We start from the raw sequence: 56,056 nt of genomic DNA on the forward strand, positions 1-56,056 counted from the left end.
CAGGACATTTTTCTTTCCCAGGTGTATTCCCCGCCCCAGTTCGGTCAGGCCCCGGCCCCGCGCCGGGTGACTTCGGAAAAGCAGGCAGCGCCCCAACCTCAGTTTCCCCGTCTGCACCGCGGGGGCGGCAGGCCCCAGGTCACGTGCGCGGCCCCGCCCTCCCGCCCTAGCGCGCCTGCGCAGCGGGGTGCTCGCGTTTCATCACGCTGTAAATTTACGCTGGAAGCACCTCAGCATCTTTCTGTTAAACACCCTGTTTCGTCTCGCCTGGCGCCCACCCCGCCGTCCGCGCCGGCCGCGCACACCCCGCGGGACCGCAGCACCGGGCGCAGACCGTGGACGGCTGTAGGCCTGCCGAGAGACCGCGCTGCGGCGCATGCGCACGGCCGGCACAGCGCGAGAGCGCCAGCGCGCATGCGCCCGGGGCGTCCGTGTCCCACCTCCGCGTCTGCCCGCGGCGGGGCGGGGCTTGGTTGTGGCGCGAAAATCGGCGGGAACCGCGGCACCACTTCCGCCCGCCGTCCCGCCGGCAGGTCCCGTCCCGTCCCGTCCGGCCCCGCCATGGCGCAGCGCCGCGTCACCGACTTCTTCGCGCGCCGCCGCCCCGGGCCCTGCGCTGCGCCGTCGCGGGCCAAGCCGGCCTGGCGCACCCCGAGCCCCGCCAAGCCCGCGGCCCGCGCCCCTGCCCCGGCCCCAGGCAGCCGCAAGCGCGCCCGCCCGCCCGCCGAGCCCCCGTGCCGCGAGTCCGCGCCGCCCGCGCGCAGGAGGCTGCAGCTGCCGGCCGAGGAGGTGAGCGCGCCCCGGGCCCGGCGGGGAGACTGAGGCCGGGCGGTGCGGCGGTGACGGGGCCCCGGCAGGAGGACCGCGCCGGGCTGGGCGGGGAGACAGTCCGGGGAGGGTCTGGGGCCGGGTCATGGGACCCGGTGGCGGTGCTGTCGGCCCCCGCAGGAGCTCGGCTGGAGAGGACTTCCAGGGAGCCGCGCGTCTCACCGATGCCGGAGGGGCGGGGGAATGCGGCTCGTCGGCAAGGCTGGGTCAGGGGTCGGCGTGGGCGACTGTCCCCAGAACAAACGAGTGGGTGTGCCAGGCCCTCCCGCTGACGTCAGCAAAGCCCTGCCCGACAGGGATCCGAGCCCGGGCTCCAGCAGCGTGTTCTGGTTAGCCGAGGGAAGCAGAAGGCCTCTTTCTGCAGCGCTGGGGGCACCCTGTAGTCCCCTGGGTCCTTCACCTTGGGGGTCCTTCCCACCAGGTGTCTGGCCCCAGGTCCCCGGCTGCCTATGACTCCCCAGAGCACTCTTCTCCCCGCAAGAAGACAAAGAAGGCCGCCGTCTCGGCAGGTCCGCTGTCCTGCTTAGCATCCGAGGAGGGCAAGGTGAGGAGGCTGGACAAAGGCCAGGGAGGTGGAGTGGCATGGGGGTGACCAGCTGGCTGACAGCACCCTGTGTCCACAGGTCCCCTCGAAGGTCACGTTCTCTGAGCTCAAGTCGTGCCTGCGGCGGGCACGGGAGCTGGGGACACGGGTCCAGGAGCTGAGGACAAGTGCCCGGAGGAAGGATGCTGAAGAACCCAGCGCACCGGAGGCCGAGGGGCCCCCAGTGGGGCCATGGTGAGTCCTGGGTGGGTGGTCAGGGCCCCTGGGAAAGTGTAGGCTGATGGGAGGCCTGGCAGGGGCAGGACTGGGCAGAGGGCGGGGGGTTGCTCCTAACAGGGAGTCAGCGCAGTGGATAGAGCTCAGCTCCCAGCTCTGCCGCTCGCTGCCTATGCGCCCTCCAGCTCCATCTGTAAGAGGACGCCAGTTCCTCAGTGGGCCCTTGTGAATTTCGAATGATATCCACAGCCGGTGGCTATTGGGGATTTGCCGCCATGTGCCTCTTGGAGATAAGGAAGCCAGGGCTGGGGTGCCCAGGGACCTCCCTGGGTGATGGGCAGGACATGGCAGCTGGCTTGAAGCACTCTGTCCCCGACAGTGCTTGTGATGGGGAGGTGGTAAGTGTGCAGGCTTTGCAAACTGCAGTGTGTCGTGGGGGTGGTGTTGCAAGCCCCAGCTCTGGGGTCTCCCAGGCCACTTGGCCTGTGGTTGAGAGCTGGGGGTGGGTCTGGTGCTCCTCTCAAGCCTGGCTCCCCCTGCCCCGCCCCAGCAGTGGAGAGAAGGCGCCTGCCTACCAGCGCTTCCACGCCCTGGCCCAGCCTGGGCCCCCTGGCCTCGTGCTGCCCTACAAGTACCAGGTGTTGGCCGAGATGTTCCGCAGCATGGACACCATCGTGGGTATGCTCTACAACCGCTCTGAGACTGTAACCTTCGCCAAGGTCAAGCAGGGCGTCCAGGACATGATGCGCAAGTGAGCGGGCTCGTCGGGGGGCGGCTCGCCTGACTGCGCAGTCTGTGCCCTGCCCGGTTCTCTGACCCTGGCCCGCTCGTCCCGTAGGCGCTTTGAGGAGCGCAACGTGGGCCAGATCAAAACTGTGTATCCTGCCTCCTACCGCTTCCGCCAGGAACGCGATGTCCCCACCTTCAGGGACGGGGTCAAGAAGTCTGATTATCAGCTCACCATCGAGCCGCTGCTGGACCAGGGTGAGTGCGCTGTGCGCTGTGGCTGAGTCTCCTCGTCTCTGAGCCTCGGTTCCCCACCTTTGACCCTGTGCGCTCTTTCTTTTTTTTTTCCTGCTCTTTCTCCCCAAATCCCCCCAGTACATAGTTGTATATTTCAGCTGTGGGTCCTTCTAGTTGTGGCACGTGGGATGCCGCCTCAGCATGGCCTGATGAATGGTGCCATGTCCGTGCCCAGGATCTGAACCAGCGAAGCCCTGGGCCGCTGAAGCGGAGCGCGCAAACTGAACCACTCGGCCACGGGGCCGGCCCCGACCCTGCATGGTCTTGAGCATGGGTGTGAGGCGTTGGGCGCTGGGCCTCATCTGAGACCATGGTTGTTGCTGGGTGACTGGGTGGACCTGGCCCCGGGGCTCAGGCCTGGACTCTTCCCACAGAGGCTGGAGGCACGGCCCCCCAGCTCACGGCCTCTCGCCTCCTGCAGCGGCGGCAGGTCTTCAGCCAGAATCTGGTGGAGCGTGTCCGGGAGCACCACAGGGTGAGCGGGCAGCCGTGGGATGACCAGCTGGGTCCCTGTGGTACCAGGCGTTCTCCCAGAGCAGCCTGGCACTGGGCCTGCTCTCTGTCCCCTCCTTCAGTACTTGCACCCTCTCTCCCGTCACAGCCCTGTCTTACCCAGCAGGGAACAGGCCCCCCTCGAGAGGCCGAGTCCTCGAGTCCTCTTAACCAGTCTCCGTGGCCATCTCACAAATGAGTGGGTGAGGGGCTGGCCGGGGACCCTGGCCCTGGCTCCCAGTTGAGGAACGGGGGGCTCGGGGCTGCAGCCTCAGGTCTTGGGAGGCACGTGGTGAGTTCAGTGGGTGCTCTTAAGTCACGCCCTCAGCCCAGCTGAGCTCCTGGGGCCCCTAGAGGTGAAGTGACCTTCTTGGAGTCACCCAGACAGCCCCACCCCCCCCAACAAATGTGCCCAGGGTCACTGGCAACCCTGTTTCTCGCACAGGCCTTCCTGGCTTCCCTGAGCCCCCCTATGGCGGTGCCCGAGGACCAGCTCATGCGCTGGCACCCCCGCTTCAACGTGGACGAAGTGCCTGACATCGAGCCGGCGGAGCTGCCCCAGCCGCCCACCACAGAGAAGCTGGCCACCGCCCAGGAGGTGCTGGCCCGTGCCCGCAGCCTGATGTCGCCTAGGGTGAGGCTGGCCCCCAGCAGCTGGGCACCTGACAGGCCCTATCCTCCACCATGGGCTTCAGGGGTAGCGGGATGTGACGCCCACTGGCAGGCTCTGCCCTGGGGTGATGCCCACAGGCCCCGATGCACTGGGTGAGCTTGGGTTGGACAGATAGGGACTCCTGGGAGGGGAGTCCATGCAGGTGGGCCTGTGGCTGGGCTGGGGGAGGTCTCTTTTGACCTTTTCTCTCTGATCTGCCCCAGATGGAAAAGGCCTTGAGTGACCTGGCCCTGCGCACAGGAGAGCCCGGCAGCCCCAGATCCCCCAGCCTAGCACTGCCGGCCAGCCCGCCGGCCACCCCACCCGCCGCCCTGAAGGGGGTGTCCCAGGCCCTGCTGGAGCGGGTGAGTATTCTGGTTCCTGGTGGCGGGGAGGGGGGAGCTGTGGGCCAGCTGACCACTGACCACTCCCCATGCTCCCTGCAGATCCGGGCCAAGGAGGCGCAGAAGCAGCTGGCACAGATGACGCGGCGCCCGGAGCAGGAGCAGCGGCTGCAGCGGCTCGAGCGGTTGCCCGAGCTGGCCCGCCTGCTGCGCAGTGTCTTCGTGTCCGAGCGCAAGCCGGCGCTCACCATGGAGGTGGCCTGTGCCAGGATGGTGGGCAGCTACCGTGCGGCCATGAGCCCTGGTATGTGCAGCGTAGGGGCAGGTGCGGGGCTCCCTCCCTGTGTCCCGAGTCCCAGATCAGAGTGGGCCCTACGGATGCGCTGTCCCCCATGTGTGTTGGGTGCCTGCTGTGTGCACTGGGGGCACAGCACCCTTGAGGTCACTTCCTGAGTCTGCCTGGCTCCCTTTACCTCTGCAGCTTCACCAGGCTGCCTCCCCCTCACACACCCTGCCTTGTTGCCTCTGCAGTCCCTCAGTCAGCCCTGAGGCCCCAGGGGACTGTCCGCTCCCTCCCAGGCCTCTGGTCCCTCAGCGCTGCAGGGCACTTCCCACAGGCGGGTGTTTGCAGGCTGGGACTCCTGTCGGGCTCAGTGGGAGGGCCACCTCCTGGCAGGGCTGCAAGTCGTTGCCCTGGCTTGAGTCCTTCCTGCTTGTCACTGTTTACTCTGCTTCTGGAGGGCACAGATGGGTCTGGCCCAGGCCTGGCTCACAGCAGGCCCGGGGTGGGGCTGGCCCAAAAGCAGGCCTGTTGACAGGGCGCCCCGTACAGATGTGTACACAGGCCTGGAGGCTCCGGTTGCCGGTCCGGCCTCACATGTGCCCTCTCTGCAGGGGAGATGGAGACGCATGTGCGGCTCCTCTCTGAGCTGCTGCCCGACTGGCTCAGCCTCCACTGCATCCGCACCGACACCTACGTCAAGCTGGACAAGGCCGCGGACCTGGCGAGCATCATTGCGCAGCTGGCCCACCTGGCTAGGGCTGAAGAGACGCTGTGAGCCTGGCAGCTGTGAGCCAGCATCCACGCTAGGGCTCCAGGCTCCCTGGCCTGGCCCCCATGCCTGTTTTATGTCCTTTATAAACACGATGCACTTTGCTCTCCCCTTCCTGAGTCCCCACGAGGGTCAGAGGCTGGACTGGGTTCTGCATGGCCCGAGGGCCTCTGGCCACTGGGTGGTGGGCCCACCCTCCTACAGCACGTTGTCATTAAACTGGTTTGTTGGTGGCTGTGTCTCTGCAGCTGGCGGGGGTGCAAGGCAGTGGGTGGGAGAGCTTTGCTGTCAGCGCAGCTTTGGGTAGTGTGCTGGGCAGAGTGACAGCCCAGATAGCCTCCCAAGGACCTTGAACTGGGAGATGGTCTTGGGTTATCTGGGCTGGCCTAGGGCCGTCACAGGGCCCTTCTGAGATGGGAAGATGGAAGGAGGGGCCATGAGCCCAGGAGTGGGCGCCTCAGCTGGGAAAGGCAGGAAATGAGCACTGCTGACCTCCAGAACTGTAGGAGGAGGTTTCAACCAGGTTTGCATGACCTGTCAGAGCAGCAGTGGGACACCAAGCTGGCAGCATGTGCCTCCTGAGCCTGTCTGCTCCATGTGACATGGCTCACAGGGAGGAGAGGACCACAGCCTGCTACAAACCAACCCCTGCACCTTCCTGCCTCCCAGGCCTGAGGCCCAGATCCCACCCCTGGATGAAGAAACAGCCTCTTTAGCCAAGTTGTTTATTCATGGTCCTGGTTCACTGTAAATGGACCTGCAGTGGCCTGGGCTGGGCTCTGCCCCGGGCCATCAGCCCCAGGTGCTGGCACTTGCAGAATCTGCAGGAAGGACCCCAGGTGGAGGCCCCGGGCTGGAGAGTCACCCAACCAGGGTTAGAAGAGAGTCCAGGCGGATGGCCAGTGCCCCCTGGTGGCCAGCAGGGCTCACTCATACTGCAGGAGAGAGAAGAAGGGCACAGTCCCCAGCTTCTCCCTACCCTTCAGTGAGGTCAGCTCCACCAGGCTCACGCACTCCAGCACCTCGGCCTGCAGCTGGCCCAGCAGCTCACAGGCGGTGCGCATGGTTCCTGGGGGGAAGCACGAGTGAGGCCCAGGCAGCCTGGGCCAGGGGCTTGGGGGAGGAGTCAGTATGGCAATGGGGCTCCCATCAGGGCGTGTAGGGTCCTGCTGCTCACTGGTAAACTGTAGAGTGCTGAGCCCCTGATCCATTCTCATGCCCCAGGTTAGGCATTTTCTCCCACCCCCACCAAGCCTCCTTGGCTCAGGGGAGACCCTCACCGCCAGTGGCCAGCAGATCGTCCACGACAACAACCTTCTGCCCCGGTTCCAGGGCGTCTCTCTGGATCTCCAGCTCAGCCTGCAGATGGGAATGGGCGTGTGGTTGATTCGTCTCCAAAAACAGCTTTGGTGTGCAGAGCCTGGTAGCTGACAAGGGGCTACTGACCGGACCCTGTTCCAACCCACCCTGTTTCTTAGCTGTGTGAGTCTGGCCCAGCATCTCAGCCCCTCTGAGCCCCCACCTCCAGTTGACTCCACGACTCTCCTTTTGGGAATGGAATGTGTGCAGCAGCAGCCCAGCCCACTCACCTTCCCATATTCCAGTGTGTAGGAGGCAGACACAGTGGGGCCTGGCAGCTTCCCTTGCTTTCGGATGAGCACGCAGCCCACACCGAGCTCCTGGGCCAGGGAGGGACCGAACAGGAAACCTCGGGAGTCTAGGCCTGTTGGCAAGAGTCAGGGTGTTGAAGGGCAGCCTGTGGCACAGCAGCACTGGGTCCCCACGGGCCAGGGCTGGATGGTGATATGTGGCCACTGCAGGCACACAGGGTGCCCAGCCTTGCTGGCTCCAGCTAAGAGGCCGATGACATCCACTCATTTAGGGAATGTTGACTGAGCATCTGCCCTGCGCAGGGACTGCTGGGTGCTGGAGGTGGGAGTCAGGAGCTGAGGCAGGGCCTAGGTCTATCCTACATGGCTGAGGGAACAGCCCCCAGGGTGCCCTCCAAGCTCTGCTGCCCATCTAGGGGCTGGGCCAGGAACCGTAATAGGAAAGCAGAAAAGGCACTCAACAGATGGCTCTTATCCCTAAAGCAGCGTGTGCCCCAAGAGCTGCTAGTCCAGAAAGAAAGGCAGGACCATCTCCAGCCATCTCCTGTGGCGACTGAGCTGTGAAGGGGAAGCTCAGGGCCCCGAGGGCCGGAAGTGTGCTGAGGCAGAGTAGGCAGTGGGAACCACGAGGCCCAGGGGGTGGGGCTCAGGAGAGGCAATGCTGCCAGGGTCCTCCCTGATCTCTCCGCCTTCCTGAAGCCCCATATTGGGTAAAGCCTGGCGCATACAGCAGGTGCTCAATACATGCTTGTAAAACAGGAACAGAAAGTGCTTGGCCCAGCGGACTCTGGTCAGACCGGACTCTGGTCAGACAGTATTGGGGAAATCCAGACCCGTGGCCTCATCTGTGCATGCTGGGGACCAGGAACTTGGGGGGCCTCCACTCAGCTGCGAGCCCCTCCAAGGGGGTACCCACCTGGCAGAGGCTGTTCCCCAGGCCGCTGGGGGGGGGGCCTGCCGCCCCACTCAGGGCTGCAAAGTGGGGACAGCAAGTCTATCCTTACAACCCACGCGAGAGCTACCCCACAAGCACCCGCGCGGGCGTGTGCCTTGAAGGCTCGAACAGAGGTGCGGCGGCCCTCCCTCCGCTTGCCCTGTTCGGGGGACCCCTCCCGGCCCGGAGGCCGAGTATGCGGAGACAGGAAGGGCTGGCCCCGGAGACCCGAGGGCGGCGCGGCGGCAGGAGCGCCCGGAGTCAAGGTCCCGCCTGTGCCCGTCCACTTGCCGGCGATGTAGTCGATCTTGCCGCCGTGGGTCTTTTTCAGGTGACTGGCCAGGAGGCTGATGCAGGCGCGGAAGGAGTCGGGGTCCTTCAGGACCGGCGAGATGTCCCTGCGCGGGAGCAGGGCGGGTCAGGACTGCACGCGGCCGGGTGGGGCGGAGTCCCGGCCCGGGGACCCGACAGCCCAGTCCCGCCGGCCCTCCGCGCGCCCATCCTACGTGGCGGGACCACGGCCTCGCCTGGCGGTCCCGAGTGTCGCCCGGCCCTGCGCGTTTGCCCCCCGCGCGGCTTCGCCCGTCGGATGGCTCCCCGTGTGCGCGGCCCCACATGGCCCGCCCGCCCGCCTGCTCGCGCCCGCGCCGCGCCCGCGCGCACCTGAACAGCACGCCCGGGATGGGGAAGTCGGGGAAGCTGCGGATGCGCCGCGCCACCAGCTGCAGCTCGGACTCGGCCATGGCTGCGTCCGCTCGTGTCTGGCCGGGGCGGGGCGTCCGCGCGTGTCCGGCCGGGCCGGGGGCGGGACCGGCACGAGGGGCGGGGACTCGGTGCGCCAGCATGGGGGCGGGGAGAGGGGCGGGGCCCCGTCGCCTGTAGGAAGTGCCGTGGTTCATCGAATCTTCGGGGCCACCGATTTTAAGACGTGCGCTTATCTCTTAGACTCTGAACAGACGCGTCCGCGCCTCGGGGCCGTTCACGCGGGGCCGAGGTGCAAGTCAAGGTCGAAGGAATATGGCGTCTACGCAGGCCCAGCTGGGCTTTAGTGGAAATTCTCACTCGGTTTGGCGGGGCCCGAGAGCGCCCACTGGTCTTCCTGGCAGCTTCAGCAGGGACCCCAGGCCTCGGGCAGGCGCGCACCCGCCTCGCCGCCGCCGCGCCCGCTCTTCCTGCCCTCGCCGGCGGGTCTCAGCTGAGTCCTGCTGCGCGGGGCATGCGGGCGCACACGAGGGTCACACACTCCAGCGCCAGGTGAACGAGGCCGGGAGCAGGGAGGTTTCGGAGCGCAATGCAGGGGCCTGGAGGGGAGGCCCGAGTTGGGGAGCAGTTCAGGGAGGAGCAGCGGGCCTGGGATGGACCGGCCCGGCCGGAGGGGCCGAACCAGAGGTGGAGGCCGGGGCGTGTGCTGCCCGCCGGACTCTTGAGGAGGGAGTGCGGGATGCTAGGCCTGGTGGAAGCCCACCCCTGAGAGCACACCGCGAGCCTGCGAAGGCTGTGGCCCCCCGCAGCCTTGGGGCAGAATGAGGAATCCCACTGCAGCCCCTCCACCGCGGTACCCCAGGGAGAACAACATTCCCCAAATGTAATCTCATTTAAAAACCAAAAATGCTAAAATGCCTGTATTCCTTTATTCTGACACTGTTTTCTTCATAATTTTCCGAGTCTTAGAACAATACAGCTTTGGCATGGGTCACTCCAGAGACCTGAAAACCCCGCTCAATGGCAGGTGGCCCACGGGCCTTCAGGGTGCAAACGCCCTGGAGTCTGCGCCTGGCCACTCAGTGAGAGGGCTCATCCCCTGCAGGGGCCGGAGGGGAGGAGGGCCAGCAGCGAGGCTGTGGGGTACAGCCAGCCTCACAGTGCGCTGGGGCAGGGGTCTGCATCCCTGAGGAAGGCGGAAAATCGAGGGTGCTGATGTCCTCGTGTCCCCAGGGACCCAGCAGTAGCTGTCCCACCGGGCCAGGGAGGCTTTGGCTGTCGAGGGTCCGGGTCAGGGAGGCCCTTTGCCTGCTCCCCCTCCACATTCACAACCCTGCCGCTGTGGGGTGGTGCAGGGAGGGGGGACTGGGGTGTCCCCTCTGCCATCACCAAGGGGCTCAACACAGGATTGGTCCAGCTGCCCTCGACACCGAGGCTGAAGTGCAAGAGGGACGGCTCCTGGGAGTCACCCTCCCCCGCCCCCAGGTCCTGGACAAGGCCAGTCCGGGGGTGGTCCGAGCCCGAGTAGGAGGACGTGAGCCGGACAGGGTCCTGAGACGTGTGAGGCTGTGTTGAGCCCAGAGGCTGATGTGAGGCCACGGGCCTGAGGTGGCAGGTCAGGCGGGCCAGGAGAAGAGCGCGGAAGGACCCCAGGGCCCAGTCGGCATGTGTGGCCTTGCAGGTCCTGCGGCTGGCTGCAGATGACGTCCACCTGGCTGTGAGCAGGGCAGACGGCACTGGGGCTCTTCCAGCACGGCAGCCCTGAGGCCAGAGCCTTCCTGCCCCCAGGCTCTTGCAGGGCCAGTGGGCCCAAGGAGGTGCTAGTGGGGCCAGGAGCACTTCTCGGGGACAGACTCTGGGGGCGTCAGGCACTTCCCTAACTTTTCACAGCCCGGGGGCGCCCAGTTCTGGAAAATAAAAATTCAGAAAGAGGACATGCTGTTATTCAAGCGCTTCTGGACTCAGCAGTTTCCAGACTCCTGCCCCGCACAGGCTGCGACCTGCCCCATCTGACAGGCTGCCGGCTGGAAACTGCCCGTTTCCACCTCGGCCCGGGGGCAGCTCAGCGCCTCTCACCAGGCGGCCGAGGCCCCAGGTGTGGGTGGCCGGGGGCAGGGCCTGCTGCCTGACCCCTCTGTTATCGACGGGAACATCTGCCAGCCACCCTGAAGCCTGTGGCCTCATTTCCAAGTAGAGGAACCTGTGAGAGGGGGCACCATGTTCCAGGGGGCCCCCTCCAGCTCCCCCATGGAAAGCTGTCAACTCTGGTTTCCTGGGAGAGCAGGCCCCTTTCAGCTGGTGGGCGGCGTGGAGCGTGGGTGGCTCCCTTGGGTGTGCACCTGAGCGTGCAGACTTGCTTTACGTGGCCATGTTTTTCCAGGCAACAGAAAGGGAGACTCATGCCCCTAAGGGGGAGCCTTCCTGGCTCTACCATGTCCCCCACAATCCAGGCAGTGCCCCGGCCATGGTCAGGAGACCCAGAATCACTCTGGGGTGGATGGGACCCGAGTCTGTGTGTTACTGACTTGGAGCATGGATGACCCAGGGCCCCAGGTGGAGGCCTCTCCGCCCTGGATGGCGTCCGTGGCTTTGGTTGTGTGGGCCCTGGCTGCTGTGGGGAGGGCAGGGTCTCCACTGGGAAGCTGCTCCCAACCTTGAAGGCAAGGCAGAGAAAGCAGGGTTGTGCAGAACACATTCTGGGCCCACCTGCGAGTCTGCAGGGTCGGGGGGTGGGGGTGACGCCCATGTTTCTTAAAAGGCTCCTCAGAGTTCTGACGCACAGCGGGACAGCCAGCTGCTGCGCGCGGGCTGTGACACACTGCACTGGACTGACGTTACATAGACCAGAGGACACCACACTGAGTCCTCAGCCTGGCTGGCCTGGATGTGGGGGCCAGGCTGAGCTGGGGGGAGTGTGTGAAAGAGGGGCCGAGGGCAGAGAGCAGAACCTTTCCAACATCTGGGAACTAGGGGGCAGGGGTGTGGAGCAGATGAGTGGGGGGCTTCTCAGGCTTTGCACACACATGCCCACGCGTGTTCACATGTGTAAACCCACGCAGCTCTCTGGTGACAGGGCTCACTTTAAAGTCTGGAGACCAACACACACTATGCCGGTTTGTCTCCAGCTCACATGGGGGGCTTGTGGGGTCTCCGCTTTCTCTCGTTCCAGGGCGTGGCCGGCTGCGGCAGTTTCGTGGTGCCCAGGAGATGGCGGCAGCGCCCGGGCCAGGTCCCTCTGCCTCACCCTCACCCCGTCCCTTCCCGTCACTAAGACCCCCTCCGTCTCTGCGTCTCCACTTCCTGGGGACTCAGCCTGCACCTGCGGAGCGGTGGGTGTGCGTGGGTGCGCGTGTGTGGGTGGGTGGCAAGGAAGAGAGAACAGCATCACTTTCACAGAAGGACAAGCAGGGCTTGGGGCAGCCACCAGGGGCTCCTCCTGGGACCAGAGGGACCTGGCGGTCCTGAGAGGGGCCCTCTGCTCCACTGCCTTGAGTCGACAGGCTGGCGCCTCGTGGTGTACCTCAGAGGGAGGGGAGGCCCTGCTGGCCCCCAACTGTCTTCCCGGGCTGAGCCTCGGGACACAAAGCCCCATGCGTGGACAACAGCGACGCAGTCCCCCCCGCCCCGGGCTCACGAGGCCGCCTTGTTCCTGGGCCCCTCAGCCTCAGCCTCTCTGAGAGTCCTCACCGCTAGGAAAACGCCTCTAACGTGCCGACTCCGTTTTCCCTGCACGATTTCCTCCGCCACGCCCCACTCCGCACCCCACTCCACCAGCTCCCACGGCTGCAGCTCTGTCTGACCGTGGAAGTGGGTCTGAACTCATCTTCTTCTCCCACGCACAAGGAACCCGTTCACCAGTTTGTGAACTACTGAACTCGTCTTTCCTGGGTCCTCCTCCTCGAGGCAGGGGCTCCTTCCTCAGCACTTGACTCACCCTGTGGCGGGGGGTGGGGGGTGGGGGGGTGGGGCGTGTGCCTGGAGGCTCTGGGGAAGCGGGCATGCGGGAGGAGGGGCTGATGGGCTGGGACGCTGGGCTAGGCCATCCAGCTTTGCTCTGTGTGGTTTGGGGTGCCACCAGAGCTTATGACACTGGGACATGCGAATCACCCGTCTTTCTGGAGCAGGGTGCCCCAAAGACACATCAGTTACAGGGACAGACTCAGGGCGGGTCCCCCATGAGGTTCAAGGAGGGCTGTCGCTGCTGGAACCCACACTAGCTGTGCTGGGAGGCGGGCCCCACGGGCCAGCTCCACACTCAGACCGTCTGCCCAGTGTGTCCACAGCCCACTCAAGTTTGGCTTGTCCTGCACCTGCAGAGGGGGCGAGTGGCCCGCGGCCACACCTCTGAGGTCTGAGACAGAGCAGCAGGAGGGAAGCAGGGCTCCAGCCTGCAGCCCCCACAGCCTCTGGAAGCACGCTCTCTGCTGGGGTCGCACCACGCTGCCCAGTGGTCACCCTGCGTGCGAGGAGGGCAGCCCTTCCACATGGCACTCGGCTGCCGGGACTCACTGTAATCTTGGAAACCTCTGTGCCGAGGATGTGGGGGACGCTCCGGGGTGTGCAGACCCCCAGCACTCCTGTGGGCCTGGGGACACTCCCCCTCAGGAGCCACAGCCTCCTGCTTACCATGACTGCCTGGTTGCACACGTTGAGCTGGGGCTGTCCAGGGATCAAGGCCTCCTGGTGCTGCCGGACGACCGGGGTGATCCTGCGAAGGGCATCCAGGTACTCGGTGCTGGCAAAGCTAGAGACAGATGGGAGCACAGGTCACCGAGCGGCAGGGGAGGGACAAGGTGGGCAGGGGCAGCCACCCAGGGAGGCCGGGAAGGGGCTTGGGGGCTCAGGAGTCCCCTCCCTGATGGGCCACCATCCAGCAGCCTCCTGGGAAGAGTGGCTGAGAGAGCAGGGGCTGCCCCCACCCTCACCCCGCCCTCCTGGGGGCAGGCGGGGACCTGGGACCCTTTCCTACAAGGCGGCTTCAGGCAGAACCACACGACAGGGGCGGCAGCCGTGACTCTTCTGTCTGGCTGGTCGGGGCCTCGGCCTTTGCTGGAACCTCCAAGGGCATAGCCCAGTGTCCCTGAGTCGCACCCGGGCTCCAGGGCTCCTGGCTGCCTCTTTCTCACTCCTGTGCCCCTTCTTCAGGCCTCTGATTCAGGTTTGTTTCAGGAGTGGCTGGTCCTGCCCTACTTGCTCCTGACTCTGGGTCCGTCTGAGGCTGTCACTCCCAGACCAGCCCCACTCCTCGGGCCTCCATACCATCGGGCTCCTGTTCTCAGCTACACTCGCTCCACACGTGGCCCACAAGCTTTCCCAAGCAGGTTCTTGGTGTGTCCCGTGTCTTTCCAGGATTCTGTGGCCGAACGCACTGGAAAGGACTGGCTTAACCAAGCTCAACAGTCTGGGTGACAAGGTTTCTTGGTGGTGCCATGGGGTGAGTGCATGTGGGGAGCACCAGGAGGCCCCATATTCAGCCCAAATTCTTCCAGGCCAGGTGGCAGATGCAGTGTCTTCTTGCTCAGAGCTCTGCATACCCCCAGAGTGACCCTGGGCCTGTCACATCCCTTCCCAGGTCCGGGTCTCCCCATCTGGAGCACAGGGGGCTGCAGGCAGGGGCCTGAGGGGACCCTGAATGGAGATGACGTGGTCTAAGGAGAGCTCGCAGGCAGTGTGCTCTGCACGTCTCGGCACAGCCCTGTGAGGCAGCCCTGTGACTGCCCACTTCGGGAGATGCCGAGGTGGGAGGGCCATCCGGCCATGCTCACGGCCAGCGAGGGGCAGGGCTTGCACCGAGCTTCCACGATGACCAGCTTGTTGCTGCAGCTGTTTTGTGCGCACATGTGTCTGAGAAGCAACGTCACGTGGGTCTGCGGTCAGGGGTGGGCTTCTCGGAGGCTCGCCGCCGTCTCTCCCCGCTGACCCACCTCAGGGGAGCGTACACCCTAGGTGCCCAGGTTTGCTCCAGCCATGGAGGCATCTGTGAGATGGCTGATGGCCCCGGGGGCTGCCGCCACGGCCTGTGGTGCCCCTCACCACGGCCCCGCTGGAAGAAGGCCAGGAGCAATGAACAGATGGTGTTGAGAAGCAAGACGGAGAGAAATGCCCCGTGGACGTAACATTACGCCAACCTGGACCCACGTGGACAGAGCAGGGCTGTCACCTTAACTGACCTTTAACTTCTGGGGGGCCAAGGGAACACTGAGGCTGTGGGGGCCTGGTGGGCACAGGTGTGAGGGCACTCGTCTGGGTAACCAGGCCCTGGGATCCACTGTCCTGGTCCTGCTGCATCTTGGCTCTGAAATGACTTCCGGGGATCGGGGGTGGGAGGGGGGCTCACTGACCACGACTTCCCAGCCCCCTGTTTAGTTCTAATTTCCCAGCCTGCACCTGCACGTGGCCCTGCTCCAGACCTCCTGTGGTTTGTGACGGCCATGAGGAGGCTCCTCGCCCATGTGAGTGTCCTGGGGCCACGTAACAAATTGCCGCAGACTGCGGCGGGGGGGTGGGGGTGGGGGCGCCTTAAACAGCAGGGACTTATCCTCGTCCTGGAGACCAGGAGTCTGAAATCCAGGTGTCACAGGGCCACACTCCCGCCAGTGGCTCCAAGGGAGGATCCTTCCTGCCACTTCTAGCCCCTGGGAGCTGCAGGCGTCCCTGGGCTGTGGCCACGCTGTCCCATCTCTGCTGCCGTCGTCCACGGCCTCTCCTGTGTCAACATCTCTCCTCTTTGGTCTCTTGCAAGGACAGTCTCACTGTACTGGTGCTGCCCCGATCCCAGACAACCTCATCTCGACCCTCACCCTAACGACTCTGGCAAAGTCCCTATGTCCAATGAGGCCGTGTTACGAGGTTCTGGTGGACATGGATTTAGGGGACACTATTTCATCCATGGCAGCATCTCTGTGTTTCCCTCCCACGGTCCCAGGCCTCTGAGCTGGACGCAGCTCCAGAGAAAGGGAGGTGCCCGGAGGAAGCGCCCAAGCAGCTCGGTGGCGCAAAGGCCCCGTTCAGAGAGCCTCACTGGAAGAGCCCAGTCTGGGCCGGGGCAGGTGGCTGCCCCATCGAGGGCATGGGAGCCCTGCGGGGGATCTTTCTGGGCCTGGTGTCACCACCCTCTGTGTCCTTGGTGCTGCCCGTGTGTGAGGGAGTGGCCGTGGGGAAAGGTCCTCTTCTGCCCCATGCCCGACCCTCCCCCTCGGCCATCCCTGAAGGCAGCTGGAGGCAGGGGATCACGTGGTGGGCTGCATGCACTGATGGGTGTGGGAGACAAGTGAGTGGAGAGGTGGGGGCGCACCGGAGAGGAAAGCCGGCCCAGCACAGCCCATGCCAGACGGGACAGCGTCAGGCCCCAATGTGCCCGGAGGGGGCGGTTCCACGCTTCCCAGTGTGCATGCATGCACCTCCACGTGTTCACAACATGCATACATCGGTGTGTGCTCCTGTTCAGGCCCACCTAATGTTTTCTCGGCAGCTTGAGGGGAGGGCTCCCCTGTGCCCGGCTCACCTGAGGGGGAACCTCTCCCCCGGGTCGCGTCCCAGGTGGAAAATCAGGGGCAGCCTCGTGTGCTCCTCCTGCGTGTGGGTGGTGACTCCTGACACGTTCTGCCCGGGACAGAAATCAATGCCCTGGAACGAGAGGTGCGGGGTCGGGGGCGCTGTGTGTGCTGTGCCCTCAGAGCCCAGGAACCCAGCGGCCGGGAGCTCCACCAGGAAGGCCGGCCCGTCTCGTTCCGGGGCGGCATGCCTGTGCGTGGCGCATCATGGATGCTTGCCGGGTGTTCAAGGAGTGAACGGACAGCGATGGCCATCCTGTGGGTGCAGCCCCGCCGTCCCCGGGCCCAGGAGCTGCTGAGCCATCTGCCCCGTGAACCGCCCCTAGTTTTTAAGGGGAGGTGAATCTCCTTGTACTATTCCAGCCCTTCTCATATCTTGACCGCCACCAACTCCCAGAGCAAAGCTCTTCACCCCGCTCTGCCTGCCCCGCAGCCAGTGAAGCTCACGGTTTTTGGCATTCCTGAGACTCCTCAGGGGAGGGGGACCGCAGGCCTGAAAGCCAGGGATGACACAGACACAGCGAGGCCACGGGTAACCCGGATGTGGAAGTTAGCAGGAAGGGACCTTACGACTGTGGCCCATATGGGCAAGGACACAGGAAGACAGAACAGGGAACCCTGGGCTCCCTTAACGCTCAGCTGTGAGCCCACGGCCCTGTGGTTCCTGCCCTCCCCAGGCGCCCCTGCCCGTGGTGGCTTCTGGAGCGCATCTGAAGTGGGCTTGCATGTCAGTGTATGGTCTGAGATCTGTCCTGTCCTGGGGTCCCAGGGGGTCCCTCCACACACTATGGCCCACAGACTGGAGCTCCGTCCCCAAGGCTTGGAGGCTGCCCCTCGGGGCTCTTCAACTTGGAAGAGGAAAAAGCCCCCTGCTCTCCAGGGGGAATGGGGCGAAGCCAGAGGCTCCCCATCCTGAGGCCTTGGTGACCCCGGGGCCCTGCAAGCAGCTTGGCGCTGGAGTCTGGCCGACACAGAACACTGTTGATGGGGTCTGGAGAGATGGCCATGACTGCTGCATGTCAACCCTAAAACGGGGGCTGCACTGCTTGCTTCTCAACCACGAGGGACTGAGGGTGTCCGCAGGCGGCAGAGTCTGACGGGCAGACGGCTTCCTAACCCCCGTGTGTCTGTAAGGGATGGCTGGTCAGGGGAGCAGTTAATGTTCTGCTTTTCAACAAAGCGGGGAGGTTAGGAGCCCGTGAAATTCCATTGACCTGCACGGAGCTGTAGATTCCCAAGTCAGTGGCTGGAAAAATAAGGGGCTGCGATCTCAGCTGCTGAGGGCGGCCAAGGACACATCCCCAGCCAGGTGGGTTCCAGAGTGGGTGACCCTTTGACCTTCAGGAAGCAGAAGTGCTAGAGAACAATACAGACGTGACAGTGGGAGAAAGAGCCCCATTAGCACAAAAGCGCCGAGCAGTTAATGGAAGTGTGTCAAGTCTAGACACGAGACACAGACAAATCACAATGGGGATGCAAATCCACTACGCTACTGAATGAGGATCCCGCTCATCAGGACCGCAGTGACTCTCGCCCGCGGGCAGCACTGAGCCCCACACGGCTCCTCTCCTGCTCACATGACCTGCTCCTCACAGCGCTGGCATTTCGGAGGGCGGGAAGGATGCAGGAGGGAGACGAGTCTGCACGGCGGCTAACGTTCATGGGATTTAGTCCAGAAACGCAGAAGGTCACACACACCCTGCACACACGTACCCTCCCTCCCACCTCTTCCCCGGGTCTCAGACACCCTGTGGTGGGCAGGTCATGGGCTTGCCGGGGACAGTGCCACAGGGGGCCACCGGCACAGCAGGACCCGGAAGTGGGGGGCCGGGGGGTGAGAGACACCCATGGACAAACGGACAGCCCAGAAGATAAGAAGGTCCACTCAGGCGACCTGCGGATCTGGGGCCACAGACCTGCATGTCCCCACTGAGAGGCCCACCCGCCTCTCCCTCAGGGTGGAGCAGGCCCAGGACTCACTGGCCGCCCCAGCCGGGCCCTGCCTGGCCTCTGAACAAAACTGCCCTAACATGTGAGCCATGTGGAGGTGACGGGAAGAGGCGGGTCCGTCTCCTCTGGTGCTCGGGGAGCAGCCGATAGCTATGGGGGCCGCTGTCATAGTTGTGGGGTCCTTCTGACTTCACACACCCTTAGCCTTATTGATCCTTGGAGAGAGAAGGGCCGTGCAGGCCAACCCCATCCTGGCTTGGGGCTGCCACCCTCCCAGGGAGGGATGCCCCTAACGTCTACGTGGTTGGAGAAGGGAATTTTGTTTCCTCATCTCCCAAGAAGCAGAGCAGACAAACCATCTCAGGAGCTTGCCAGCAACCCTTGGGAACCAGAGGCCGTGTGGGCGGGGTGTCACCCGGTTGTGCCAAGGTACCCTCTCCTGACACTTTCTGACGCCACTGTAACTGTGGTCAAGGTAGCCGCTCTGCCCACAGAACCCTCTGGACTTCTCTAGCACCCTTTATGGAAAAAGCGCCCTTGGGTTCTGGCCTGGATGGAAGCTGGGCGGTCTCACTCAGGCCAGGGCTAACTGGGTCCTGCCCCAAGAGGCCCTGAGAGCCGCAGGGAGAACCGTGCAGGCCGGAGGGGCGGCTTCCAGAACACCAGCTGCACCTGCACATGCTGCTGGGAGCTGCGGGCAGCTGACAATGGGGACTCTAGAGACACTGGAGGACCGGGGAGCTGTGTGATGGGGGTGGGGGGCTGGGGAGGGAGAAGTGAGGCCACATGGCCGTCCCTGTGGGTGCCCACACTGCCAGCCTCTGGGCCCCAGTTTTTTTTTATTGTTAAGAAATTTTTTTTTTTTATTGAGTTAATCATAGGTTACAATCTTGTGAAATTTCAGTTGTACATTAATGTTACTGGGCCCCTTTTGAGTGCTCTTACGGCCTCTCAGCCCCTGGGTGTCTAAAGGGACAAACCAGGCATCCTGTCAGGGGACAGGGCACCTGGGGCTTAGGATGGCCCTCGGTGGCAGTGACAGCTGAGATGGGACTTGAAGGGCAGGCGGGCTTAGCCTGGGGGTGGGGAGTGGGTGGGGGGCCCCCAGGCGCGTGGAGAGGAGGCAGGTGGCCACAAGTGGGGAGGGCCGGCGACAAGAGCTCGAGCCAGGGGACGGGGCTGTGCTGTGCTGCTCACTGAGGAGGAGTTTTGGAAGAGACTAGCTTGGGTGGTGTTGTCACAGTCAGTCTGAAGGGCCCACAGGACACTCTAGGGCTGATGTGAGGCTCACACGGAGTCAGAGGGCAGAACAGCAGCAGAGGCTCGCTGGGTCCAGCTGAGCCCACCCCCACCCTCAGCCCAACCTTTGCTCCTGATCACAAGCGGGGGATGCTGGCGGGCACTGGGCCATGAGGGAGGAAGCGCACTCTGTCCACGACCGCCTGCGTGCCCAGGGTGGTGACCCCATATCCACATGAGGCACTCGGCCTGGCAGCTGGGCCCCACCAGCCCCACCCAGACGGGCACCAGACTCACATCCGCTGAGTCTGCAATTTGCATCCCAATTGATGCAGAGTGTTCTAGTGCTTAGATCTTCTATTAACTTAAATTGCTTTTCCTCCCAATTAACACACATTAACAGGCTTTTCCTGTGTCTGAAGACCCAGACGCTGAGCGCCCTGCAGGGGGTGGGGTGGAGACACCCAGGAGGAGCAGGCAGAAGACTTGGGGGGCAGGGGGAGGTGGGACTGGGGATGGGGTGGGCAAGAGGAGGGAAGGGGAGCACAGGCCACGCCGGGGACACGGGGGCGTGCGGCACTTCACTCTCGAGCCTGCGGGGCAGACAGCCTATGCAGAGGCATGACAGCCCCACTCAGAGAGCCGCTGAGCACCGGGCCAGGCCTCGGGGGAGGGGCCGGGGAAGGCGCCCCGGGTTGGCCTGGGTCCCTGAGGCGTCTGACCTGGGTCTGGAGCTGAGCCTGCCCTGAGACCTCCTTTTCTCAGGCTCTGAGTGGCCTGAGAGAGGGTGACGTGTCCCAGGAGAGCTGTCCAGGCTCCTAAGGGGCCATCCTTGTAGCCACACTGCGTCGCCCCCAACTCCTTCTTAGGGCAGGTAAACACACTGAGGTGGGGGAGCTCGAAACCCCGTGACTGGCACCACTTGGCAGAGGCCCCCATCCTGCCGCCTGCTGGCCTGCTCTGGCCAGACGCCTCCTCCTGAAGGACGGACAGGGGGTGCAGAGGACACGGAGCACCGAGACCCTTACCTGTCTGAACTCCTCCCAGGAATTGGTCCAGGTCCAGAAGTGGGCCTTGTATTGGCCGAGGGTGACTGCCATCAGTGTGTTGCCACGGTAATAGAATATCGGCCTGTGGGGGGAGGGTCAGGTGACACCAGAAACCCTGGGAGCAGGGCAGGCGGCTCCCCATGAGTAGGTTATGGGTGAAATTTGACAGCAATGACCATGCCGAGGTCACGCTGTGCAGGGTGGAAAGGTCCCTGAGGCTGTCAGATGAGCCCCACAGTCGCCCCCTTTCACTCCTGGCCCTGTGGGGGCTGGGCGGTGGAGTGAAGCCTGCGGCAGAGTCTCCAGCCCCCTTCCTGGGGCAGACAGGCCTGGCGGGGTGACCACAGCCTCAGGCACCTTCTCTCCCCAGCAGCAAACAAGCTCACGCACCAGGTTGCAAGAGAGAAAAAATAAGCAATATTGAAAAAAGCCAAACAGACCTGTCTAAGCCCTGCCCTGCCCTGCCGCCGAGGCCACACGGCTCTCAGAGCGCAGCAGGGCACCTGCTCCCGCTACGCTATTTACCATTTTAAAACCCCCATCCCGTCACAGCAGCCCGGGACACTTATTTTGTCTGAGCACAACGATAGTGATCTGAAGCTGGAGAGAAAGTGACTCCGGACACAGAGAATTCCAGTGCAGAGGGGGACGTGGGACGGGTCAGGCTCCAGGGCTTTGGCACGGCTGGTGACTGGGCAGAGGGAGGTTCTCTCCTCCCCGCCACGGCCTGACGCCGAAGTGATGGACGCTGAACAAAGGAACGAGCCTTCTTCACCCCGACCCAGGAGAGCCTAGATGCCTCGCATGTCGGGAATGGTCACGGAGGACCAAAGCTCATGCTCCAGGATGCCTCTTGTGCCAGGAAGTCCCCGGGGCCTCGCCTCCCCCTTGCCCTGCCTCTGCCCCAAGCTAGCTGGGACAGGAACCGGCACGGGCTCCGCCACTCGGGGCAGGGACAGGGGCAGGGGCGAGCGTCTGGCTGGAACCCACCTGTCCATCAGCTGGCCCTGCAGCATGGCCGGGAGGAGACTGAGGCCATCGATGGCCCTGTCTCTGGGCGGCTCCAGGCCTGCGAGGGACAGGCTGGTGGTGAAGAGGTCCATGATGCTGCCCAGCTGGTGGCTCACCTGAAACAGACACAGTGGAGACTCAGGACGCCGTGCCCTGACGAGATGGCAGCCAGGGCCAGGTCTGCGCACCCTTCTGCTGCCCAGCTGGGTCTACAGAGGCGTGCGTGCTCGCACATCATCACGTGCCCTACAGCGTGTCTACCCACCCTGAACAGAGGCCTTCCCTGCCCCATGTACACTCGTGTGCACACACACCCGGCCCCAGCACCTGCGCACGAGAGGCCTCCCGCCCTGTCAGCCTCGCCGGGCCTGGTCTCCCCAGCCCCACCGACCCCCGGCTCTCCTGGACACCTCACGTCCACGAGGGTCATGCTGGCTCATGTGTGGCTGCACACAATTCTCCTGCCTCAGGGCCCCACGAGGGAGGGAGCAGCCCCTCATGGGGAGAGTGGCCGCAGGGAGGTTGGGGGCTGCATGGGGATTCAGTCTGGGCCGTCTGACCCCAGAGCAGGCCGAAGCGCCATCCTGTCTGCTATTCCCGAGCCCTCACTTCTGCTGTGGCTGCGAATGGGAATCAGCCAGCAGAGAGAAGACGGCCAGCAGGGTCTCGCCGCTCGAGGCCTGCCCTCTCTGACCGGCCATCTGTCACCGTCACTGCAACACTGAACCACGTGAACTTCGCAAATCAGGTCAAAGCACAGGTGGAAAAGGACCCTGGAGCCCAGAGCAGCCTGGAGGCACTGGGGCTGGGGGGGCAGCTGGCCAAGGCTGGTGGGAGGGGACAGTGGTGGGCAGGGCCCGCCTTTCTTTCCAGAGGCCACACTGGGCCAAACTGAATGGTCCAGCTCCACAGAGCCAGCAGGAAGCGGCCCTGCGGACAGGCCTGAGGAGCTGACCACTGTGGGAAAGGGGCTGCCCACTGGTCTCCATGGATGCAGGTCGAGTCCCTGCATGCAGATCTGCCCTGTTTGGAGCCCACCGAGGTCCTTCCCCCCTCCCACCGCCCATGTGCAGAGACCGCCCCGCACTCCTGAGGTCTGGATCGGGGATGCACCGAGTCAGCAGGATGAACCCGCCAGCAGGTTTGGCAAGGCAGGTGTCCCCTTGCACCTGCTGTGGGCCGACTGCGAGCCACCCTTCATCTTAGCACCTCCCACGCCTGGCTGCCTGGTCCTCACGGGTGTTCCTCCACACCAGGACAACCTCCGCGTGGACCCTGAGCGCACGCCCAGCCACATGTGCCATCTGGTTCCGCGGCCCAGTGTGGGGACGTGAGGGTCGACATTCGGTTCCAACGCTCTGCGAGGCCCTGGCAGGGAGGATGGAGACGTGGCCCACGGCAGTCTCCCGTCCCCATTGCCTCCCTCCTTCATCACTTTTTTTGAAACGATTGGAAAACATCAATCAAGAGGCGAGCCTGCCATGCAGGCGGGTGGAGCGGGCAGGAGGGGCGTCTGATGGCCTGCATCAGCGCGGCAGCCGGGAGCTCTGGGGGGCTCTTAGAAACACAGACGCGCTCGACCTGCACGCAAGGGCTTCAGGAGAAATGCAATCCGTCCGTGGCAGGCCGTCATCAGACTGTTATCAACACTTTCAAGACCTAACTCGGAATCCAAGGCTACAGTCAACAAAGTCGCCCCACCAGGTACGGAGGAGAGAGCCCAAGATTGGAGGCTGGGTGGACGAATGTCAGGACGCTTTTAAATAAAATCCTCGCGCAGCTAGCACAGGGCACAGGCCCCTCTGATTCAGTCCCAGTGTCTGCCCGCGGGATGTGTGGAGGGAGACGTAGTGTGGCTCTGAGAACATGTCCTTTCTGCTCCAGGAACAGGGCCCAGGGGCCTGGAGCCAGGCCGGCAGGGCCAGGAGTCCCACAGGCTGGAGCCTTCCCACGGCGGGAGTGGGGAGAGGGCTCTCTCTGGGACCATTCCAGGAGGACAGGCCGTCAGGGGGAGGAGGGTGGGCTCCACGCCCACAGCTTGGATCCGCACTCGGCTCTGCCACCCGCTGGCTGGGAGGTCCCGACAGGTGACTTCTTCTCATCAGGCCTGTGTCTGCTAGCATGTGGATGTGGATGATGATGATGACGGGAAGCAGAATGTCACCCGCCCCAGGATGCCCACGCCCTAATCCCCGGGCCTGTGAACGTTTCCTTACATGGGAAACGGGGATCAAGGTCGCCAATCAGCTGACCTTAAACAAGAGCTGATCCTGGATCCCTGGGGGGGGCCCCGTGTCATCATACGGTCCTTATACTGGGACGGGGGCAGGAGAGTCAGAGTCAGAGTGACAGGGGTGACATGTGACCGGCCACTGCTGACCCAGACGAGGGAGAGACAGGCCAGGATCCAAGAAGCTGGAAAAGACGAGGAAATGGATTCTTGCCTGGAGCCTGGGAGGAACCAGCCCTGCGACACCAGATTTTAGCCGAGAGACGGTGCTGGGTTACCTCCCAACCGCCGACCCCCATGAGAGGACACGTGTGCCGTTTAAGCCACTGGGTGTGGGGACTGTTCCAGCAGCCACAGGACACTCCTCGTGGTGCTGCTGTGGGGCTGAGCTGACACCAGCGTCCAACACTGTTCTCTGGAGAAGCCCGTCAGAAAGGAAGGGACCAGGGGAGAATGCGACATCACATTTAGAAACTCCAGTCTTGAGACCGCGTCTGTGACGGGCCTGAACTGGGTGCCCAGTTAGAGGAGCCCCTGCCTGTGGGTTCTCAGCCAAGGGAGGGCAGAGCGAGGGGCTCTGAGGAGCAGGAAAGGCTGGCTGGTCGAGACAGCGGCAGGACACCCACCGTGCCCAGCCAGAGGGCCAGGCCCCCAGTCCTGCGCTCTGTACTCAGCACTGCAGACAGCTGTCAAGGCCTCGTCCAGCCACTGCTGTCTGACAGTGTGTCCACAGAACACAGTGCCTGGAGACGCACTTTGGGAAACAAGCCTGTGGCCAAACAAGATTTTAAAAACTCAGCTAGATCTATGCCTTTTCCAGAAGTTCCTGATACCTATTAGACACTAAAGGCTCTGACAAGTCCTGCAGAAAAGAAACCCATTTAACTCGGTTTACTGCCACACTGACTGACCATGGAAGCCTCTGCCTGCCACGGTAGCTAATGACACCCCATGTGACGCCCCAGAGGACACTGTCCCAGTGCCGGCCCCATGTACCCTTCTCCAGCTGCCTCCCTGACACCCCAGGCGATACCCCATGGGAGACTGTCCCAGTGGCTGCCGCATGCACCCTTTACCAGCTGCCTCCTTGGGGAGGGGTTGGCTTGGAGGGGAGTGGTGAGTCTGACCTCCGCGTTTCCTAGGCAACGCAGAGTGAGTGGAGGGGGCAGGGCAGCGAGGGGGCTGAGCCTCCACACCCCAGGATGGCTGCAGGCCTGGGCAGGCAGCCAGCCTGACTCACCTGGCCTGCAGGGATGCGCCCGGGCCACCACGCGACTGCAGGCTCTCTCATCCCGCCTTCGAACGTGGTCTGCTTCCCGCACAGAAAGGGGCCATTACTGCCGCCTGGGGAGGGAGAGGTGTCACCCATCAGACCATCTACCCCGAGTCCCCGGGGCCACACGCACCTGGTGGGGCCCTTGCCCTCAGATGCGTCTGTCCACTTTGATCCCTGCCAGGTAAGCTGTCTGTGAGTTTAGGAAAATATGCCAATGGAGAACACCACAGCGTCAGAGGAGAAGCCCAGAAGTGACCTCATTCAGCCCTAAATGCACAGGAGGCAGCAGTGACCTGCTAGCTGGGAGGTCCCGACAGGTGACTTCCTGTCATCGGGCCTGTGTCTGCTAGCATGTGGATGCGGATGATGATGATGATGGGAAGCAGAATGTCACCCGCCCCAGGGCTGCTCAGTGGCAGAGCCAGGACAGGGCGAAGGCGCTGGCCTCGGTCTCCGTCCTCCCCCACCAAGCTCTCTCTCATGACCAGGCACCTGCAGGGAAGCCAGAAACCCCAAAACTGGGGAGGGGGCGTCAGGCCTGGAACGGGCATTCACCACTCCCACGCTGACATGCCCTTCCTGGGTCAGGAGTGGCTGAGGTGCCCATCCTTTGAGGGGACGACAGTGGGCTACAGAAGGCGGCGTGAGCGGGCGGCCCTGCCCGTGTGTGACTAGGTCGACCCCACAGCACAGCTGTTGGGGCTTCTATGTCTGTTCCCACTGGACGGTCCCAGGCTGAGCCCCTCCACATTCCACCCCACGGGCGGCTGAGGGGACGCTGAGCAAGTGGCGGGAGCCAGGTGTTCTCGAGTGGAGCCTCATCTGCGGTCATCACTGTTACCAGACACGGACCCTAACTCCCTTCTCCTGTCCTGCCTAAACTCTAACCTCTGTGTTTGACCTTACTCTCTTGTCTTCTTGCAAGGGGCAGCTGTTCCTTTATCTAACACCTCAGGGCCTTGAGCTTACGTGGTTTCCGGGATGTTCCAGGGAGACACTCTAAGCCACAACTGCCATGGACCTAGCTGCTCTGACTGGGACGAGGCCAGCCCAGACCATAGCCACAAGACTGGCAGGGGCACAGACAGGCAGAGCGTTGGACTAAAGCGACCTGCCCGCATTCACATCAGGAATTCCCGTCCTCGGGGAGGGTGAAGCAGCCATTTTGAAGTCACGCGATGCCTGATTTCAATTCCCGTGCGTGCAGGCTTGTTCCCGCCTCCACATGTGACAATGAAACTTGCCCTTTGAATATTCATCCCCCACCCAAATAAAGACGCCCCCTAAGCCCATGCTCGGGGGGGCCACAGCTTTGTGAAATTATTGCCTATGGTCTCCATTCTTCATGCCTCAAATAAAAATTCTACTTTGTGAGACAACTACTTCTGGTGCAATTTGATTTAACTCCCAAGAAAGGACCCACATCGATGGTCTCGTCACACGACGACCAGTGGGGCTACTCCGAACACTTGCCTTGTTTCGGAGCAGAAATGAGGGCAGCGCCGTTGTCCGACGTGAAGAAAACAAACGTGCTCTCTGCGATCCCCAGGTCCTGCAGTGAGTGCAGGATCTTCCCAACACTGTCATCGATCTCCCGGACAGCGTCCCCGTATCTGTGAGGAAGACCAAACGGCTATCAGGTGGCCAATGGCATCTGTCTGATCAGACAGCACTTAAATCATAACTTCAGGGAAGGACAGCAAAACAGACTGGCTGAACCCAGAGAAGAGAAGGAGGAAAATTCAAGTTCAAGCTGGCAGAGTTAAGCTAGGATGGTACGAGCCACATGGCCGCAGCCCTCCCCCCACCAATCCTGGGCTGGCGGACACTCCCAGCGAGGCACAGCCACTGCCGTCGTCCTCTACAGTCAATACTTAGAGAAGTAAGGGAAACGAGTGCCCTGCCCTCGGAGGTAAGCAAGCACAGCTGAACCCCCCAGGTGGGGTCTGCATCTCCATGACCAAGGACTCACCGCCCTCGCTGACTGGTGCCCAAGAAAGGCTTAGACGCGTAAACAGGTGCGTGTGTGGCGTCAACGGCCCAGTAGAGAAAGAAGGGGCGCCGCGCTGCCTGCTGCCTCCTGATGAAGTCCAGGGCCTCCTGAGGAGGGGAGCACAGCGTCCTCCTCCGCCCAGAGGCCCACCTGCCCGCATCCAGAGCCCGCCCAGCCCAGGCTCCCATCACCTGCAGGTAGATCTGGGTGAGGTTGGCTTCGCCGGTCTTCAGATTAATTGGAAATTCCTCATAATATCTGAGAATAACACACATCCAGAAAGAAATCAGACTACAGGCCGAGACGGCCCCCTTCTCCCTGATTTCACAGGCAATGTCATGAGCCTCATTTAAAAGAATGATTTCTATCTTATTCCATCCATTTCTGAACAAATGAACAGGTGCTCGCATGGCTCCTGAGGTCACAGGTCGTGGAGCACAAGGTGGGCTAAGGCTGGGCACCACGGCAACTCCAGCACCTGCCAGGAGGAGGCCCGGGGCCTGGAGACGGGGGCTGGGCCGCAGCTAATGGGCGGGGCTTCCTCATGAGGCAACGCCTGGCCAGCTGCGCATGGCTGTCCTAGGAGCCACTGCCACTGCGGATGGTGAACGTGCGGGGTGTGCGTTCTATCTCAACAAAGCTGTTACTGGAAAAGGCAACGAGTCAGCCCAGCTCTTTGGTCCACTGATGGGTAAGGAGAGCTTCCATCAAAAATAAAAATAGTAAAAAAGGAAAAAGAAAGAAAACGTTAAGCAAAACTCAAGAAAGACCAGGGCCCTGGCCCCGTGTGGCTACCTGCAGGCGCCCTGCAGCCAGACCGTGGGCCAGACAGGCCTGTCCTGGAGCTGACGGCCTGCAGACGCACTCACTCTCGAAGGCACAGTAGGGTTTCATCCACCCTTCCTCTGAGACGCTGTGATATCCCGCACGGCCCGAGTTCAGCCGGCGTGCCAATGTGGTGAGGCAGATGGCCTCTGAAGCTGGATCCCAGGGCCTGCCCAGGGGCTGCATAGGGCCCGAACCCCAGAAATGGCGTGCAATGGTTGCCGTGTGCACACACCTCATCATATTTTCTGAAAAGGTCAGAAACCCTGTGGGCGTGGCTGGCACAGTGGCCCTAGGCGTTGAGTCCTGTAAGGCTCTGGGCAGAACAAGGTGGCAAAGCCGAGCCCTGCACACTGAGCCGCCAGCACTGGTGGGCAGGTGGTTCCAGAAACTCCGTCCCGCTCCCAGGGCAACAGCAGAGGAAGGGGGGACCCGTTACCTGCCGACCATCTCCCAGTCCCTGTACACAGGGATGTTGGGCCTGGCCCTGTTGTCATAAGGTCCAAAGTGGCAGTTGGGGGATCCAAACCACTCGTCGAATCCATGCTTCAGGGGGTGGAACTGAGGCCTGTGGCCCAGATGCCTAGAAACAGGAACCCAAGACACTTCAAGGACTTCACACAGCACGGGGACACCCCAAAGTTCTGAGCAGCGACACCCATCACCTTCACAGAACATTCAACGAAACCAGCATCCTTCCAACGCTGAGTATGCACTGAGCCCAGGACACATCAAGACTGTACCCTTCAGGAGAGTGTCGGGACCCACCCTGCCCTCCCTGGGTGACACACTGCCCAGGCTATATCTGAGCGCTTCAGACACAGAGGAGGGTGTCCAGGTACAGTGAAGGTATCTGGGCACAGTGAGGGTGTCCAGGCTCGGTGAGGGCATCTGAGCACACAGGACGGTGTCCAGGCATGGCAAGGGCATCTGGGCATGGTGAGGGCATCCAGGCATGGTGAGGGTGTCCAGGCACGGGGTAAGTATCCAGGCACAGTGAGGGCATCCAAGCATGGTGAGGGTGTCCAGGCACAGTGTGGGCATCTAGGCACGGTGAGGGTGTCCAGGCACAGTGTGGGCGTCCAGGCACGGTGAGGGTGTCCAGCCATGGTGAGGGCATCCAGGCACGGTGCGGGTGTCCAGGCACGGTGAGGGCATCCAGGCACAGTGTAGGTGTCCAGGCACAGTGAAGGCATCCAGGCATGGGAGAGGCTGTCTAGGCACAGTCAGGCTGTCCAGGCAGGGTGAGGGCGTCCAGGCACAGTAAGGGTGTTCAGGCATGGTGAGGCTGTTGAGGCATGCTGAGGGCATCTGAGCACAGAGGATGGTGTTCAGGCACAATAAGGGTGTCCGGGTAGAGAGGAGGGAAAGGAGTGTTCAGGTGTCCTGCTGCGAATGCTAGGAGGGCCTCTGGAAGATGGTAAGTGATGAGAAATCTCACACCCACCCGGGAGACATCCAGAGCTCCAGTCTCAGCTCCATCGCACACTCTGGTTGCTTCCTCTGGCTTTTTATTAATTCTCAGGACACCTCTGTGGGTTGTGTCTCGGCACACAGTGTTTTCCCTCCGGGTTTGCAAAGAAGGAAACGTTCCCATCAGGGAATTACCCAGTGTCTCCGGTTAAGGCTGCTAAGAGCCTCTTCTCCCAGTTCAGGATGATGGCCACGGGACCCATGGCCTGGGGGGCTGGGTGAGCTGTCACGCGGGATCACCCTCTTCAGACTAGTGCTGCTCCCCGACCCAGCGCCCTGGCCGCAACGGGGATGGCACGGCTGGAGAACATGGCAAGTGCCCGCAGGGGGACAACCGCCAAGCTGTTCGTGAGACGGGCTCTCCTTGGAGCGGAGCGGGTGTTTGCAAGGCCCCCCACCCTGTGGGTGTCAGGTGGAGCTGTGCAGAGCCTGCTGCCGGATCCTGGCCCCGTTCCCTCCCTCATGCCCCTTCTCCTTGGGGGCACCTAACATTGGGTCCTCCTGCCAACGGCAAGTGCCAACAAGCTCCCATCTGAATGGGAGGGGCTGGGGGCCCTTGAGCATGGCCTACCCGCTCTTCAGAACACTTGGCTTACGCAGTGGTTCTGGGGTGACTGGCTCTGGGTCACGGGCACTCGTGGAGTGAGGTGACTCCACCTAGGAAATGGGTTGGTTTCCTAGGCCTACATTTTACATTGCACAAAAACTCTCGCAGTGCCACGGGTGTGGAAACAGTGTCCCGGGAGCGGGGGTTCCTCTTCCTCTGCTGCAGGCCTCACCCTGACCACTCGGAGGCTACTCTGGACACACAGAGCCCAAGTCATCGTGAGTTCACTGCACAGCTTGGTCACTTGGTCAGGGAGGACGTGGCGTGGGCAGTGGAGGGGCTGGTTTGGCCGGGGCCAGAACTGAGCCGGTCAGCAACCGAGTGTGGGCGCCAGGAAGTGTGTCTCTTGGGGCCTCAGTTCCCCACTGCTAGCTCTAAAACGCTCGGCCCCGGACGGCCACGCAGCGCCTACCTAGGGCCCCTCGAGCCTCCTCTGCCAGGTACACGAACACCGGCCCTACGCGACTCCTCTCTCTGCAGAAACCTCACTGCCAGCTCTGTGCTTTGAGCTGCCTCCCTGCATCTCACATCCTCTCTGGGCCTGATGCGATGATGCCCTGCCATTTCTCAGTGTCCTACTCCAGCACCTGCTGGGAGGAAGTCACGCTGGCTGTGTGTGACACTGCTGCATGCCCACATCTATCAGCTCAAACGGCCTTTGCTTAACAGAAACACCTGGCCAAGGGTCTGCTCACATTAAATCGTCAATTCAAAGTGCTTGCACCAAACAGCAGGCGGGCCAGCACTGCCCGCAGGTGAGCTGGGTGGCAGCCTGTCACGGTCCCCTGTGGCATGGCCTCTTACGGGCGTCTAGGCCCTGTCCACCCAGGATTGGTCAGGCTGAGGGAATCCGCATCCCTGGCACTGGGGACTGGAGGCAGGGCATCAGGCAGTCACGGCCTCAGCCGCCAACACTTGCCATGGCCCTACGGGACCCTGCTGAGACCAGGACCCCCACCTGGTGGAGGAGAGGCCGAGCCCTCTGCCCAGGCCTCTGAAAGCCCGTCCTTGCACTGGCCATGGTCGCCCTGACCCTGGCTGGTCCACCAGCACCGCGTCTACCACCCCAGTCCACACGGGCTGCTTCTCTAGCCCCTGCCCGACTCCTCTTCCCCTCCTGTGTTCACCTCTCTCCTGTATGGTTGTCACAAACCTCAAGAGCTCATGGAGGCACGCTCGCACTCCAGCCCTGGTGGCCCCAAGTCAAACACCGTGAATGAGAGGCTGCTGGACCTGGAACAGAGCCATCGGATGGGCACAGCCCTGACCTGGCTCTGGCAGGCCCTGTGGCTGCCCTCCGCCACAGTCTCCCTGGCGCTGCTGGGGACCATGCAGGCTGGGAGGGTGCCTGAGGCCCAGGGCACCCCTGTCAGCTCTGCTCTGCAGCCACCATCTGCTCGGAGCTCGTCCGCTGGGCAGGACGGCCCCCACCTTGTCTCAGGAGTGAGAAGGCATTCATCAAGTCTTCTCTGGGTCACTAGGAGTTTCTGACAACTACTCTCCTGGTATCTGCAGATCCCTCGTCACCATGACTGTCAATGTGTGTGGAGTGGCCGTGCTTGAGGGGCGCAGACAAGGCGCTTGTCCTCGAGAAAGCAGCACCAGTGAGTGCCACAGGGGTTAAGAGCAGAAGGGCCACAGTGCAGTGAAGGAAAGACAATAAGGGCTGGAAAATCAGGAAAGGCTTCCTGTAGGAAGCGACCTTGCTAGTCTCCAAGGGCCTCAACATTTGGGAAAGGAAAGAGACATTTCACCTTTACACGAACCCTCCAGGGCTGCTCACTTGGGCATCCTCCTGGGAGTAAGAGAGAGAAACTCTTTAATGTGCTTGAAACAGTGTAAACGGCGTGTGCAGCCACATGAGCTATGACACAATCATTCGATTCGGTGACTCCACAGCTCACGACTGTCCTCTACCTCCTGGCTGCATTTTCACTTCACTGCCAGACAGAGCCTCGTGCTTGCTGACAAGGTGTGTCACCTGTGACGGTACCGTGTGTGCAATAATGTGGCTCCTCTGGTGACGCTGCAGCAACAGGCAGCCCAGGGACAAGAGCAGAGGGAAGGGGCGGGTGGCTGGGACACGTGATGTGCGAGGAGTTCATGGACTCGCGGCTGAGGACCCAGCCTTGTGACAGGAGGTCCCCCAGTATGGCCATGCCAGCTTTTAAAGGAACGCTTTTTCTAAAAGGACCTGGGACTCAGAGGCCCCACTCGCCAGCCAAGAAGTCCTCCCTGTCTGGAAGGGTTTAGTAAGGACCCCTCGTGCGGAACACGCCAGGCAGGTGAGCGTCAGGACTCACCACTTGCCCACGATCTTGCTGACGTAGCCGGCCTCCTTCAGCAGCTCGGGCAGGAGGCGCTCCGAGTCTGGGATGCCGCCCACGATCTCCTGCGGCGTGTAGGCTGGAAGAGCGAGGCAGCGTGTGAGCCGTGTGCACATGTGGAGGAGGCCATGCTACAGAAGGTGACACATCTGAACCCTGGACCCTCAGGGTCAACGGCAAAGCCCTGGTTAGGAGCTGCCACTGCTGTGTGGCCCTTTGGGGTCTTCCTGGCACCGCCTCAAAGTCTGCACCGTTACCAGGTGGAGATGGGGCAAACCACCGGTCCCAGAGGGGTCTGGACCATCAGGACAGAGCCCCAGCCTCCTGACCCCTGTGCTGGTCCCCCTGGGGTCTCGGGAACACCCCATCTGACACCATGAGGGCCTGCTCTGGCCAGGCCTCCCTTCTTCAACGGCCACATGAAATCCCTCTTGTCTGTGAGGCCGGCCCTGGAGCATGATTGTCCCAGCACGCTCCCTGGTCGGACCCACAGCACCTGGCTTTCTCAGGTCTCTTTGTGGGCGTATAGCTTGCCCCCCCGCAAAAGGGCAGCAGCTCCTTGGGAGATTCCCAACTCGCCAGCCCATGCTGGGAAGCCCTGGGGACAGGACGGGGCAGGGAAGGAGTTGTGAGTGTTGCCTGTGGGCCTCAGCCTTCTGCTCAGAGCGGGAGCCAGGAAGGAGGCCTGGCCCCGCCCTGGTCCCCGAGCCCTCGCACTGACCTCACCTTCTTCTCTACTTGCCTAAAACATGTTGTTTTTGGTGGAAATGCTGCAGTCTGTTTTAAAATGACACGTTATAACCCAAACAAAGCCTTGAACCTGAGCAAGGAGTGTTGCCCTGGAGAGGGAGGGTTCCAGGTGAGCAGGTGGCAGATGTCCCCCCCTTGTCCTGGGTCCCCGTGCCGCAGGAGCACTCTGAGTGCACAGCGTACCGTTCCTGGCATGCCCACTGGTCGTGTAGAAGCCGTTTCGGATGGGCAGACGTCCAGTGAGCAGAGCTGCCCGCGCTACATGGAGGTGATAAAAGAGAGGCCATGAGGTGGGCGCCACCTGTCATACTCGCCACCGGCTCTGCTCCCGGCGCTTGTGAATCCCGCCTGCCTCCTGAGGGCCAGGGTGGGCAGACCACTCCTGCACAGACAGGTCCAGGTGGGCCACGAGGAGCGCAGGGTCCACAGGCCTCTCCTCACGCCCCCCCGCCCCGGGAGGCGTTACTTCTCTGCCTCAAGATCAGCATGTACGCCCTACCTCTCAGCAGGGGTGGGTCTCTCCCTGAGGAAGGGACCCCCTGCCTCCTGTCCTTCGACCCCACCCCCATGGCCAGAGGCACCTCCCCAGCCAGTGGCCGCTCAGCTCCAGGAATCAGAACAGCAGCCCTGCCGCAGGCAGTGACTTTCACCTCAAGGGTCCTGAGAGGCTCAAGCCCCTGGGCCTCTCCCAGCCTTGCTCCCGGAGCCCGGGTGCTGCCAGCGCCAGGATCCCAGGGAAGGGCACAGCCCGCCTGCCCGTGCTCTGGGCCCTCAGAGGAAACGCCCGTGCCCCGTCCCTCCCCCTGCCCGGTACCAGCCCCGACTTACACGGTGAGCACAGGGGGTTGGCCGTGTAGAAGTTCGGGAAAAGCATCCCTTCAGCGGCCATCCGGTCTAAATTTGGGGTCTCTCTGGAAGGTTCTCCGTACACCCCCAGGTCGCCCCACCCCATCTGCAGGAAAGAGCAGAGAGAGATGGGATGAGCCTCCTTCCGTCCCGGGGAAGATGAGTGGGAACAGGCCAGGGGCCCGGGTGCGGGCACTGGCGCCAGCACGTGGGGCTCGGTCACAGGCGCCGGCTCCTCTTGGTGGGCACAGCCACCCGGCCACCCCTTTCCAGTCCTGCCCCAACGCTGCTGGCTCACAGAGAATCCCGGCCTTCACAGAGGGAAGCCAGCCCTGTGACCCCGTGCTTCCAGACGCTAGCCTCCAGAACTGGGAGAGAATAAATTTCTGTTGCTCTAAGGCAGCAAGTTTGCAGTAATTTATGTCCTGAGAAACTAATGTGCACACTATGCAATACTACTCAGCCACGAAAGGAGTGAGGCTCTGACACACTGGCCTGAATGACCTGGAAAACGTGACGCTCCGTGAGAAAAGCCAGACACACAAGACCACCTATGGTCTGATTCCATTCACGCGAAACGTCCAGAACAGGCAAAGCCGCAGACATAAAGCAGACTAATGGTTGCCAGGAGGTGGGGGAGGGGAACGGGCAGTGACTGCACTGGGGACAGGGCTTCTTTTTGGAGTGACAAAAATGTTCTGGAACTAGATGGCGCTGGTGAACGCACAATATTGCAAATGTGCTAAATGTTACTGAACTGTATACTTAAAAATGGTTAAAACGGTCAATTTTATGTTAAATGCACTGTACCAAAATCAAACGAGCCCAGTGGTAAGACATGTTAACACGTGGGCAGGCGTGGGTGGACGCACAGACCCGCGATGAAGCCAGGAGGAGAGGAGACTGGCGGGGGATCCCCAGCAGGTGCGCCGTAGCACTCTTCCACCTTCGCTGTGTGTTTCTGAACTGTCGTCCTAAGACATTTTTAAACAACACTTAGAAAAGGACATGGGGAATGAACTTTACTTGCCGACTGAACGCATCCTCCTGGAGCCCACGTCCTGGGGGGAGCCCTGACACCAGGACTCCCCTCAGCATCACAGGCGGGCGGGACGCGGCCTGGCCTGGTGGCGTAGGTTCTCCTCCGGATTCGTCAACTGCGACAAGGTCCCTCCAAACCAGTCTCCTTAAATGTCCCCTCAGCGTAAGCCCCAAGGGCATCGCTTCCACAATGATTCAACGCTGTCCCCGCTTCCCCTGGAGAAGGGGGAGCTCCGGCTGCAGAGCGGGGCCCAGGGAGCTGCAGCCCGCGTGAGTGGGGTCTTCCCTCAAATCCTTGCCCCCCGAGAAGGTGCTCCAAGAGCCAAAGCAAGTGCCCGTTGGACCCAGCGATTCCACTCCGGCAATCCAGAGTCCAAAAACACGACCACGTGAGAGCGTGTGTTCCCAGCAGCACTGCTTATGAACGCTGGGAGGTGGACACAAGCAGCGTCCATCGACAGATGAACTGATGAAACGCGGTCCATCCACACGGCAGAACACGACTAGCCGTAGAGCGGAGTGAAGCACCCACACGGTGACCACGTGGAGAAGCTCGAGAACAAGATGCCACGTGAGGGAAGTGGGTCATAGAAGGACAGATGTAGGATCCTATTTATAAGAAACATCCAGAGAAGGGAAATCCACAGACAGAAAAGCAGATTAGTGGTTGCCAGGGTGAACGGGGGACGGGGGTGACTGCCAACGGAGACAGGGTTTCTTCTGGGGTGAGGAGAATGACCTCAGGCTGACTGTGGTGATGGGCGCATGACGCCATGAATTTACCAGCAACCAATGAACCCCACTTGAACTGGGAGGACTGTGTGCAACGTGGACCCATCTCAACGGAGCAGTGAGGCGCGAAGCACAGTGCCGGTGTTCTGCTGGGCCTGGCAGCTCGAGGCTGGGCGTCACACACGGGGCGCCAAGAGCCGACTGTGCGTTCTGCTGTCAGGGGCCCTCTGGGTGGCGCAGACCTGGATTTGGCCCTTTCGGCTTTTGGCCCGTTTGGAGGTGGTTTATTTTGAAGACATTCGGTGACAACATGAGCTGGGATGAAACGCATGCCTGGAGAGAGGGGCGGCTGGCAGGAAGAAAGGGAGGCAGGCAGGAGCACCCCAGCATGCAGATTTGTCCTCACGGGCGTGGGTGGCTGCTGTACCTCTAGGCCGCCACATCCCAGGTCAGAGGAGCAGAGAGAGGCAGGGGGGCTGGTCATGGGGCCACCCCTTACCTGGCACCCACCAAAATTCCAGCCTCTGGGAGGAAGGAACAGTTCAGCACAAGAGCCTCTCCTCAGGGAGTGGGGGGCCTCCCTGAATCCCAGGTCCTTGACGCCGGCCAAGGGCCGACCCACCTCCTGGTGGGCCTCTCTGAGACCGGCAGCCATCAGCCTGCTGCACTAACTCTTCTGCTCAGTACCATTCTATTATTACTAATTGGTCAGCTTTCTCAGCTATGAGAACAGGGACATTCACATCTGCCTTGCAGAGTCACTGGGGTGAAATGAAGCCATCAGGGAAGAGACCCCATGCGGGTTTTGCAGGCAGCGTTAAGTATCTCTTCCCTCCCCTACGTGGCTGCCCACGTTCACAGAAGCAAAAGCAGCCAGGACCCAGGAGTTATGGCCTCCTCCTGCCCTCAGCTTCTCCTCTACTTAGAATTTCCAGACTTTTGATCAATGCAAGCCTCACTCGTGGCTGGCTGCGAGGGATGATTATGAAGACACTCTGGCCATGTGCTCATCCACGTGATCACACACCGAAGGACACACAGGGTCCACTGTTTGGCTCTGGAGGTTCAGGCTGCGGCCCCCACTGATGGGCCCACCATGGTGACACCAGAGTTGGCCTCTGTACAGCCCGACGTTAAACCTCCTCAGTAGGCGGAGAAGTCCTTCCTAGTCCTATATTAAAGACAAGGAAGTGCCCGGGCCCTTGGGAGCAGGAGTGGTCTGGGATACCCCAGGAGGGAGCCTCTGGCCCCCTGTCCCTAGGGCCCCATTGGCCTTGGACAACGGTGATGAGTCAGCTCCAGAGAAGAAATGGTTCTCAGTGTCTTCTAAACTCATTCCACACACGTGTACAGGGGGCCTGTCCTGGGTCTGAGGACAGGCTGAGGAAGGAGACAGATGCCATCCCTACCCTCCCCAGGTGCCACCCTGGGCAGTCGAGGGGTCTGCAAGCCTCGCCATAATTGTCCTCGTCCTGCTCCCCAAGCGGCCCTCCCCGGGGTGGGCTCGAGGCCCCAGCTGGACAGGCCAGCAGACCCCTTCCCCCGAGACCCTGGCTCAGGGGGCTGGGCAGTGTGCCCTCCCACTGGGTCTGCTGACCGTCGGGGTGGACGAGGCCAAGTGAGGACACAGAGCTGGGGGAGTGGGGGCCTCTGGATCCCACCGGCCTGAAGCCATCCAGTCAGGATAGCTGGGGTTCCCATTTCTGCTTAAGTCACTTTGAGTACGTTTTCTCTCATTTGCCACCAAAAAAGTCCTGAGTAACCCACATTCGCTGACCAGCACAGAGGTCTGCCAGGCTTCTTTGGGTTTCAGCTGTCTAAGAACCCCGTAGCTACAAGGAGGAAGCTGCACAGGAGGGGCCTGGCACTGGGCCTCCTGGCTGGCTGTTCCCCTTTCCTGCCGCCCCACCCTGGGGCACCCAGGCAGGGGAGCTCCCGACATCACCCTCCCTCAAGTAAAGACGCTCCCAGAGCTGGTTATGGCCAGGACAGGGGCCAAAGAGCTCCAAGGCCTTTCCAGAGCTCAGGGGGCAGTGGGATCTGCGCCCACGTGTGTGCGGGCTCCAGCTTTACCCCGATGCCTCACATTGACTGATTTGAGAATCTCCATCGCATCCCAGCCTCCTCGGGTAAGGAACACAGGACACAACCACAAAGGGACAAGTGTACAGCTCAGCTCCCAGCCAGGAATCCTGCTAACCTCTGTGGGCTTGACCAACCAGTGTCACCAGTGTCACTGGGGGCCCGGGGCTGCACACACACAACCAGGGACATTCCTCCCGGTTCAGTTCCTCCAGGCTCCACAAAGACCTGACTTTTGGCCAGACTTCTTGGCAGGGCGGGAGCAGCCTGCCCTGCTGGACAAGGATAGCCCGGGGGCCGGGCAGGTCCAGTAGCCCAAGGCAGAGGGAAGCGAGCTCCAAGGCAGGCAGGCAGGCATGCTGGCCGGCGCTGGGTCTGGGTCAGCTCTGCACCCCTCCCTGCCCCACACACCCCAGGCACTGGGGGGTGAAGGCTGTGCAGGGGTGCCGGGGAGCTGTCTTCATCGGCCAGAGCCGCGCTGATCTGGGCTGGCCCTCCGTCCTCCGCGGGCGGGAGGAGCGGAAAAGGGAAGAGCACAGGAAGGATCTCCTGGCCCAGCCTGGACTCGATACCTCACCTCGGCTTCATCGCCCGCGCGGCTGCCTCCGCAGGGCCAGGCGCTGCCCCACCGCCGGCCGCCCCCGCAGAACCCCCACGGTGGCCCACGGCAGCCCGCGCGCAGCCCTCCCGGAGCCCGGCCCACCCTGCACTCACGTCGTCCATGAGCAGCAGCAGAATGTTGGGGGGCTGCGGGGCGCCCGCGGCCCCCAGTGCCGCAGCGCTCAGCACCAGCAGCAGCCGCCACCTCGTCACCGCGGTAACCGCCGCCATAGCAACCGCGCCGGGAGCAGCAGAACCCGGTCAGCGTCTGGAAGCGACTGGCGGCCCTTCCGGCAGGGCGGCGGGGCGGGGCCTGGATCGACCGCGTGACCGGAGGGGCGGGGCCCTGGCGGGCTGAGTGACAGGAGGGGCGGGGCCAGGGCCAGCCGCGCGACCGACGGGTTGGGGCGTGGGTCGGTCGCGTGACGAGACGGGCGGGTCCTAACCAACCCCGTGATCCGGGGGCGGGGCTCTGGCGGTTGCGTGACCGGCGGCGGGGTCACGTGACGCGGCCGCAGACCTCCCAAGATGGCGGTGTGCGTGGCGGTGATCGCCAAGGAGGTGCGTACGCGGGCGGCCCCGCGGAGGGCTGCCCCGGGAGGGCGGCCCCGGGACCCCGGCCGGGCCCCGCCCGCGCTCTCCGCCGTCCGCTCCGTCCCTGCCCGCGGGCTCCGGAAGGGCGGGCCCCAAGGCCTCGTCGAGCGCCGGGGGTGCGGGGCGGTCCGGGCAGGCCCCTCCCAGACCCGCACCTCCCGCTGCCGGAGTGGCCCCCGGCGCCCACAGCCCTGACCTCCTGTCCCGTCCGTGCGCGGGCTCTGTGCCTTCTTGCCCCCGCGTCTGGCCGTCCACGCCTCTCCGTCCTCCTCCACCGCGCCCACCCGGACCACTGACAGTCTCCGCACCGCAGCCACAGTGCTGTTTGGAAAACAAATTACATCGTGCCATGCGCCTGCCTAAAACCTCTCCAGTGGCTTCTCACTGACTTAGAATAACGTCTAAATAACCTGGTCGCTTCATCCCCGTCCCTCATACCCCTGACATCCTTCCACTCCAACCCAGCGGAATTCTTGCAGCTCCCCGACGGCTCTGCTCTCTCACCTTTGGGTCTTCGCACTTGGAACCCCTCTTCCCCACTCCCATCCCTTCCCTGGTCCCCATAGATTTCATTTCTCCTAAAAGCTGTTTCTGAATCCTAAGACTGAGCTGGGTGGCCGTCCTCGTGCTCCTGCTGCACAAAGCCGTGTCTCCTAGAAGACCAGGCTTACGGGCGGTCCCGCTGCGAAGCTCTCCAAGTCCAGTTCAGCGCGTTCCCCTACAACGCGTTACCTACTTGTTGGCTGGTTTGTTGACTATCTCCTTCACCAGATGTCAGCCCCATTAGAGTAGGCAGAGCGTTGTGTGCAGCGTCAGGCATGGGATAGAAGCATGAATTGTGGCACGTGGAGCCCCGGGAAGACACTGTTAATTCCGCGGTTAGGCTGGTCAGGAAGGCTGTGCAGAGGTGAAGGGAGGTGCGAGCCGAGCCCTGAAGGGTTTGCTGAGAGGGCCTGCCAGTGTCTCTGCTGGGCTGAGAAGACAGTGGTGGGTGGAGTACTGGGAAGCAGCCAGTCTTCTGGGGCCAGGAGTAGAGCGCGCGCTAGGACCGGGCCCCACATGGCAGGTGGCTGACCTGTCCAGGTCACCGAGTTAGTTGTCAGGCTGTGCTCAAATCCATTTTTCGGAGCTGTCTTCTCTTTTCTGCCCACCCTAGTGATGCCCCTTTGCAGACAATATATAAACCTCAGGTGAGATTGGGTCCCCTGAAGGCAGTGCCTTCAGAGTTAGGAAAGAGTTTTCAAGAAGGAGAGCATGCTCCCTGCTGGTTGGCGCTTGGCTGTTTCTCCCTCCTGAGTGCTCTGGCCTCCTTTTCGTGCACGGGGTGGATTCTCATCACTTCAGTTGCTGTCATCCTTTCTTGCAGAATTACCCTCTCTACATCCGCAGCGTCCCCACGGAGAATGAGCTGAAGTTCCACTACATGGTGCACACGTCCCTGGACGTGGTGGACGAGAAGATCTCGGCCATGGGGAAGGCCCTGGTGGACCAGAGGGAGCTCTACCTGGGCCTGCTGTACCCCACAGAGGACTACAAGGTGTATCCTTCACGCCTGTGGGGGGCCTGTCAGTGAGGGTCTCTCCCCTCGGGGTTTTGCATCTGGGGATTGGGCCCGAGGTGTACTGTAGGGTCAGGTAATGTTGAATGGCTGGTCTTCTTTGGGCTGGGACGGCCCAGCTTTGGGCACCTCCTGTGATGCAAGGCTGTCCTGTTTTTGCAAAGTGGCTTTGGAGTGCGGGGACGTGCATAGATGGCCCTCTGCTTCCACGCTTTCCATGGTGATGCTGTGTTTCATGCTGTCGCAGAGTGCCCGTGCTAAAGCACCTTCCCTAACCAGCTGTGCAGATACGGCTACGTGACCAACTCCAGGGTGAAGTTTGTCATGGTGGTGGATTCCTCCAACACGGCGCTGCGGGACAACGAGATCCGCAGTGTAAGCCAGGGGAGGTGCAGGCCAGGCCTGGGCCGGTTTGTTTTATTTTTTCCCCTTTGTTTAGAGATGCTGAGAGGCCAGAAGTTTGGCAGTAGCCGTGAGTACATGGGGATTAAAACGTTGTTGGTTCTTGTTTCAGATGTTCCGGAAGCTGCACAGCTCCTACACAGATGTGATGTGCAACCCCTTCTACAACCCGGGGGACCGCATCCAGTCCAGGTGGGCTGCTGCCCCCCCGGGGTTTGCCACCTTCTGCCGTTTGTAGCCCTGCTAAAGACAGCGATCCTGAGAGCCAGGGAGAGAACGTCTTTTTAAGTGATTTTGAAGCAGCAGAAGCCTGTTTTTCCAAACAGACTCTTACAGGGATCTCCAACACAGGAAACAGACGGAGGGCAGCTAGGGCTCGCGGCAGGCAGGGCTCGCCCATTTGGTTTCCCACCTGTGCCCAGCAGGCACAGGGGCGCCTCCACAGAACCCAGCAAGGGCCCAGACATATGGACAGGGGCCTTTCGGGAGAAAACGTCCCCTTGTCACTGCCTGATTCTGTCTTTGACGCTGAACTTGGACGGTTAGGAAATGGAATTGCAGGGATCTTCCAAATAGTCTTCAGATAAAAACAGTCTTAATGTGGGACCATCACGAAGATGCTTCACAGAGAAGCATTTGTGTGCACACTCTTCACACCTGCTCCTGGGAACCCCAGCATCCCTAGGCACAGTGCCCACGGGCTCCTTGTAGCCACCAGGGGAGAGGACACTGCAGTAATCCAAGCCAGGCCCTCCCGTGGCACCTTCCCTCAGCTGTGACACTGTGTCTGGTTGTCCTGGGTCCCAGGTGGGAGAAGCATGCAGAAGCCTGTGTCTCCCGGGCCGTGCAGGGCAGGGGCAGCTGCTGTGCTCACTGCACCCCAGCCTCCATGCCCATGCACAGCTCCTCCAGCTCTGCATGGAGACCCTGCCCAGGGGCAGAGCGGTGAGGCAGGAGGCTCTCATCCCCTGCTGTGGCTGGACGCACATCCTGGCTTCTCCACTGAGTTGATTATCTGGGACCGTGGAGACCGCCGCCCCTGGTGTCCAGGCCTGGCGGCGCGCTGAGCCTGTCCCTGTGCTTGCGAGCATGGGGGCCGGGTCTGCTCCTCTGACTTGGTGTGCTTCTCTGCAGGGCGTTCGACAGCATGGTGACATCTATGATGATCCAGGTGTGCTGAGCGAGCACTCTGCTGCGCGTCATCTGGGAGAGAAGACTTCTGTACATAATTGGAGTGTCTAGTCATGTATTTATTATCCTCTGCCTTTTCCCGAGTGTCCTGCACGTGCTGCCGGAGACGAGGCCTCGAGCACAACACGTGTCGACTAAAGGTCCTGTGAGATCAGATGTGGCGTTTTCCATCTCTGTCAGCAGAGGATCTGACTAAAGGGAGTTTAACATGGGACTTTTTGGGGCAGGGGGCAGAGGTCAGGGACCAGACAGAGTGGAGAGCCGTCGTGCCCAGTAGGTGTGAAGGGGCATGGGGAGTGGGGTGGCAGATGAAGGCACACAGGGACCCGTGGGCTCGCCTCTGCTCCGCTGTCTGCCCTCTGTGCTCTGCAGTGGCTGACCAGTGGGCTGTCTGTGCCCAGAGCCAGATGGAGAGGGGCATATGGGACAGCCGCATGCCTTCCCCAAGGGGAGAAGTCCTCTTTCTGGGCCCAGCCCAGCCTTGGGAGGCAGCCCTCAGGAGACCCAGGAGCCTCCTGTGACCGCAGCGTCTCCTCAGCTGCTGCTTGCTTTCTGAGCTGAAGGAGTCACGTGCAAGAGCCCTCTTCCACCTGGGCGCTTCCTCATGGCCCGAGGGCCAGACGCGGCCCAGGAGGTGAGTTCCCCTCCCCTGCTGTCCCCGGGACCCTGGGCCCGCTGCAGTGGCGTCGGGGGCTTGCGTTTGAGGAGAGGCTGATGCATGTGGATTTCTGCCTTCTGCTTCCGCAGAAGCCTTCTCAGCCGAGTTCAGATGATTGTCTAACTAGCTGACTGTGATTGGTGACAGCCCCTTGCGGGATCAGGTGGCCCAGGTTCTCGTGCCTTTGTCATTTGGCAACATGGCCCGTGAAGTGAGAGAGGCAGTGAGGACCTGCTGGGCCTGAGCCCCACGCACAGAGTCTGCTCCTCGTCTGCTGAGCTGCTGGCTTCCTTGATTCGGGCTCCCCAGGGCAGCTGTGAGCCCCTCTTACCCTCTCAGCCGCTCCGAAGAGGGTCCCGAGCACAGTGAGGCGGCCCAGGGCATCAGGAAAGGCTGGCAGCCTCACGGGCCCAGGGCTGGAGCTCAGCTGGACTCACTCTGCACGCCTTTGGGTTTCTGCCTGTCTAACCAGCACAGGATCGATTCTTCACGTTACAGAAGTAAGGGGAAAAATGAGCAGAGAGTGTGTGAGAAACACGTAAGTCCCCGCCGCCACGCCCCCTCCTCCCCTGCTGGACGTGGACTTGAAGACCTCCAGGAGGGCTGAGAAGCACCAACACGCAGGTGCTGGTTCCAATGCCAGTGGGCCGCAGGCTGCCCACACCCGGACGTCTTCCCTGCAGCGCAGCTCCTGTCTCTGGTGGGGCTTCGGTAGTCTGTCCTGCCTGGGTAGTGGCTGTGCTAGGGGCTGCAAGTTGCCAACCCAGCACCCATTCTCTCTTGCTTCCTTATTAACATAACCCCAGTGTTACTGGGGACAATTGACCAGACAGAAGATACTTCCTACCCTCCGCGGCATACAAGGGTAGGCAGTTATGGTACCTAAATGGATGGTGTTGGTAGGGACTTGCAGGAAAGACACTTTAAAAGGGGATTCAGCTGGCAAGTGGAGTACCCTTTCTTCATCTTTTTCCTTTTTCCTCCCTGGAACTTGGAGGTGATGGCTAGAGCTTAGGCAACCATCTTGAGAGGAGGAGGACAAGATCCACCCACTAAGGATGGGAGAGCAGAAACCTAGAAGGAGCCTGGGTTTTTGCTGACATACCAGCCCTGGACTACTTATGTTAGCATTTTTTTAATGTGAGAAAATAAACCCCTATCTTTTTGAGCTACTTCTATTTGGGTTTTTCTGTAGGTGCAGCCAGATCAACCCGTAAATACTTTTTACATTGGGGAGTTTCCACACACATTGTTAGATAGCGTCCCAATTTTAAGCCTGAGAAAATCAAGGGTTAGAAGTAACCTGCTAGCCTTTGTTCTGCCAACACAACCATCAGGGGGCAGTTTCATGGTATCTTTTCGCATCTCTATACCGTGAGGTTGGCCTCACTGAGGGCCATCTGCCTGGCCCCCTGGCCCCCAGGCCCATCCCTCCGCGGCAGCCCTGTCGGTGCAGCTCCTAGTCAGCCCTTGGCTGTTGCTCCAGGAGACTTCTGAAGTGCACTGTCAGCAGTGTCTTCCCTCGGGCATCAGCGCCACTCTCTCCCCTTCCTCCTGCCCCAGAGCAGCAGGGGCAAGGGGAGCCTGTGTGTCTCGGCCTGTGCGGGTCTGCTCCGAGGCTCACTGGGGAGCCCTCAGCACCCACGTGGCAGCCACATCCAGGAATGCTCTCGGTCTTCCCCCTGCCTCGGCCTGCTCAGGCCTGAGACCCACAGGAAAGGATGGCCTCCCGGGCCCACTCCTCACAGTGGCCAAACAAGGGATCAAGAAAACACTTCCAAAAAAGAAGCACCTACTCGGGGTAGAAGATTGCTGGGCACTGCACAGGAGAGCCATGGCACGGGGACCACATCAAGACCAGGAAGGGGAACGGCCCGCAGTGCCGAGTGGCGGAGGTGGTGCCGTCTGCGTGGTGCTGGCGAACTGCAGCTCAGGGCCGTGCGTCCTGGCGCGTGCCCCTTCTGCAGCCCCCACCTGCGAATGGTCAGGCCATGCACGGCTCCACCCTGAGCCACCTGGCAGCCTTGGAGGGTTCCCCGACGCGACATCTCCTACCCCCTCACCAGGCAGCTAAAGCAGCAGCAATTTGCTCCCTCGTGGTCTGGAGGCCAGAGCCAGAAATGAAGGTGTCCGCAGGGCTGGCTCCTTCAGGAGGGTCCGTCCTACAGCTCGCCAGCTGCTTACGGCTGCCAGCAATCCTCGCATTTCCTTGGCTTGTAGACACGCCACTCCACCTCTGCCTGCACATCTCTGTGTGTGCTCTCACATCCAGTGTATGGCATTGGATTTAGGGCCCAGATGATCCAGGATGCTCTCATCCCGAGCTCTTTCTCTTAACTACGTCACAAAGACCTCTTTTCCAGATAAGGCCACGTTCACAGGTCCTGGAGATTAGGATGTGGACATATTTTTTGGGCAGGGCCATTATTTACCCCACTACAAGGGCCAACGTTGACCCCAGATCACAAGGGGAGTGTGGACCCGGCCTGAGGGAGGAAGTCAGAGACGCACGTGGGTGGAGAGTGCAGAGGCGGCTGCCCCCCACCCAGAGAATGCTGTCTTTGCCAGTGCTGGAGAAGGGGACTGGGGACGGACCACCACCATGGACTGAAGCACAGAGCAGCTGTTCGTGGCTTAAGGGACTGGTAAATAAGCACAGCAAGGTGAAGAGAGTGGCAGTAGAAAGGCCAAGACAGGTCTGTTAGTGATTTAACGCCAGAACCAAGTGTGTGTGCACTAAAGGACATTGTACACCTCCTGGCAGAAAGTGGGCAAGTTGGCTCCAGGGGCCAGCAGGGCGCCCAGCGTGGAAGCTCCCCTTCTGCTCCCTGAACCCTTGACGAGGGCCAGGCCTGTCCCAGGTGATGAGGTGTGCCCTGCCCCCCACCCCCAGCAACTCACAGGGGAGGACACACAGAGGCAGGTGTCTGTCACTCGCTATGGGGGAGCGTGTGCCCTGGAGGCTGCCAAACCTGGAGTGAAGACGCGGTTAGCTATGCTTCCCCTGTAGCCAGGAGCTGGCGGTTACACCGCAAACCCCAACGCTGCCCGTTGGCTGTCAGCAGTGAAGTGGGGTCCAGCCGGCCCTGGGACCCACAGCCTCACTCCTACACCTGCCTTTTTGTGGAGTCCCACCTGAGAAGCACAGACTGGACAGGTGTCCAAGAGAAGAGAATAAAGGAGAGGTCCGTTGTCACGTGCTTTTAAAAATTATTCAAATTTAATAATTTATGCTTTACCATTAAGACACACGTTTCTGTTTTTCTTTAAAATGAGAGAGTCCAAGAACCCCAAGTATCCCAACCCGAGCTGACTCTGCTGCCTGGGCTTCACCTGCCTGGAGCTTTGCCCAGTGCTCTCCAACGGCCGAGTAGCACTCCCATGCCAGGCACACCGCGTGCCCTGCTTCTCACCTCTGTGGCCTCAGCCCAGCGAGGCCCTGGTGGGCTGTCCTCCCACCCAGAGGAGGGTCAGGGGCGGTTTTTCTGGACGCCCACCAGCTCTCCGCTGAGCCCCTGCTTCCCTGCCATCCGTCCTGCCAGCCTGCCCTATGACCCCCACAGCACCCCAGACCCGGCCCTCTGGCATAAATGGTCCCACGTGGCGACTGGTGGTTACTCCTGAGCCAGCCCCAGTCTGAGTCCGGTCATCTCTTCAATATGGTGAATACCATGGCGAGCATCTTGCAAGGCACCTGCGCGGACAGAGGCAGGAAGGGGAGGTGAGCGCCCTCCCCGGGCCCCGCCCCCCCGGTCCCCCGCCCTCCCGGGCCCCGCCCCCACTCACCGGCCCCGCCCCCGTGGCCTGAAGCGGGTTCCGCCCTGGAGGCTGCTGTGGGGGAGGGCTTCTCCCCTAGCACCTGGGTGTCCCCGCAGACCCCCGCGGTCCGTGGAGCTGATCCCTGGTAAGTTGGTCCTTTTGGGTAGCACCTGGAACCAAAGGCTGAGCCCGTCTGAGACCCCTATTCTTGTATCCCATCTTGGCTAAACTTGCCTCCAGGAAGCCTTCCTAGCTTTCTCTCCTGGAGGCTCACAGGCAGATATGCACAGACCCCAGTGCTCACCAGGCCCTTGAGACTCCAGGGCATGGAGCCATCTGAGGAATCAGACCTTAACCCGTTCCAGACCTTCTCAAGATCCCTGTTTAGGCCCAAACTGTCCAGCCACAAGCTGTGGTCTGGTGCCATGCCCCTGTCAAGCCGACATCTCCCCCTATGTGGTGTGTGTGGGGGGTCTGGCTCAGCAGGGGAGCCTCCCCAGTACCACACCTGGGCCAAACCTGCTGGGGTCTGACGGGCCCCCGCCCACCCTGCCCCTGCCGCCCAGCGGATGTGCCCAGAGATGCTCGGAGACTGAAGATGAGACTGGCTAAGCGGCAGGCCGGGGCAGCTGTGTCATGGGGAAGTGCCTCGGCCTCCTTGTGCCTGCTCTTTCTGACCCCTTGGGGGGTAATGGGTTAACGTAGAGAAGCTCAGAGCAGAGCCCACACCCCCAGCTCCCCAAGGTGCGCGGTGACTCGTGGGGGCACGCACCTTGATGACCCGGCCTCGGAAGATGCTCTCGTCCAGCTCCACAGCGGTCTGGGCTGCGCTCTCGGTGGCAAACTCTATGTAGGCATAACTGGGGTGGGGGTGGGGGTGGGGGTGGGGGCAGGTGAGGGCTCACCCTGGGTCACCCATCCTCGGCAGCACCCTGGGCACCCAGCCCCCTCCCTGGGCCCCGCACTGACCCCTTGGGGTGTCCAGAGAACTTGTCGCACAGGATGGTGACCCGGCGGATCTCCCCGCACTGGTTGAAGTAGGCCTCCAGCTCCTCCGCCGTGCCGCCGTAGTCCACCTGACACGGGCACGGCCTGGCGTGGGGGCCCTGCAGTGGCCTCGCCCTCCCGCGGTCTCCTGCAGCCCGTTTTCTTAGAGAGCCGTCTATTGTGCCCAGGGTTGGGGGCAGAGGCCTCGGGTGGAGGCCTGACAAGGTGGACTGGAGACCAAGATGACCACTCCCCACGTGTTAGGGGGCCCCCCATGTTTCTTTGGCCTGTGCAAAGAGTGTGTGACTTTTTAAAGAGGAATTTGTTGCCAACAGTTGGCTAACTGGGAGATTTCATGCAGAAATCCAGAATCCCAGCTCATGTTGGGAAATCAGAACGCCTGAGGACACAGGCTCGGCCCCTCTTGGGGACCACCCGCATCAGACCCCCTCCTCCTCCTCTCCCTCCGGGGCCTGTGTGCCACCCTGAATGTGTCCCCTCCTTCAATCCGCAGGGCCAGGCGGAGCCGCCAGACCCAGAGTGCTCATTGAAGGGATCCCAGCTCGCTCCCCTCCCGCACTCACGTTGCCCACGTAGATGGATCTGTGGTCCGCCTGCACCTTCTCCGTGGGGGTCCCGGGGCTTGGGCAGCCTGCAGAGAGAGTAGCCTCAGGACTGGGGGGTCAAGGGTGAGGGGGTCTCCGTGTGGCTGCTAAGGGCAGGAACCTCCTGTTTGTGGCTCCTTCCTCACTTCACTCCTCGGGGGAGAGGGTCCCCCAGGCTCTTGGGGGAGCCAATGCTGGTGGAAACCCCGATTCTCCCTGGGATCCGGCGCTTTTCCTGCAGCCGCCCACAGCCCATCCCGATTTAGAGGAAAGGGTGCTCAGAGCCACGTGCCCAAGGACTCGGGGGGCCGGTCGCACAGGGAAGGGGTCGGCCTGGCCCGCTGGCTCCTACCTGTCTTGGGGCTCAGCAGCTGCCCGGCCAGCGTGGTCCCCATGCCCGCCTCTTCCCCGGCCTGGGCCTGCGCCCTGGGCTGCTCCGGCCCCTGGGCCTGCTCCATGGCCCACAGTTTCAGTTTGATGGCCTCCAGCTCCTGCCGGCACATGACCCCAGGATGAGCCCGGAGGGAGGACAGCCCCCAGGCTCCTCTTGAGGGAGGCCCCGACCCTGCCTGTCCTCAGGGTCCCCTGCCTCCCATGCACGGGGCCCCTGGGATCCCTGGCCTGCCTCTGCTGGGTGCTCCGCATGGCTGCTACCTGGTCATGTACCGGGCACTCGGCCAGGTCCTCCCTCTCCAAGAGAGACAGCAGGAAGCCTGCCTCTTCGTCAGCTTCCTTGGCCTCCCGCTCCTCACCCCCTGGCCCCAGAGAGGACTTCTCGGTCCTGCTCCAGGCCCCCCAGCCCTGGGCCTCAGGGTCGGAGGAAGCCCTCTGGAGCCAGGCCTCGGTGGGGGGCGGGAAGAGTGTGCGGCTGAGGAAGGGCCACATGGTGGACGGGACAAGGAGAGGGCACTCGAGGCCTCCGCTGCTCCTCCACTCCAGCACCTGCCCGCGCCTTCCCGGGGCTTTAAGCCCTCCCCCAGGCCAGCTGCTCCCAATAGAGCGCTGAAGAGCTCCCTCTGGGCTGGGGCCAAGCTTCCAGCCCTGGCTCCTGGGCCCTGAGGCATAAAAGGCCCTGGTCCCTGCCCCTGGCCCTTCTTCCAGGACTCTCCGTGCGGAGAAAGGAGCGCAGCTCGGGTGGAGCTTGGGAGGGCCTCCCCCTGCATTAGCCCCGCCACACTGGCCACAACGCCTGAGCTGGGGGCGGTGGCAGCCTGGGAAGCCCACTGGGGTCTCCACTCAGGGTTAGACCTCAGTGGTGGGCCACAGTTAGGATGACATGGGCGTAAGCGAATTACCCGAGCGTGTACAAGAGGGAAGGAGGGCACAGCTGTCAGTGCAGGCTTCCTGGAGGTGGTGGTCTTTGAGCCGGCCTTGATGGACTGGGTCAGGCAGAGGCTGGGTGCGCACAGCTTGGGTGGAGGGGGCAGCTTGAGCAGAGGCCCGAGGAGTGATGGCAGGACATGTACCACAGGAGTCAGAGCCCGGTGGGCTGGTCCAGGGTGGGGTCCTGGGCCCGGAGGAGAGACAGCCACTTCTGTCACTCCTCCTGACCTCCCACCGATTCCCTATGGACCCTCCCCTCCTCCACCCAACTCTGGACCCGCTTTTAGGTGGAGCCAGTTAAATATGGCCGTAATCCTGCCCTGGCCACAGGCACAGTGGTTGAATTACGGGGAGCTCCGGTGATCGTCTGGGGGCCTGAAGGTGAATTTTGTAAAGTCTCCTGCTTCTGCTGTCGGCCTCTGCTCCCCTCTTCTCGCCCCTTGAGGGCGGCGCTGGCCTGTGTCCCTGTGTGCCCTGGTCTCCTCCATCTGTCCTGGGCTGGCCCTGGCTCAGTCTTGCTGGAGCTCCTGCAGTGCCTGTTCCGTCCTCCTGACGGTTTGTGGGGGACCCTCTGGGCGTGACTGCCCACCCTCCAAGGCCACAGCTGGCAAGTCCAATTTGGGCCCATTGGGGTCTCTTTCCTGGGAATTTGGAATTGGGAGTGGAGCTGGGCAGCCATTCCCCGCCCCGGGCTGAGGGTCAGGGGACACCTGTGCTGCCGCTCGGCCGACTCCCTCCCTCTGCCCAGTTGTGTTCTCGCCTTCACAGAGGCGGGACTGGGGACTGCACCGTGCCCCTGCGCCCCCGAGGGAGGGCCATCCTGGGCACAGTCTTGCGGCCTGGGAGAAGGGAGACCTGCCCTGAGTCGGCTGTGGGCCTGTGCGCATGGCCTCCCAGCTGCCGCCCTCCTCAAATGCGGGTCCTCAGAACACGTCCCCTTCCCCGTCCCCTTCCCCGTCCCCATACAGCCACACGCACTTACATGTGTGCAACCCCAGGGGGCACTGTTGCCACTGTGCCGCTGCTTCCAGGAAGACTCCCTGATTCCTCCTGCTCCCTCTTGTGGCTGTGGCACCCAGGCCTCGCCCTCTGTCTGTCCTCTGTGAATTACATGTCCCCAGGTCTCCCCTGGCAGGCCAGAGGGCTTCAAGGGCAGCGTCCACGTCTGCACTGAGGACAGGGCCTTGGCCTCGGGCTGGCTGCACGAGGGTGGACATGCAGCCACTGCCTTTCTCCTATAACATGAGGCAGGCAGGTCTCTCCTCCCTGTGGCTCTGAGGCCACAGGGGGCTTCTGGCCTGGGCCCTTCCATCTGCCTCCACATGGGAGCCAGGACACCCTGTGGCTGTGTCCGAGCCAAGAGCTGGCTGGACTCAGGCCTGGCCCCGGCCAGCCTCCTCCGAGCTCAGACCTCTGCAATGGAAAAACGTTGTCACCTGCTCTCTGCTGAGATTGCTGACACACCAGGCCCAGCTGGGGCTCCTGCCAGCCGCCTGGTGTGTGGACAGGCTCGCCCCCACGCTGGTCTTTCCAATGACGCCTTTCAAAATACAGCATGTTCCAAGCCTGGGCCCGAGTATTAATAACACCACTTCCTCCTGGGAGCGCCGAGTCCTGGGCACCTGACTCTGGATGGGACTGGCCCTGGGAACCAGGACACCACGGCTACGACACTCTGGCTCCTCGGGGTCGAGGTGTCCCTTCCCTCAGTGTCCAAGGTCCCCTGTCCACCCTGAGGGTCTCTTGGGAGGTGCCAGCACTGCCACAGGCAGTGGGGCTTGGCGCCCTTGAAGCCATGGTTGTCGTCTGGGGTCTAAGGTCATCCAGATCACCTTGAGGACACAACCTTCAAAAGTTCACCCCACGTGCAAGCACACAGGAGGCTGTGGGTGGACTGAGCCAGGGGGTCAGCTGCCTCTGTCCCTTCACACCCCAACCCATGCTCCACGTCTGTCTGTCCACCCCCGTGCGGCAGGGCCTTGTCTCTCCTGCCCGGCACCAAGAAGGCCTGCAGCAGGTCGTGGGTGAATAAGAGTGTGAACTGGAGCTTAGCCGGAGTCGCCAGGAACCCAAGGAGAGGCAGAGTCCGCGATGGCAAACGCTGGCTTTATTACACGACACAGAGAGAACCGACGAGACCTGGTGCGACATCTCACAGCGCTCAGGTCAGACAGAGCGTACATCGGGACGCGCGAGGGGATGCGCACCATGGGTCCTAGACGGCGCCGAGAAGCCGCGGCGGGAAACCCACCCAGTGCTCTCGGGCCAGCTCCTTTTGGGGAATTGAAAAAAAAGAAGACTAGAGAGGAAGGGGACAGCCAGCCGTTCCCCACAGGCTGTGCTCGGCCCTGTCCCCACGGCCCGGCCCCTCGGCCTGCAGAGGACCCAGTGGTGAACTGGAGCCAGCCTGGCTGGGCCCCTGTCCATGGGGAGCAAGGCCACCTAGTGCCTTCCTCCTAATGCTTAAAAACCAGATTCCAATCTGAGTTCCGATGTTGTGTTACTGCTACAAGGGGTCTTTGGGTGGCACTCCAGGGGCCAGCTGAATTGAAATGAAAGGAATAAAAACATGCAAGATGGAGTTTTCTGGGACTGTGGTCACCAGTGCAGGGTGCTGTCACAGACTCCAGCTCCCCAGGCCTTATCTGTGAGGCGTCCAGAGGAGCAGACGTCCCCCAAGCCCAGCTCTCCTTGCATCCCCTCTGCTTTCTTTCTCTTCTTCCTCTCCTGCCAGCAGGACCATAATCGGGGAGCCTTGCTCCCAGCCCCATTCTGGAAAATGCCCTGTGTGGCTTGGGAGCCTGGAGGCAGGTGGGAGCAGCCACTGGGGGCTTGTGCTGGGCCTCCAGGGTCCCAGAGGACACCCATCACCATCGGCAGAATGCAGCTGGGCAGGGTCTGTTTCTGTCTCTGCAGAGCTCTGAAGGCTCATCTCCAGCCTCCTGGGGCCCCAGGATGGAAGGTGGGAGTGGGAGTGAGGCAGAGCAAGCCCCAGGAAGCAGGGCTGCAGGAGCGCTGGGGTCTGGGGCGAGGCCAGAACTGGGTTCCTTCTCCCCTCCCTGCTTTCCTGGGGACACCTCCTCCGGGCAGTGACCTGGAGACAAGGGGAGGAGAGGGCAGCCCCGCCTTGCAATGTCAGGGCCTTGCCAGGGAATGTGCTCACCCTGACTGGTGGCCCCGGTCATAGGGCCCCTGAGCAGGTGTGCAGGCTGCCTCCCAATGCGCACTCCTGGCCCAAGGCCACCACACTTGCCAGGCGGGCCCAGACTGGCCGGAGCTGTTGCTAGGACATTGGTCCAATCTGCCCACAATGCCTGGAGCAGGCGGGGACCAATGGCTGGGAGGGGGTGGCTGTGCCCACAGGCAGTTTCCTATGGGGCAGTTGAGGTCACAGGAGGGTCCAAAGCACCCTTGCAGCTTTCGACATCGAAGGAGTTGGTGGTGCTACTCTGGGTTCAGTGGATGGAGAAGTGGATGGGGTGATGGACTGAGGTGTGGCTGGGTGTGTTAGATTGGAGAATGGATGGGCAGACACATGTGTGGCATGTATAGGGGTGAATGGTGGAGAGACAGGTGGATGGGCGAAAGAATGGGTGGAGGCGGATGGGATCAAGTGATAGTTGGGATAAAGTAATGGATGGACGGATGGGTGGACGGATGGATGGATGGATGGGTGGATGGATGGACTGATGGATGGATGAGTTGACACATGGATGGGTGAGTCAGTGGGTGGATGGATGGACTGATGGATGGATGAGTTGACACATGGATGGGTGAGTCAGTGGGTGGATGGATGGATGGACTGATGGATGACTGGATTAATCAGAAGGATGAACTGATGAAAGAAAAGAATCAATGAATAACTGTAGGTTGGTTGAGGGAAAGGGCAGATTAATGCCCAGACATGCTGGCTAGAGTGGGCTGGGTCAGACAGGATGGGTAGATGCCAGAGATGGGGCTTTGGTGTCATTTTGAGGATATATTTGGAAAAATTAGCAAACAGGAGAAAGTTAGGGCCTGTCCTGATCTCTCTCCACCAAGTTGTTGGGGTGAAGCCAAAACCAACAGCCCCTTGCCCTTCTTCCATCCGTCTCCCTCCACCACTCAACCTCTCGGGTCCCGATGAGTGACCCCCACCCATCGAGCCCACAGGGCAGCCCCTTCCTGATGGGCTGGCTCCTCTTGTCCTATGACCATTACCCTCCCGGACCCCTGAGGCTTTCTCTAGCTTTCCTCTTTGCCCCCTGGTAACACCCAAGGCCTCCTTTTGGTCATGGTGAGCCGTGGTGTTGGGACCCTCTCTGTTCATATGGGGTTGGGGCTGTGCCAGCCTGTCTGTGTGTGGATGCCCTGGTGTTTGCCTTTGTCTCAGTGGGGGGTCAACAGAACACCCCCAGATACCACCTGGGGGTGGCAAGACGTCCTAAAAGAAAACCCAGTGCGGGTCCAGGGCAGGATGGGAAACGAGCGGCGAGGGGGTGGGAAAGGTCGAGGAGTCACACACCAGGGGGCTTTCTACATGGGGGTGAAAGAGAGGGCCTGGGTGCCAGCATCTGTCCTGCTGTCCCCTGTCCGTCCATCATCCCTGGCTTGGCCCTGTGGGCTGGGGTGCTCTGCCTGCCGCCCTGCCCACCTGCCTCACTTTGCCTTCCTGCTGTAGCTTTGGCCTCAGAATCTGGGGGAGGGAGGCTCTGCGAGCAGCCACGTCTCACAGAGCTTTTGGGTCACCTGTGTGTCTGATGCTGGCGGTGGCCCGCGGGGAGGAGACCCTCACACGCTGCAGTGCTGGTCAGCGGTCTGTAAGCTCAGGAGGTAGCAGGGCAGGACGGCCTCGGAGCTAAGAGCAGGCGGCTAGAGCCCCTTCTGTCTGGATCCCCTCCTTGCATGAGAAAGGCAGGTGCTCCAGGTGCAGACAGCAGGGGAAACCCTTGCTGTTTGTTGCCACCATCCAACTCCTGATGCAAGAGTTCTGCCCGCCCCTCCCCTCCCCAAAGCTATTGATTCCCTGTTTGGTTCTGCTGTGAAGTCTTTGGCCAGATGAGGCCTGAGCACAGTGACCGACAGAAACGCCAGCTCCCAGAGCCTGGAAGGGAGCCCCAGCGCCCCCCAGGCCTCCCTGGGCAGGAGGAGCCACCTGCTTGTCTGAGCCAGCCACACCTGCCGGCATCGGTTGACACAGCGCACCAGGACACCCCCCTCCCACCCACTCTGGGCTTTGGCTTCCTCACTGGAAGCCCCCCGCCGCCAACTGCCATCCCGATCCCGAGGACACTCTCGGCCTGCAGGGGCTCCACCGGTCGGCCTGTGGCCACCCCTCACGCAGGTTTCTGCAGTGCCTGTCAGCGCCGCGTCTTGGCGTAGGGGCTGTGGATGTGGAACCACACTGGGAAGACAGACTTCTATAGTTGGCTTGAGGGCCAGCTCTTCCCAACAGCTGGAGTGGGAGGGGCCGCCCCACCTTGGACCCTCAGCCTGTGGTCCGGCCTTGGAAGCTGGTCTGGCCAGGATGCCACCAGCTGGCCAACACGCTACCGTCCCTGGCATGCCTGCTTGTCCCCAAAGGGGGACCCTGCGAGGGGAAGGGACACAGAGGCCAGCAAAGCAAACCAGCGGGTTTCCAGGTGAGGGCTCCTCCACCACTCGCCGCAGACCGGAAGGCCCCCTAAGTCCTGACGTCAGGGACACGAGTCCTCAGGGGCCCAGACCCCCGGTGGAGCCACCCGTTCACCAGCACCACCTCGTGGGACAGTCCAAGAGCGCCCCCCTCCAAGGGGGCACGGGTCAATTCACTGTGCGTACGAAAACGCCGTGTTAACAGGTTCAACGCTGGCGCGAGAAAAAGACAGCAGGCTGGAGGCAGGTCAGGCGGCTCCGCCGTCTCCTGGGGAGCCCAGATCCAGACTGGCCCTTGCTTTCCTGAAACCCACAGAAGCAAACCTCTGAGAGGCTGATGGACCCGCAGCATTGGGCAATGGAGGTGGTGGCTGTAGCCAGGGAACTTTCTGGAGGGTAAGAGAAAGCTATCTCGACTTTCAGAATTAGGTTTCCGGTGTCAGGCGTGGTGGTTCGGGACGGCACCTGGTCTGTGGCAGCCGGTTGGGATCCTTCCTTTTAATACTCAGAGAATGAATTCTTACAACTCTGAAAAAACGACAGCCATCAAACAAACCCACTGCTCTCCATAGGAGCACAGTTCAGATTTCTTTGAAAATCTATTTTCTAAAGTTTACATATTTCCAAGGTTTCTCTTTTTTATTTGGCAAACATCTTCTTTATTATCATCATCATGAATATCATTATTTGGACCTCTGCAGGGACTATATACATTCACATTAACGCACACCATTGACTCCTCGCCTCTCGGCGGGGCCCCCGGGAGCCCCGGGTTCAGTAGCTGGTCACTCCCCGTATTGCACTCCAGTCCTGGGAACTTCTTACAGCGACGCCGGGCACGGCAGCTCGCGGGCCGTGTCTGCTGTTTGTTCTCCTGTGGGCTGCAGGCGAGAATGTCCTGTTCCTTCATGTCCTCCGTGGGCTCGCCAGGGAATTGAGCAGGGGCGTCCGAGGGAACACCCCCGAGGAGCAGCGGGACACAGCGCCGGGTTATATACAGCTGACCAAGTCTCCAGAGGGGCCGAGAGGGCGACTGTTCTTGTCGGTAGTTTTTTCTTTTTCTGCAAAAGTGTGGAGAAAGGAGAGTGGGCGCAGGAGACACTGGGGTGGACGAGATGGGCGGCGGCATCGCGGAGCCGGGAGAGGTAGAGGAGGGACACGGAGAAGCAGAGTCAGAGGCCAGCGCTGTCTCCTTGTGCTTGCAAAAGCAGTCAAGGATCAGCCCAAAAGATTGTCACAGTCTTGTCTCGGAATTACGCTCTCTCTGGGAAGGACACGTTAGCACTTTTTTTCATAAGTGGAAAAAATGAAATGTGATCAAAATTCACAGAGGGCATGAGGACAGACAGAGGTATCGTCCCCTGCACACAAGTGGACACACGGCT

At 61.9% G+C, this 56,056-nt stretch overlaps 5 protein-coding genes across 11 annotated transcripts; 2 read left to right on the plus strand and 3 right to left on the minus strand.

Annotated features, from left to right (window-relative positions):
• The first annotated feature begins 204 nt into the window (after positions 1-204).
• Positions 205-5,384, plus strand: CDT1 (chromatin licensing and DNA replication factor 1). 2 transcript variants are annotated; one of them, XM_070500386.1, is made up of 10 exons: positions 205-789; positions 1,250-1,372; positions 1,452-1,606; positions 2,139-2,339; positions 2,427-2,572; positions 2,986-3,086; positions 3,549-3,737; positions 3,980-4,120; positions 4,202-4,403; positions 4,994-5,384. In XM_070500386.1, exons 1-10 carry the CDS (start codon positions 415-417, stop codon positions 5,155-5,157), a joined length of 1,797 nt encoding a protein of 598 aa, XP_070356487.1. In that variant the 5' UTR covers positions 205-414; the 3' UTR covers positions 5,158-5,384. The 2 variants fall into 2 exon arrangements, with proteins under 2 accessions (XP_070356487.1, XP_044617345.2); XM_044761410.2 differs by having other exon boundaries at positions 341-789; positions 2,142-2,339.
• Positions 5,385-5,862: 478 nt separating this feature from the next.
• On the minus strand, positions 5,863-8,517 carry APRT (adenine phosphoribosyltransferase). 2 transcript variants are annotated; one of them, XM_044761406.2, is made up of 5 exons: positions 8,359-8,517; positions 7,987-8,093; positions 6,741-6,874; positions 6,432-6,510; positions 5,863-6,086 (listed from the first exon to the last, which is right to left on the minus strand). In XM_044761406.2, the coding sequence occupies exons 1-5, from the start codon at positions 8,436-8,438 to the stop codon at positions 6,082-6,084; spliced, it is 405 nt and encodes a 134-aa protein (XP_044617341.1). In that variant the 5' UTR covers positions 8,439-8,517; the 3' UTR covers positions 5,863-6,081. The 2 variants fall into 2 exon arrangements, with proteins under 2 accessions (XP_044617341.1, XP_014692064.1); XM_014836578.3 differs by having other exon boundaries at positions 5,863-6,220.
• A 775-nt stretch (positions 8,518-9,292) lies between these two features.
• GALNS (galactosamine (N-acetyl)-6-sulfatase) lies at positions 9,293-38,308 on the minus strand. 5 transcript variants are annotated; one of them, XM_014836576.3, is made up of 14 exons: positions 38,096-38,308; positions 33,509-33,632; positions 32,864-32,938; positions 31,907-32,009; positions 27,963-28,106; positions 26,890-26,956; positions 26,678-26,805; positions 26,179-26,318; positions 24,670-24,773; positions 21,179-21,315; positions 20,168-20,270; positions 15,902-16,023; positions 13,024-13,141; positions 9,293-10,304 (listed from the first exon to the last, which is right to left on the minus strand). In XM_014836576.3, the coding sequence occupies exons 1-14, from the start codon at positions 38,210-38,212 to the stop codon at positions 10,218-10,220; spliced, it is 1,569 nt and encodes a 522-aa protein (XP_014692062.1). In that variant the 5' UTR covers positions 38,213-38,308; the 3' UTR covers positions 9,293-10,217. The 5 variants fall into 5 exon arrangements, with proteins under 5 accessions (XP_014692062.1, XP_044617337.1, XP_044617336.1 ...); XM_044761402.2 differs by lacking the exon at positions 38,096-38,308 and adding an exon at positions 34,557-35,176; XM_044761401.2 differs by lacking the exon at positions 38,096-38,308 and adding an exon at positions 34,337-34,476.
• An 81-nt stretch (positions 38,309-38,389) lies between these two features.
• TRAPPC2L (trafficking protein particle complex subunit 2L) lies at positions 38,390-43,556 on the plus strand. The gene is made up of 5 exons (XM_044761407.2): positions 38,390-38,542; positions 39,942-40,114; positions 40,421-40,508; positions 40,648-40,727; positions 41,670-43,556. The coding sequence occupies exons 1-5, from the start codon at positions 38,510-38,512 to the stop codon at positions 41,713-41,715; spliced, it is 420 nt and encodes a 139-aa protein (XP_044617342.2). The 5' UTR covers positions 38,390-38,509; the 3' UTR covers positions 41,716-43,556.
• A 2,034-nt stretch (positions 43,557-45,590) lies between these two features.
• On the minus strand, positions 45,591-55,800 carry PABPN1L (PABPN1 like, cytoplasmic). The gene is made up of 8 exons (XM_070500615.1): positions 55,402-55,800; positions 49,031-49,162; positions 48,088-48,226; positions 47,715-47,782; positions 47,113-47,219; positions 46,916-47,003; positions 46,171-46,313; positions 45,591-46,078 (listed from the first exon to the last, which is right to left on the minus strand). Exons 1-8 carry the CDS (start codon positions 55,798-55,800, stop codon positions 46,039-46,041), a joined length of 1,116 nt encoding a protein of 371 aa, XP_070356716.1. The 3' UTR covers positions 45,591-46,038.
• Positions 55,801-56,056: the final 256 nt, after the last annotated feature.

The sequence above is a fragment of the Equus asinus genome, chromosome 28, assembly GCF_041296235.1.
Source record: "Equus asinus isolate D_3611 breed Donkey chromosome 28, EquAss-T2T_v2, whole genome shotgun sequence".
Classification (NCBI taxonomy): Eukaryota; Metazoa; Chordata; class Mammalia; order Perissodactyla; family Equidae; genus Equus; species Equus asinus.

Excerpts from the sequence above, each read along its gene's own strand:
- CDT1 (XM_070500386.1), top strand. The coding sequence starts at position 415 with ATGCGCCCGGGGCGTCCGTGTCCCACCTCCGCGTCTGCCCGCGGCGGG. Across the intron at positions 2,340-2,426 it reads GTCCAGGACATGATGCGCAA|GCGCTTTGAGGAGCGCAACG; the intron begins GTGAGCGGGCTC and ends CTCGTCCCGTAG. Across the intron at positions 4,404-4,993 it reads CCGTGCGGCCATGAGCCCTG|GGGAGATGGAGACGCATGTG; the intron begins GTATGTGCAGCG and ends CCCTCTCTGCAG.
- APRT (XM_014836578.3), bottom strand. The coding sequence starts at position 8,438 with ATGGCCGAGTCCGAGCTGCAGCTGGTGGCGCGGCGCATCCGCAGCTTC. Across the intron at positions 6,511-6,740 it reads ACACACTGGAATATGGGAAG|GCTGAGCTGGAGATCCAGAG; the intron begins GTGAGTGGGCTG and ends TCCCATCTGCAG. Across the intron at positions 6,221-6,431 it reads CGATCTGCTGGCCACTGGCG|GAACCATGCGCACCGCCTGT; the intron begins GTGAGGGTCTCC and ends GCTTCCCCCCAG.
- GALNS (XM_014836576.3), bottom strand. The coding sequence starts at position 38,212 with ATGGCGGCGGTTACCGCGGTGACGAGGTGGCGGCTGCTGCTGGTGCTG. Across the intron at positions 32,939-33,508 it reads CAACCCCCTGTGCTCACCGT|CGCGGGCAGCTCTGCTCACT; the intron begins GTAAGTCGGGGC and ends ACCTCCATGTAG. Across the intron at positions 24,774-26,178 it reads CATTTCTGCTCCGAAACAAG|GCGGCAGTAATGGCCCCTTT; the intron begins GCAAGTGTTCGG and ends CTCCCTCCCCAG.
- TRAPPC2L (XM_044761407.2), top strand. The coding sequence starts at position 38,510 with ATGGCGGTGTGCGTGGCGGTGATCGCCAAGGAG. Across the intron at positions 38,543-39,941 it reads TGGCGGTGATCGCCAAGGAG|AATTACCCTCTCTACATCCG; the intron begins GTGCGTACGCGG and ends CCTTTCTTGCAG. Across the intron at positions 40,509-40,647 it reads GGGACAACGAGATCCGCAGT|ATGTTCCGGAAGCTGCACAG; the intron begins GTAAGCCAGGGG and ends TTCTTGTTTCAG.
- PABPN1L (XM_070500615.1), bottom strand. The coding sequence starts at position 55,800 with ATGCCGCCGCCCATCTCGTCCACCCCAGTGTCTCCTGCGCCCACTCTC. Across the intron at positions 47,783-48,087 it reads GCTGCTGAGCCCCAAGACAG|GCTGCCCAAGCCCCGGGACC; the intron begins GTAGGAGCCAGC and ends CTCTCTCTGCAG. Across the intron at positions 47,004-47,112 it reads TTCTCTGGACACCCCAAGGG|TTATGCCTACATAGAGTTTG; the intron begins GTCAGTGCGGGG and ends CCCCCACCCCAG.